We start from the raw sequence: 60,948 nt of genomic DNA, 5'->3' as shown, positions 1-60,948 counted from the left end.
TAAACGCTTGATTAAGGGAGTACAGTAGCTGCTTTCCTCCTTTTGTGCACGTACAGCCTTTTATAGTACATAAAGAGTATGGTGCCATTCTTTTTCAGGGCCACATCTCCAGCCTTAAAGTTCCACAGTGACGGCGGACCTTTTCTCCGCAGCTGCCCCCTCTGGCCGTGGTGGATTCCAGTTCGCAGCAGATTGCCTACGGTAGGTGCATGTCTATAGTCGCGTTTACATGAATACGAAGTAAACGTCTGCTTAAGGGTGTACAGAACCTGCTTTCCTCTTTTTGTGCACGTACAGCCTTTTATAGTACATAAAGAGTATGGTGCCATTCTTTTACAGGGCCACATCTCCAGCCTTAAGGTTCCACGGTGACGGCGGACCTTTTCTACGCAGCTGCCCCCCTCTGGCCGTAGTGGATTCCAGGTCGCAGCAGGTTGGCTACGGTAGGTGCATGTCTATAGTCGCGTTTACATGAATACGAAGTAAACGTCTTGTTACGGGTGTAGAGAACCTGCTTTCCTCTTTTTGTGCATGTACAGCGTTTTATAGTCCATAAAGAGCACGGTGCCGTTCTTTTGCAGGGCCACGTCCCCAGCCGTAAGGTTCCACGGTGGAGGTGGATTTTTACTCCGCAGCTTCCCCCTCCCGCTCTGGCCGTGGCGGATTTGAGGTCGGAGCAGGTCGTCTAAGGTAGGTGCATGTCTATTGTCGCGTTTACATGAGTACGAAGTAAACGCCTGTTTAAGAGAGAAAAGTAGCTGCTTTCCTCTTTTTATGCGCGACGGCGTTTTATAGTACATAAAGAGTACGGTGCCGTTCTTTTACAGGGCCACGTCCCCAGCCTTAAGGTTCCATGGTGACAGCGGATGTTTTTTTCCGCAGCTGCCCCCTCTGACCGTGGTGGATTTGAGGTCGGACCGGGCCGCCTATGGTAGGTGCATGTCTATTGTCGCGCTTACGTGAATACGAAGTAAAAGTCTGCTTAAGAGAGTACAGAAGCTGCTTTCCTTTTTTTGTGCACGTACAGTGATTTATAGTACATAAAGAGTACGGTGCCGTTCTTTTACAGGGCCACTTCACCAGCCTTAAGGTTCCACGGTGACGGCGGACCTTTTCTCCGCAGCTGCCCCCCTATGGCCGTGGATGATTCCTGGTCGCAGCAGATTGCCTACGGTAGGTGCATGTCTATAGTCGCGTTTACATGAATACGAAGTAAACGCTTGCTTAAGGGAGTACAGTAGCTGCTTTCCTCTTTTTCGGCGGGTACGGCGTTTTATAGACGATAAAATGCATGGTGCCGTTCTTTTACAGGGCCACGTCACCAGCCGTAAGGTTCCACAGTGGCGGTGGACTTTCCGCAGCTCCCCCATCTTGCCATGGTGATTCGACATCGGAGCAGATTGGCTACGGTAGGTGCATGTCTGTAGTCGTGCTTACGCGTATACGAAGTAAAGGGCTGCTTGAGTACAGCAGCTGCTTTAGCCTTTTTGTGCGCGTACGGCGTTTTATAGTCACTAAAGAGATAAGGTGCCGTTATTTTACAGGGCCACGTCACCAGCCTTAAGGTTCCACAGTGACGGCGGACCATTTGTCCGCAGCTGCCCCCCTCTGGCCATGGTGGATTCGAGGTCGCAGCAGATTGCCCACGGTATGTGATGTCTGTAGTCGCGCTTATGTGAATACGAAGTAAACGCTTGATTAAGGGAGTACAGTAGCTGCTTTCCTTCTTTTGTGCACGTACAGCCTTTTATAGTACATAAAGAGTATGGTGCCATTCTCTTTCAGGGCCACATCTCCAGCCTTAAAGTTCCACAGTGACGGCGGACCTTTTCTCCGCAGCTGCCCCCTCTGGCCGTGGTGGATTCCAGGTCGCAGCAGATTGCCTACGGTAGGTGCATGTCTATAGTCGCGTTTACATGAATACGAAGTAAACGTCTGATTAAGGGTGTACAGAACCTGCTTTCCTCTTTTTGTGCACGTACAGCCTTTTATAGTACATAAAGAGTATGGTGCCATTCTTTTACAGGGCCACATCTCCAGCCTTAAGGTTCCACGGTGACGGCGGACCTTTTCTACGCAGCTGCCCCCCTCAGGCCGTAGTGGATTCCAGGTCGCAGCAGGTTGCCTACGGTAGGTGCATGTCTATAGTCGCGTTTACATGAATACGAAGTAAACGTCTTGTTAAGGGTGTACAGAACCTGCTTTCCTCTTTTTGTGCATGTACAGCGTTTTATAGTCCATAAAGAGCACGGTGCCGTTCTTTTGCAGGGCCACGTCCCCAGCCGTAAGGTTCCACGGTGGAGGTGGATTTTTACTCCGCAGCTTCCCCCTCCCGCTCTGGCCGTGGCGGATTTGAGGTCGGAGCAGGTCGTCTAAGGTAGGTGCATGTCTATTGTCGCGTTTACATGAGTACGAAGTAAACGCCTGTTTAAGAGAGAAAAGTAGCTGCTTTCCTCTTTTTATGCGCGATGGCGTTTTATAGTACATAAAGAGTACGGTGCCGTTCTTTTACAGGGCCACGTCCCCAGCCTTAAGGTTCCATGGTGACAGCGGATGTTTTTTTCCGCAGCTGCCCCCTCTGACCGTGGTGGATTTGAGGTCGGAGCAGGTCGCCTATGGTAGGTGCATGTCTATTGTCGCGCTTACGTGAATACGAAGTAAACGTCTGCTTAAGAGAGTACAGAAGCTGCTTTCCTTTTTTGTGCACGTACAGTGATTTATAGTACATAAAGAGTACGGTGCCGTTCTTTTACAGGGCCACTTCACCAGCCTTAAGGTTCCACGGTGACGGCGGACCTTTTGTCTGCAGCTGCCCCCCTCTGGCCATGGTGGATTCGAGGTCGCAGCATATTGCCTACGGTATGTGCATGTCTGTAGTCGCGCTTATGTGAATACGAAGTAAACGCTTGATTAAGGGAGTACAGCAGCTGCTTTCCTCCTTTTGTGCTTGTACAGCCTTTTATAGTACATAAAGAGTATGGTGCCGTTCTTTTACAGGGCCACATCTCCAGCCTTAAGGTTCCACGGTGACGGCGGACCTTTTCTCCGCAGCTGCCCCCCTATGGCCGTGGAGGATTCCTGGTCGCAGCAGATTGCCTACGGTAGGTGCATGTCTATAGTCGCGTTTACATGAATACAAAGTAAACGCTTGCTTAAGGGAGTACAGTAGCTGCTTTCCTCTTTTTGTGCACGTACAGCCTTTTATAGTACATAAAGAGTATGGTGCCATTCTTTTACAGGGCCACATCTCCAGCCTTAAGGTTCCACGGTGACGGCGGACCTTTTCTCCGCAGCTCCCCCTCTGGCCGTGGTGGATTCCAGGTCGCAGCAGATTGCCTACGGTAGGTGCATGTCTATAGTCGCGTTTACATGAATACGAAGTAAACGTCTGCTTAAGGGTGTACAGAACCTGCTTTGCTCTTTTTGTGCACGTACAGCCTTTTATAGTACATAAAGAGCACGGTGCCGTTCTTTTACAGGGCCACGTCCCCAGCCATAAGGTTCCACGGTGCAGGTGGATTTTTACTCCGCAGCTTCCCCCTCCCACTCTGGCCGTGGCGGATTTGAGGTCGGAGCAGGTCGCCTAAGGTAGGTGCATGTCTATTGTCGCGTTTACATGAGTACGAAGTAAACGCCTGTTTAAGAGAGAAAAGTAGCTGCTTTCCTCTTTTTATGCGCGACGGCGTTTTATAGTACATAAAGAGTATGGTGCCGTTCTTTTACAGGGCCACGTCCCCAGCCTTAAGGTTCCACGGTGACGGCGGATGTTTTTTCCGCAGCTGCCCCCTCTGACCTTGGTGGATTTGAGGTCGGAGCAGGTCGCCTAAGGTAGGTGCATGTCTATTGTCGCGCTTACGTGAATACGAAGTAAACGTCTGCTTAAGAGAGTACAGAAGCTGCTTTCCTCTTTTTGTGCACGTACAGTGATTTATAGTACATAAAGAGTACGGTGCCGTTAATTTACAGGGCCATGTCACCAGCCTTAAGGTTCCACAGTGACGGCGGACCATTTGTCCGCAGCTGCCCCCCTCTGGCCATGGTGGATTCGAGGTCGCAGCAGATGTCCACGGTATGTGAATACGAAGTAAACGCTTGATTAAGGGAGTACAGTAGCTGCTTTCCTCCTTTTGTGCACGTACAGCCTTTTATAGTACATAAAGAGTATGTTGCCATTCTTTTCCAGGGCCACATCTCCAGCCTTAAGGTTCCACGGTGACGGCGGACCTTTTCTACGCAGCTGCCCCCCTCTGGCCGTAGTGGATTCCAGGTCGCAGCAGGTTGCCTACGGTAGGTGCGTGTCTATAGTCGCGTTTACATGAATACGAAGTAAACGTCTTGTTAAGGGTGTACAGAACCTGCTTTCCTCTTTTTGTGCATGTACAGCGTTTTATAGTCCATAAAGAGCACGGTGCCGTTCTTTTGCAGGGCCACGTCCCCAGCCGTAAGGTACCACGGTGGAGGTAGATTTTTACTCCGCAGCTTCCCTCTCCCACTCTGGCCGTGGCGGATTTGAGGTCGGAGCAGGTCGTCTAAGGTAGGTGCATGTCTATTGTCGCGTTTACATGAGTACGAAGTAAACGCCTGTGTAAGAGAGAAAAGTAGCTGCTTTCCTCTTTTTATGCGCGACGGCGTTTTATAGTACATAAAGAGTACGGTGCCGTTCTTTTACAGGGCCACGTCCCCAGCCTTAAGGTTCCATGGTGACAGCGGATGTTTTTTTCCGCAGCTGCCCCCTCTGACCGTGGTGGATTTGAGGTCGGAGCGGGCCGCCTATGGTAGGTGCATGTCTATTGTCGCGCTTACGTGAATACGAAGTAAACGTCTGCTTAAGAGAGTACAGAAGCTGCTTTGCTTTTTTTGTGCACGTACAGTGATTTATAGTACATAAAGAGTACGGTGCCGTTCTTTTACAGGGCTACTTCACCAGCCTTAAGGTTCCAATGTGACGGCGGACCTTTTCTCCGCAGCTGCCCCCCTATGGCCGTGGAGGATTCCTGGTCGCAGCAGATTGCCTACGGTAGGTGCATGTCTATAGTCGCGTTTACATGAATACGAAGTAAACGCTTGCTTAAGGGAGTACAGTAGCTGCTTTCCTCTTTTTCGGCGGGTACGGCGTTTTATAGACGATAAAATGCATGGTGCCGTTCTTTTACAGGGCCACGTCACCAGCCGTAAGGTTCCACAGTGGCGGTGGACTTTCCGCAGCTCCCCCATCTTGCCATGGTGATTCGACATCGGAGCAGATTGGCTACGGTAGGTGCATGTCTGTAGTCGTGCTTACGCGTATACGAAGTAAAGGGCTGCTTGAGTACAGCAGCTGCTTTAGCCTTTTTGTGCGCGTACGGCGTTTTATAGTCACTAAAGAGATAAGGTGCCGTTATTTTACAGGGCCACGTCACCAGCCTTAAGGTTCCACAGTGACGGCGGACCATTTGTCCGCAGCTGCCCCCCTCTGGCCATGGTGGATTCGAGGTCGCAGCAGATTGCCCACGGTATGTGATGTCTGTTGTCGCGCTTATGTGAATACGAAGTAAACGCTTGATTAAGGGAGTACAGTAGCTGCTTTCCTCCTTTTGTGCACGTACAGCCTTTTATAGTACATAAAGAGTATGGTGCCATTCTTTTTCAGGGCCACATCTCCAGCCTTAAAGTTCCACAGTGACGGCGGACCTTTTCTCCGCAGCTGCCCCCTCTGGCCGTGGTGGATTCCAGTTCGCAGCAGATTGCCTACGGTAGGTGCATGTCTATAGTCGCGTTTACATGAATACGAAGTAAACGTCTGCTTAAGGGTGTACAGAACCTGCTTTCCTCTTTTTGTGCACGTACAGCCTTTTATAGTACATAAAGAGTATGGTGCCATTCATTTACAGGGCCACATCTCCAGCCTTAAGGTTCCACGGTGACGGCGGACCTTTTCTACGCAGCTGCCCCCCTCTGGCCGTAGTGGATTCCAGGTCGCAGCAGGTTGGCTACGGTAGGTGCATGTCTATAGTCGCGTTTACATGAATACGAAGTAAACGTCTTGTTACGGGTGTAGAGAACCTGCTTTCCTCTTTTTGTGCATGTACAGCGTTTTATAGTCCATAAAGAGCACGGTGCCGTTCTTTTGCAGGGCCACGTCCCCAGCCGTAAGGTTCCACGGTGGAGGTGGATTTTTACTCCGCAGCTTCCCCCTCCCGCTCTGGCCGTGGCGGATTTGAGGTCGGAGCAGGTCGTCTAAGGTAGGTGCATGTCTATTGTCGCGTTTACATGAGTACGAAGTAAACGCCTGTTTAAGAGAGAAAAGTAGCTGCTTTCCTCTTTTTATGCGCGACGGCGTTTTATAGTACATAAAGAGTACGGTGCCGTTCTTTTACAGGGCCACGTCCCCAGCCTTAAGGTTCCATGGTGACAGCGGATGTTTTTTTCCGCAGCTGCCCCCTCTGACCGTGGTGGATTTGAGGTCGGACCGGGCCGCCTATGGTAGGTGCATGTCTATTGTCGCGCTTACGTGAATACGAAGTAAAAGTCTGCTTAAGAGAGTACAGAAGCTGCTTTCCTTTTTTTGTGCACGTACAGTGATTTATAGTACATAAAGAGTACGGTGCCGTTCTTTTACAGGGCCACTTCACCAGCCTTAAGGTTCCACGGTGACGGCGGACCTTTTCTCCGCAGCTGCCCCCCTATGGCCGTGGATGATTCCTGGTCGCAGCAGATTGCCTACGGTAGGTGCATGTCTATAGTCGCGTTTACATGAATACGAAGTAAACGCTTGCTTAAGGGAGTACAGTAGCTGCTTTCCTCTTTTTCGGCGGGTACGGCGTTTTATAGACGATAAAATGCATGGTGCCGTTCTTTTACAGGGCCACGTCACCAGCCGTAAGGTTCCACAGTGGCGGTGGACTTTCCGCAGCTCCCCCATCTTGCCATGGTGATTCGACATCGGAGCAGATTGGCTACGGTAGGTGCATGTCTGTAGTCGTGCTTACGCGTATACGAAGTAAAGGGCTGCTTGAGTACAGCAGCTGCTTTAGCCTTTTTGTGCGCGTACGGCGTTTTATAGTCACTAAAGAGATAAGGTGCCGTTATTTTACAGGGCCACGTCACCAGCCTTAAGGTTCCACAGTGACGGCGGACCATTTGTCCGCAGCTGCCCCCCTCTGGCCATGGTGGATTCGAGGTCGCAGCAGATTGCCCACGGTATGTGATGTCTGTAGTCGCGCTTATGTGAATACGAAGTAAACGCTTGATTAAGGGAGTACAGTAGCTGCTTTCCTCCTTTTGTGCACGTACAGCCTTTTATAGTACATAAAGAGTATGGTGCCATTCTCTTTCAGGGCCACATCTCCAGCCTTAAAGTTCCACAGTGACGGCGGACCTTTTCTCCGCAGCTGCCCCCTCTGGCCGTGGTGGATTCCAGGTCGCAGCAGATTGCCTACGGTAGGTGCATGTCTATAGTCGCGTTTACATGAATACGAAGTAAACGTCTGATTAAGGGTGTACAGAACCTGCTTTCCTCTTTTTGTGCACGTACAGCCTTTTATAGTACATAAAGAGTATGGTGCCATTCTTTTACAGGGCCACATCTCCAGCCTTAAGGTTCCACGGTGACGGCGGACCTTTTCTACGCAGCTGCCCCCCTCTGGCCGTAGTGGATTCCAGGTCGCAGCAGGTTGCCTACGGTAGGTGCATGTCTATAGTCGCGTTTACATGAATACGAAGTAAACGTCTTGTTAAGGGTGTACAGAACCTGCTTTCCTCTTTTTGTGCATGTACAGCGTTTTATAGTCCATAAAGAGCACGGTGCCGTTCTTTTGCAGGGCCACGTCCCCAGCCGTAAGGTTCCACGGTGGAGGTGGATTTTTACTCCGCAGCTTCCCCCTCCCGCTCTGGCCGTGGCGGATTTGAGGTCGGAGCAGGTCGTCTAAGGTAGGTGCATGTCTATTGTCGCGTTTACATGAGTACGAAGTAAACGCCTGTTTAAGAGAGAAAAGTAGCTGCTTTCCTCTTTTTATGCGCGACGGCGTTTTATAGTACATAAAGAGTACGGTGCCGTTCTTTTACAGGGCCACGTCCCCAGCCTCAAGGTTCCATGGTGACAGCGGATGTTTTTTTCCGCAGCTGCCCCCTCTGACCGTGGTGGATTTGAGGTCGGAGCAGGTCGCCTATGGTAGGTGCATGTCTATTGTCGCGCTTACGTGAATACGAAGTAAACGTCTGCTTAAGAGAGTACAGAAGCTGCTTTCCTTTTTTGTGCACGTACAGTGATTTATAGTACATAAAGAGTACGGTGCCGTTCTTTTACAGGGCCACTTCACCAGCCTTAAGGTTCCACGGTGACGGCGGACCTTTTGTCTGCAGCTGCCCCCCTCTGGCCATGGTGGATTCGAGGTCGCAGCATATTGCCTACGGTATGTGCATGTCTGTAGTCGCGCTTATGTGAATACGAAGTAAACGCTTGATTAAGGGAGTACAGCAGCTGCTTTCCTCCTTTTGTGCTTGTACAGCCTTTTATAGTACATAAAGAGTATGGTGCCGTTCTTTTACAGGGCCACATCTCCAGCCTTAAGGTTCCACGGTGACGGCGGACCTTTTCTCCGCAGCTGCCCCCCTATGGCCGTGGAGGATTCCTGGTCGCAGCAGATTGCCTACGGTAGGTGCATGTCTATAGTCGCGTTTACATGAATACAAAGTAAACGCTTGCTTAAGGGAGTACAGTAGCTGCTTTCCTCTTTTTGTGCACGTACAGCCTTTTATAGTACATAAAGAGTATGGTGCCATTCTTTTACAGGGCCACATCTCCAGCCTTAAGGTTCCACGGTGACGGCGGACCTTTTCTCCGCAGCTCCCCCTCTGGCCGTGGTGGATTCCAGGTCGCAGCAGATTGCCTACGGTAGGTGCATGTCTATAGTCGTGCTTACGTGTATACGAAGTAAATGGCTGCTTGAGTACAGGAGCTGCTTTAGCCTTTTTGTGCGCGTACGGCGTTTTATAGTCACTAAAGAGCAAGGTGCCGTTAATTTACAGGGCCACGTCACCAGCCTTAAGGTTCCACAGTGACGGCGTACCATTTGTCCGCAGCTGCCCCCCTCTGGCCATGGTGGATTCGAGGTCGCAGCAGATGTCCACGGTATGTGATGTCTGTAGTCGCGCTTATGTGAATACGAAGTAAACGCTTGATTAAGGGAGTACAGTAGCTGCTTTCCTCCTTTTGTGCACGTACAGCCTTTTATAGTACATAAAGAGTATGTTGCCATTCTTTTCCAGGGCCACATCTCCAGCCTTAAGGTTCCACGGTGACGGCGGACCTTTTCTACGCAGCTGCCCCCCTCTGGCCGTAGTGGATTCCAGGTCGCAGCAGGTTGCCTACGGTAGGTGCATGTCTATAGTCGCGTTTACATGAATACGAAGTAAACGTCTTGTTAAGGGTGTACAGAACCTGCTTTCCTCTTTTTGTGCATGTACAGCGTTTTATAGTCCATAAAGAGCACGGTGCCGTTCTTTTGCAGGGCCACGTCCCCAGCCGTAAGGTACCACGGTGGAGGTGGATTTTTACTCCGCAGCTTCCCCCTCCCACTCTGGCCGTGGCGGATTTGAGGTCGGAGCAGGTCGTCTAAGGTAGGTGCATGTCTATTGTCGCGTTTACATGAGTACGAAGTAAACGCCTGTATAAGAGAGAAAAGTAGCTGCTTTCCTCTTTTTATGCGCGACGGCGTTTTATAGTACATAAAGAGTACGGTGCCGTTCTTTTACAGGGCCACGTCCCCAGCCTTAAGGTTCCATGGTGACAGCGGATTTTTTTTCCGCAGCTGCCCCCTCTGACCGTGGTGGATTTGAGGTCGGACCGGGCCGCCTATGGTAGGTGCATGTCTATTGTCGCGCTTACGTGAATACGAAGTAAACGTCTGCTTAAGAGAGTACAGAAGCTGCTTTCCTTTTTTTGTGCACGTACAGTGATTTATAGTACATAAAAAGTACGGTGCCGTTCTTTTACAGGGCCACTTCACCAGCCTTAAGGTGCCACGGTGACGGCGGACCTTTTCTCCGCAGCTGCCCCCCTATGGCCGTGGAGGATTCCTGGTCGCAGCAGATTGCCTACGGTAGGTGCATGTCTATAGTCGCGTTTACATGAATACGAAGTAAACGCTTGCTTAAGGGAGTACAGTAGCTGCTTTCCTCTTTTTCGGCGTGTACGGCGTTTTATAGACGATAAAATGCATGGTGCCGTTCTTTTACAGGGCCACGTCACCAGCCGTAAGGTTCCACAGTGGCGGTGGACTTTCCACAGCTCCCCCATCTTGCCATGGTGATTCGACATCGGAGCAGATTGGCTACGGTAGGTGCATGTCTGTAGTCGTGCTTACGCGTATACGAAGTAAAGGGCTGCTTGAGTACAGCAGCTGCTTTAGCCTTTTTGTGCGCGTACGGCGTTTTATAGTCACTAAAGAGATAAGGTGCCGTTATTTTACAGGGCCACGTCACCAGCCTTAAGGTTCCACAGTGACGGCGGACCATTTGTCCGCAGCTGCCCCCCTCTGGCCATGGTGGATTCGAGGTCGCAGCAGATTGCCCACGGTATGTGATGTCTGTAGTCGCGCTTATGTGAATACGAAGTAAACGCTTGAATAAGGGAGAACAGTAGCTGCTTTCCTCCTTTTGTGCACGTACAGCCTTTTATAGTACATAAAGAGTATGGTGCCATTCTTTTTCAGGGCCACATCTCCAGCCTTAAAGTTCCACAGTGACGGCGGACCTTTTCTCCGCAGCTGCCCCCTCTGGCCGTGGTGGATTCCAGGTCGCAGCAGATTGCCTACGGTAGGTGCATGTCTATAGTCGCGTTTACATGAATACGAAGTAAACGTCTTGTTACGGGTGTACAGAACCTGCTTTCCTCTTTTTGTGCATGTACAGCGTTTTATAGTCCATAAAGAGCACGGTGCCGTTCTTTTGCAGGGCCACGTCCCCAGCCGTAAGGTTCCACGGTGGAGGTGGATTTTTACTCCGCAGCTTCCCCCTCCCGCTCTGGCCGTGGCGGATTTGATGTCGGAGCAGGTCGTCTAAGGTAGGTGCATGTCTATTGTCGCGTTTACATGAGTACGAAGTAAACGCCTGTTTAAGAGAGAAAAGTAGCTGCTTTCCTCTTTTTATGCGCGACGGCGTTTTATAGTACATAAAGAGTACGGTGCCGTTCTTTTACAGGGCCACGTCACCAGCCTTAAGGTTCCATGGTGACAGCGGATGTTTTTTTCCGCAGCTGCCCCCTCTGACCGTGGTGGATTTGAGGTCGGAGCAGGTCGCCTATGGTAGGTGCATGTCTATTGTCGCGCTTACGTGAATACGAAGTAAACGTCTGCTTAAGAGAGTACAGAAGCTGCTTTCCTTTTTTTGTGCACGTACAGTGATTTATAGTACATAAAGAGTACGGTGCCGTTCTTTTACAGGGCCACTTCACCAGCCTTAAGGTTCCACGGTGACGGCGGACCTTTTCTCCGCAGCTGCCCCCCTATGGCCGTGGAGGATTCCTGGTCGCAGCAGATTGCCTACGGTAGGTGCATGTCTATAGTCGCGTTTACATGAATACAAAGTAAACGCTTGCTTAAGGGAGTACAGTAGCTGCTTTCCTCTTTTTCGGCGGGTACGGCGTTTTATAGACGATGAAATGCATGGTGCCGTTCTTTTACAGGGCCACGTCACCAGCCGTAAGGTTCCACAGTGGCGGTGGACTTTCCGCAGCTCCCCCGTCTTGCCATGGAGATTCGACATCGGAGCAGATTGGCTACGGTAGGTGCATGTCTGTAGTCATGCTTACGTGTATACGAAGTAAAGGGCTGCTTGAGTACAGTAGCTGCTTTAGACTTTTTGTGCGCGTACCGCGTTTTATAGTCACTAAAGAGCAAGGTGCCGTTATTTTACAGGGCCACGTCACCAGCCTTAAGGTTCCACAGTGACGGCGGACCATTTGTCCGCAGCTGCCCCCCTCTCGCCATGGTGGATTCGAGGTCGCAGCAGATTGCCCACGGTATGTGATGTCTGTAGTCGCGCTTATTAAGGGAGTACAGTAGCTGCTTTCCTCCTTTTGTGCACGTACACCCTTTTAGAGTACATAAAGAGTATGGTGCCATTCATTTACAGGGCCACATCTCCAACCTTAAGGTTCCACGGTGACGGCGGACCTTTTCTCCGCAGCTGCCCCCTCTGGCCGTGGTGGATTCCAGGTCGCACCAGATTGCCTATGGTAGGTGCATGTCTATAGTCGCGTTTACATGAATACGAAGTAAACGTCTGCTTAAGGGTGTACAGAACCTGCTTTCCTCTTTTTGTGCATGTACAGCGTTTTATAGTCCATAAAGAGCACGGTGCCGTTCTTTTACAGGGCCACGTCCCCAACCGTAAGGTTCCACGGTGGAGGTGGATGTTTACTCCGCAGCTTCCCCCTCCCACTCTGGCCGTGGCGGATTTGAGGTCGGAGCAGGTCGCCTAAGGTAGGTGCATGTCTATTGTCGCGTTTACATGAGTACGAAGTAAATGCCTGTTTAAGAGAGAAAAGTAGCTGCTTTCCTCTTTTTATGCGCGACGGCGTTTTATAGTACATAAAGAGTACGGTGCCGTTCTTTTACAGGGCCACGTCCCCAGCCCTAAGGTTCCACGGTGACGGCGGATGTTTTTTTCCGCAGCTGCCCCCTCTGACCGTGGTGGATTTGAGGTCGGAGCAGGTCGCCTAAGGTAATTGCATGTCTATTGTCGCGCTTACGTGAATACGAAGTAAACGTCTGCTTAAGAGAGTACAGAAGCTGCTTTCCTCCTTTTGTGCACGTACAGCCTTTTATAGTACATAAAGAGTATGGTGCCGTTCTTTTACAGGGCCACATCTCCAGCCTTAAGGTTCCACGGTGACGGCGGACCTTTTCTCCGAAGCTGCCCCCCTATGGCCGTGGAGGATTCCTGGTCGCAGCAGATTGCCTACGGTAGGTGCATGTGTATAGTCGCGTTTACATGAATACGAAGTTAACGCTTGCTTAAGGGAGTACAGTAGCTGCTTTCCTCTTTTTCGGCGGGTACGGCGTTTTATAGACGATAAAAAGCATGGTGCCATTCTTTTACAGGGCCACGTCCCCAGCCGTAAGGTTCCACAGTGGCGGTGGACTTTCCGCAGCTCCCCCGTCTTGCCGTGGTGATTCGACATCGGAGCAGATTGGCTACGGTAGGTGCTTGTCTGTAGTCGTGCTTACGTGTATACGAAGTAAAGGGCTGCTTGAGTACAGCAGCTGCTTTAGCCTTTTTGTGCGCGTACGGCGTTTTATAGTCACTAAAGAGCAAGGTGCCGTTAATTTACAGGGCCACGTCACCAGCCTTAAGGTTCCACAGTGACGGCGGACCATTTGTCCGCAGCTGCCCCCCTCTGGCCATGGTGGATTCCAGGTCGCAGCAGAATGCCTACGGTAGGTGCATGTCTATAGTCGCGTTTACATGAATAGAAAGTAAACGTCTGCTTAAGGGTGTACAGAACCTGCTTTGCTCTTTTTGTGCACGTACAGCCTTTTATAGTACATAAAGAGCACGGTGCCGTTCTTTTACAGGGCCACGTCCCCAGCCCTAAGGTTCCACGGTGGAGGTGGATTTTTACTCCGCAGCTTCCCCCTCCCACTCTGGCCGTGGCGGATTTGAGGTCGGAGCAGGTCGCCTAAGGTAGGTGCATGTCTATTGTCGCGTTTACATGAGTACGAAGTAAACGCCTGTTTAAGAGAGAAAAGTAGCTGCTTTCCTCTTTTTATGCGCGACGGCGTTTTATAGTACATAAAGAGTACGGTGCCGTTCTTTTACAGGGCCACGTCCCCAGCCTTAAGGTTCCAAGGTGACAGCGGATGTTTTTTTCCGCAGCTGCCCCCTCTGACCGTGGTGGATTTGAGGTCGGAGCGGGCCGCCTATGGTAGGTGCATGTCTATTGTCGCGCTTACGTGAATACGAAGTAAACGTCTGCTTAAGAGAGTACAGAAGCTGCTTTCCTTTTTTTGTGCACGTACAGTGATTTATAGTACATAGAGTACGGTGCCGTTCTTTTACAGGGCCACTTCACCAGCCTTAAGGTTCCACGGTGACGGCGGACCTTTTCTCCGCAGCTGCCCCCCTATGGCCGTGGAGGATTCCTGGTCGCAGCAGATTGCCTACGGTAGGTGCATGTCTATAGTAGCGTTTACATGAATACGAAGTAAACGCTTGCTTAAGGGAGTACAGTAGCTGCTTTCCTCTTTTTCGGCGGGTACGGCATTTTATAGACGATAAAATGCATGGTGCCGTTCTTTTACAGGGCCACGTCACCAGCCGTAAGGTTCCACAGTGGCGGTGGACTTTCCGCAGCTCCACCATCTTGCCATGGTGATTCGACATCGGAGCAGATTGGCTACGGTAGGTGCATGTCTGTAGTCGTGCTTACGTGTATACGAAGTAAAGGGCTGCTTGAGTACAGCAGCTGCTTTAGCCTTTTTGTGCGCGTACGGCGTTTTATAGTCACTAAAGAGATAAGGTGCCGTTATTTTACAGGGCCACGTCACCAGCCTTAAGGTTCCACAGTGACGGCGGACCATTTGTCCGCAGCTGCCCCCGTCTGGCCATGGTGGATTCGAGGTCGCAGCAGATTGCCCACGGTATGTGATGTCTGTAGTCGCGCTTATGTGAATACGAAGTAAACGCTTGATTAAGGGAGTACAGTAGCTGCTTTCCTCCTTTTGTGCACGTACAGCCTTTTATAGTACATAAAGAGTATGGTGCCATTCTTTTACAGGGCCACATCTCCAGCCTTAAAGTTCCACAGTGACGGCGGACCTTTTCTACGCAGCTGCCCCCCTCTGGCCGTAGTGGATTCCAGGTCGCAGCAGGTTGCCTACGGTAGGTGCATGTCTATAGTCGCGTTTACATGAATACGAAGTAAACGTCTGCTTAAGGGTGTACAGAACCTGCTTTCCTCTTTTTGTGCACGTACAGCCTTTTATAGTACATAAAGAGTATGGTGCCATTCTTTTACAGGGCCACATCTCCAGCCTTAAGGTTCCACGGTGACGGCGGACCTTTTCTACGCAGCTGCCCCCCTCTGGCCGTAGTGGATTCCAGGTCGCAGCAGGTTGCCTACGGTAGGTGCATGTCTATAGTCGCGTTTACATGAATACGAAGTAAACGTCTTGTTAAGGGTGTACAGAACCTGCTTTCCTCTTTTTGTGCATGTACAGCGTATTATAGTCCATAAAGAGCACGGTGCCGTTATTTTGCAGGGCCACGTAACCAGCCGTAAGGTTCCACGGTGGAGGTGGATTTTTACTCCGCAGCTTCCCCCTCCCACTCTGGCCGTGGCGGATTTGAGGTCGCAGCAGGTCGTATAAGGTAGGTGCATGTCTATTGTCGCGTTTACATGAGTACGAAGTAAACGCCTGTTTAAGAGAGAAAAGTAGCTGCATTCCTCTTTTTATGCGCGACGGCGTTTTATAGAACATAAAGAGTACGGTGCCCTTCTTTTACAGGGCCACGTCCCCAGCCTTAAGGTTCCATGGTGACAGCGGATGTTTTTTTCCGCAGCTGCCCCCTCTGACCGTGGTGGATTTGAGGTCGGAGCAGGTCGCCTATGGTAGGTGCATGTCTATTGTCGCGCTTACGTGAATACGAAGTAAACGTCTGCTTAAGAGAGTACAGAAGCTGCTTTCCTTTTTTTGTGCACGTACAGTGATTTATAGTACATAAAGAGTACGGGGCCGTTCTTTTACAGGTCCACTTCACCAGCCTTAAGGTTCCACGGTGACGGCGGACCTTTTCTCCGCAGCTGCCCCCCTATGGCCGTGGAGGATTCCTGGTCGCAGCAGATTGCCTACGGTAGGTGCATGTCTATAGTCGCGTTTACATGAATACGAAGTAAACGCTTGCTTAAGGGAGTACAGTAGCTGCTTTCCTCTTTTTCGGTGGGTACGGCGTTTTATAGACGATAAAATGCATGGTGCCGTTCTTTTACAGGGCCACGTCACCAGCCGTAAGGTTCCACAGTGGCGGTGGACTTTCCGCAGCTCCCCCGTCTTGCCATGGTGATTCGACATCGGAGCAGATTGGCTACGGTAGGTGCATGTCTGTAGTCGTGCTTACGTGTATACGAAGTAAAGGGCTGCTTGAGTACAGCAGCTGCTTTAGACTTTTTGTGCGCGTACGGCGTTTTATAGTCATTAAAGAGCAAGGCGCCGTTATTTTACAGGGCCACGTCACCAGCCTTAAGGTTCCACAGTGACGGCGGACCATTTGTCCGCAGCTGCCCCCCTCTGGCTATGGTGGATTCGAGGTCGCAGCAGATTGCCCACGGTATGTGATGTCTGTAGTCGCGCATATGTGAATACGAAGTAAACGCTTGATTAAGGGAGTACAGTAGCTGCTTTCCTCCTTTTGTGCACATACACCATTTTAGAGTACATAAAGAGTATGGTGCCATTCTTTTACAGGGCCACATCTCCAGCCTTAAGGTTGCACGGTGACGGCGGACCTTTTCTCCGCAGCTGCCCCCTCTGGCCGTGGTGGATTCCAGGTCGCAGCAGATTGCCTATAGTAGGTGCATGTCTATAGTCGCGTTTACATGAATACGAAGTAAACGTCTGCCTAAGGGTGTACAGAACCTGCTTTCCTCTTTTTGTGCATGTACAGCGTTTTATAGTCCATAAAGAGCACGGTGCCGTTCTTTTACAGGGCCACGTCCCCAACCGTAAGGTTTCACGGTGGAGGTGGATGTTTACTCCGCAGCTTCCCCCTCCCACTCTGGCCGTGGCGGATTTGAGGTCGGAGCAGGTCGCCTAAGGTAGGTGCATGTCTATTGTCGCGTTTACATGAGTACGAAGTAAATGCCTGTTTAAGAGAGAAAAGTAGCTGCTTTCCTCTTTATGCGCGACGGCGTTTTATAGTACATAAAGAGTACGGTGCCGTTCTTTTACAGGGCCACGTCCTCAGCCTTAAGGTTCCACGGTGACGGCGGATGTTTTTTTCCGCAGCTGCCCCCTCTGACCATGGTGGATTTGAGGTCGGAGCAGGTCGCCTAAGGTAGGTGCATGTCTATTGTCGCGCTTACGTGAATACGAAGTAAACGTCTGCTTAAGAGAGTACAGAAGCTGCTTTCCTTTTTTTGTGCACGTACAGTGATTTATAGTACATAAAGAGTACGGTGCCGTTCTTTTACAGGGCAACTTCACCAGCCTTAAGGTTCCACGGTGACGGCGGACCTTTTCTCCGCAGCTGCCCCCTATGGCCGTGGAGGATTCCTGGTCGCAGCAGATTGCCTACGGTAGGTGCATGTCTATAGTCGCGTTTACATGAATACGAAGTAAACGTTCTTAAGGGTGTACAGAACCTGCTTTCCTCTTTTTGTGCATGTACAGCGTTTTATAGTCCATAAAGAGCACGGTGCCGTTCTTTTACAGGGCCACGTCCCCAGCCGTAAGGTACCACGGTGGAGGTGGATTTTTACTCCGCAGCTTCCCCCTCCCACTCTGGCCGTGGTGGATTTGAGGTCGGAGCAGGTCGTCTAAGGTAGGTGCATGTCTATTGTCGCGTTTACATGAGTACGAAGTAAACGCCTGTTTAAGAGAGAAAAGTAGCTGCTTTCCTCTATTTATGCGCGACGGCGTTTTATAGTACACAAAGAGTACGGTGCCGTTCTTTTACAGGGCCACATCTCCAGCCTTAAGGTTCCACGGTGACGGCGGACCTTTTCTCCGCAGCTGCCCCCCTATGGCCGTGGAGGATTCCTGGTCGCAGCAGATTGCCTACGGTAGGTGCATGTCTATAGTCGCGTTTACATGAATACAAAGTAAACGCTTGCTTAAGGGAGTACAGTAGCTGCTTTCCTCTTTTTGTGCACGTACAGCCTTTTATAGTACATAAAGAGTATGGTGCCATTCTTTTACAGGGCCACATCTCCAGCCTTAAGGTTCCACGGTGACGGCGGACCTTTTCTCCGCAGCTCCCTCTCTGGCCGTGGTGGATTCCAGGTCGCAGCAGATTGCCTACGGTAGGTGCATGTCTATAGTCGCGTTTACATGAATACGAAGTAAACGTCTGCTTAAGGGTGTACAGAACCTGCTTTGCTCTTTTTGTGCACGTACAGCCTTTTATAGTACATAAAGAGCACGGTGCCGTTCTTTTACAGGGCCACGTCCCCAGCCATAAGGTTCCACGGTGCAGGTGGATTTTTACTCCGCAGCTTCCCCCTCCCACTCTGGCCGTGGCGGATTTGAGGTCGGAGCAGGTCGCCTAAGGTAGGTGCATGTCTATTGTCGCGTTTACCTGAGTACGAAGTAAACGCCTGTTTAAGAGAGAAAAGTAGCTGCTTTCCTCTTTTTATGCGCGACGGCGTTTTATAGTACATAAAGAGTATGGTGCCGTTCTTTTACAGGGCCACGTCCCCAGCCTTAAGGTTCCACGGTGACGGCGGATGTTTTTTCCGCAGCTGCCCCCTCTGACCTTGGTGGATTTGAGGTCGGAGCAGGTCGCCTAAGGTAGGTGCATGTCTATTGTCGCGCTTACGTGAATACGAAGTAAACGTCTGCTTAAGAGAGTACAGAAGCTGCTTTCCTCTTTTTGTGCACGTACAGTGATTTATAGTACATAAAGAGTACGGTGCCGTTCTTTTACAGGGCCACTTCACCAGCCTTAAGGTTCCACGGTGACGGCGGACCTTTTGTCTGCAGCTGCCCCCCTCTGGCCATGGTGGATTCGAGGTCGCAGCATATTGCCTACGGTATGTGCATGTCTGTAGTCGCGCTTATGTGAATACGAAGTAAACGCTTGATTAAGGGAGTACAGCAGCTGTTTTCCTCCTTTTGTGCACGTACAGCATTTTATAGTACATAAAGAGTATGGTGCCGTTCTTTTACAGGGCCACATCTCCAGCCTTAAGGTTCCACGGTGACGGCGGACCTTTTCTCCGAAGCTGCCCCCCTATGGCCGTGGAGGATTCCTGGTCGCAGCAGATTGCCTACGGTAGGTGCATCTGTATAGTCGCGTTTACATGAATACGAAGTTAACGCTTGCTTAAGGGAGTACAGTAGCTGCTTTCCTCTTTTTCGGCGGGTACGGCGTTTTATAGACGATAAAAAGCATGGTGCCGTTCTTTTACAGGGCCACGTCCCCAGCCGTAAGGTTGCACAGTGGCGGTGGACTTTCTCTCCTCAGCTCCCCCGTCTTGCCGTGGTGATTCGACATTGGAGTAGATTGGCTACGGTAGGTGCATGTCTGTAGTCGTGCTTACGTGTATACGAAGTAAATGGCTGCTTGAGTACAGGAGCTGCTTTAGCCTTTTTGTGCGCGTACGGCGTTTTATAGTCACTAAAGAGCAAGGTGCCGTTAATTTACAGGGCCACGTCACCAGCCTTAAGGTTCCACAGTGACGGCGGACCATTTGTCCGCAGCTGCCCCCCTCTGGCCATGGTGGATTCGAGGTCGCAGCAGATGTCCACGGTATGTGATGTCTGTAGTCGCGCTTATGTGAATACGAAGTAAACGCTTGATTAAGGGAGTACAGTAGCTGCTTTCCTCCTTTTGTGCACGTACAGCCTTTTATAGTACATAAAGAGTATGTTGCCATTCTTTTCCAGGGCCACATCTCCAGCCTTAAGGTTCCACGGTGACGGCGGACCTTTTCTACGCAGCTGCCCCCCTCTGGCCGTAGTGGATTCCAGGTCGCAGCATGTTGCCTACGGTAGGTGCATGTCTATAGTCGCGTTTACATGAATACGAAGTAAACGTCTTGTTAAGGGTGTACAGAACCTTCTTTCCTCTTTTTGTGCATGTACAGCGTTTTATAGTCCATAAAGAGCACGGTGCCGTTCTTTTGCAGGGCCACGTCCCCAGCCGTAAGGTACCACGGTGGAGGTGGATTTTTACTCCGCAGCTTCCCCCTCCCACTCTGGCCGTGGTGGATTTGAGGTCGGAGCAGGTCGTCTAAGGTAGGTGCATGTCTATTGTCGCGTTTACATGAGTACGAAGTAAACGCCTGTTTAAGAGAGAAAAGTAGCTGCTTTCCTCTTTTTATGCGCGACGGCGTTTTATAGTACATAAAGAGTACGGTGCCGTTCTTTTACAGGGCCACGTCCCCAGCCTTAAGGTTCCATGGTGACAGCGGATGTTTTTTTCCGCAGCTGGCCCCTCTGACCGTGGTGGATTTGAGGTCGGAGCAGGTCGCCTATGGTAGGTGCATGTCTATTGTCGCGCTTACGTGAATACGAAGTAAACGTCTGCTTAAGAGAGTACAGAAGCTGCTTTCCTTTTTTTGTGCACGTACAGTGATTTATAGTACATAAAGAGTACGGTGCCGTTCTTTTACAGGGCCACTTCACCAGCCTTAAGGTTCCACGGTGACGGCGGACCTTTTCTCCGCAGCTGCCCCCCTATGGCCGTGGAGGATTCCTGGTCGCAGCAGATTGCCTACGGTAGGTGCATGTCTATAGTCGCGTTTACATGAATACGAAGTAAACGCTTGCTTAAGGGAGTACAGTAGCTGCTTTCCTCTTTTTCGGCGGGTACGGCGTTTTATAGACGATAAAATGCATGGTGCCGTTCTTTTACAGGGCCACGTCACCAGCCGTAAGGTTCCACAGTGGCGGTGGACTTTCCGCAGCTCCCCCGTCTTGCCATGGTGATTCGACATCGGAGCAGATTGGCTACGGTAGGTGCATGTCTGTAGTCGTGCTTACGTGTATACGAAGTAAAGGGCTGCTTGAGTACAGCAGCTGCTTTAGACTTTTTGTGCGCGTACGGCGTTTTATAGTCATTAAAGAGCAAGGTGCCGTTATTTTACAGGGCCACGTCACCAGCCTTAAGGTTCCACAGTGACGGCGGACCATTTGTCCGCAGCTGCCCCCCTCTGGCCATGGTGGATTCGAGGTCGCAGCAGATTGCCCACGGTATGTGATGTCTGTAGTCGCGCATATGTGAATACGAAGTAAACGCTTGATTAAGGGAGTACAGTAGCTGCTTTCCTCCTTTTGTGCACATACACCATTTTAGAGTACATAAAGAGTATGGTGCCATTCTTTTACAGGGCCACATCTCCAGCCTTAAGGTTCCACGGTGACGGCGGACCTTTTCTCCGCAGCTGCCCCCTCTGGCCGTGGTGGATTCCAGGTCGCAGCAGATTGCCTATGGTAGGTGCATGTCTATAGTCGCGTTTACATGAATACGAAGTAAACGTCTGCCTAAGGGTGTACAGAACCTGCTTTCCTCTTTTTGTGCATGTACAGCGTTTTATAGTCCATAAAGAGCACGGTGCCGTTCTTTTACAGGGCCACGTCCCCAACCGTAAGGTTTCACGGTGGAGGTGGATGTTTACTCCGCAGCTTCCCCCTCCCACTCTGGCCGTGGCGGATTTGAGGTCGGAGCAGGTCGCCTAAGGTAGGTGCATGTCTATTGTCGCGTTTACATGAGTACGAAGTAAATGCCTGTTGAAGAGAGAAAAGTAGCTGCTTTCCTCTTTTTATGCGCGACGGCGTTTTATAGTACATAAAGAGTACGGTGCCGTTCTTTTACAGGGCCACGTCCCCAGCCTTAAGGTTCCACGGTGACGGCGGATGTTTTTTTCCGCAGCTGCCCCCTCTGACCATGGTGGATTTGAGGTCGGAGCAGGTCGCCTAAGGTAGGTGCATGTCTATTGTCGCGCTTACGTGAATACGAAGTAAACGTCTGCTTAAGAGAGTACAGAAGCTGCTTTCCTTTTTTTTGTGCACGTACAGTGATTTATAGTACATAAAGAGTACGGTGCCGTTCTTTTACAGGGCAACTTCACCAGCCTTAAGGTTCCACGGTGACGGCGGACCTTTTCTCCGCAGCTGCCCCCTATGGCCGTGGAGGATTCCTGGTCGCAGCAGATTGCCTACGGTAGGTGCATGTCTATAGTCGCTTTTACATGAATACGAAGTAAACGTTCTTAAGGGTGTACAGAACCTGCTTTCCTCTTTTTGTGCATGTACAGCGTTTTATAGTCCATAAAGAGCACGGTGCCGTTCTTTTACAGGGCCACGTCTCCAGCCGTAAGGTTGCACGGTGGAGGTGGATTTTTACTCCGCAGCTTCCCCTCCCACTTTGGCCGTGGCGGATTTGAGGTCGGAGCAGGTCGCCTAAGGTAGGTGCACGTCTATTGTCGCGTTTACATGAGTACGAAGTAAACGCCTGTTTAAGAGAGAAAAGTAGCTGCTTTCCTCTTTTTATGCGCGACGGCGTTTTATAACACATAAAGAGTACGGTGCCGTTCTTTTACAGGGCCACGTCCCCAGCCTTAAGGTTCCACGGTGACGGCGGATGTTTTTTCCGCAGCTGCCCCCTCTGACCTTGGTGGATTTGAGGTCGGAGCAGGTCGCCTAAGGTAGGTGCATGTCTATTGTCGCGCTTACGTGAATACGAAGTAAACGTCTGCTTAAGAGAGTACAGAAGCTGCTTTCCTCTTTTTGTGCACGTACAGTGATTTATAGTACATAAAGAGTACAGTGCCGTTCTTTTACAGGGCCACTTCACCAGCCTTAAGGTTCCACGGTGACGGCGGACCTTTTGTCTGCAGCTGCCCCCCTCTGGCCATGGTGGATTCGAGGTCGCAGCATATTGCCTACGGTATGTGCATGTCTGTAGTCGCGCTTATGTGAATACGAAGTAAACGCTTGATTAAGGGAGTACAGCAGCTGTTTTCCTCCTTTTGTGCACGTACAGCCTTTTATAGTACATAAAGAGTATGGTGCCGTTCTTTTACAGGGCTACATCTCCAGCCTTAAGGTTCCACGGTGACGGCGGACCTTTTCTCCGAAGCTGCCCCCCTATGGCCGTGGAGGATTCCTGGTCGCAGCAGATTGCCTACGGTAGGTGCATCTGTATAGTCGCGTTTACATGAATACGAAGTTAACGCTTGCTTAAGGGAGTACAGTAGCTGCTTTCCTCTTTTTCGGCGGGTACGGCGTTTTATAGACGATAAAAAGCATGGTGCCGTTCTTTTACAGGGCCACGTCCCCAGCCGTAAGGTTGCACAGTGGCGGTGGACTTTCTCTCCTCAGCTCCCCCGTCTTGCCGTGGTGATTCGACATTGGAGTAGATTGGCTACGGTAGGTGCATGTCTGTAGTCGTGCTTACGTGTATACGAAGTAAATGGCTGCTTGAGTACAGGAGCTGCTTTAGCCTTTTTGTGCGCGTACGGCGTTTTATAGTCACTAAAGAGCAAGGTGCCGTTAATTTACAGGGCCACGTCACCAGCCTTAAGGTTCCACAGTGACGGCGGACCATTTGTCCGCAGCTGCCCCCCTCTGGCCATGGTGGATTCGAGGTCGCAGCAGATGTCCACGGTATGTGATGTCTGTAGTCGCGCTTATGTGAATACGAAGTAAACGCTTGATTAAGGGAGTACAGTAGCTGCTTTCCTCCTTTTGTGCACGTACAGCCTTTTATAGTACATAAAGAGTATGTTGCCATTCTTTTCCAGGGCCACATCTCCAGCCTTAAGGTTCCACGGTGACGGCGGACCTTTTCTACGCAGCTGCCCCCCTCTGGCCGTAGTGGATTCCAGGTCGCAGCATGTTGCCTACGGTAGGTGCATGTCTATAGTCGCGTTTACATGAATACGAAGTAAACGTCTTGTTAAGGGTGTACAGAACCTGCTTTCCTCTTTTTGTGCATGTACAGCGTTTTATAGTCCATAAAGAGCACGGTGCCGTTCTTTTGCAGGGCCACGTCCCCAGCCGTAAGGTACCACGGTGGAGGTGGATTTTTACTCCGCAGCTTCCCCCTCCCACTCTGGCCGTGGTGGATTTGAGGTCGGAGCAGGTCGTCTAAGGTAGGTGCATGTCTATTGTCGCGTTTACATGAGTACGAAGTAAACGCCTGTTTAAGAGAGAAAAGTAGCTGCTTTCCTCTTTTTATGCGCGACGGCGTTTTATAGTACACAAAGAGTACGGTGCCGTTCTTTTACAGGGCCACGTCCCCAGCCTTAAGGTTCCATGGTGACAGCGGATGTTTTTTTCCGCAGCTGCCCCCTCTGACCGTGGTGGATTTGAGGTCGGAGCAGGTCGCCTATGGTAGGTGCATGTCTATTGTCGCGCTTACGTGAATACGAAGTAAACGTCTGCTTAAGAGAGTACAGAAGCTGCTTTCCTTTTTTTGTGCACGTACAGTGATTTATAGTACATAAAGAGTACGGTGCCGTTCTTTTACAGGGCCACTTCACCAGCCCTAAGGTTCCACGGTGACGGCGGACCTTTTCTCTGCAGCTGCCCCCCTATGGCCGTGGAGGATTCCTGGTCGCAGCAGATTGCCTACGGTAGGTGCATGTCTATAGTCGCGTTTACATGAATACAAAGTAAACGCTTGCTTAAGGGAGTACAGTAGCTGCTTTCCTCTTTTTCGGCGGGTACGGCGTTTTATAGACGATAAAATGCATGGTGCCGTTCTTTTACAGGGCCACGTCACCAGCCGTAAGGTTCCACAGTGGCGGTGGACTTTCCGCAGCTCCCCCGTCTTGCCATGGAGATTCGACATCGGAGCAGATTGGCTACGGTAGGTGCATGTCTGTAGTCATGCTTACGTGTATACGAAGTAAAGGGCTGCTTGAGTACAGCAGCTGCTTTAGAATTTTGTGCGCGTACCGCGTTTTATAGTCACTAAAGAGCAAGGTGCCGTTATTTTACAGGGCCACGTCACCAGCCTTAAGGTTCCACAGTGACGGCGGACCATTTGTCCGCAGCTGCCCCCCTCTCGCCATGGTGGATTCGAGGTCGCAGCAGATTGCCCACGGTATGTGATGTCTGTAGTCGCGCATATGTGAATACGAAGTAAACGCTTGATTAAGGGAGTACAGTAGCTGCTTTCCTCCTTTTGTGCACGTACACCCTTTTAGAGTACATAAAGAGTATGGTGCCATTCATTTACAGGGCCACATCTCCAAACTTAAGGTTCCACGGTGACGGCGGACCTTTTCTCCGCAGCTGCCCCCTCTGGCCGTGGTGGATTCCAGGTCGCACCAGATTGCCTATGGTAGGTGCATGTCTATAGTCGCGTTTACATGAATACGAAGTAAACATCTGCTTAAGGGTGTACAGAACCTGCTTTCCTCTTTTTGTGCATGTACAGCGTTTTATAGTCCATAAAGAGCACGGTGCCGTTCTTTTACAGGGCCACGTCCCCAACCGTAAGGTTCCACGGTGGAGGTGGATGTTTACTCCGCAGCTTCCCCCTCCCACTCTGGCCGTGGCGGATTAGAGGTCGGAGCAGGTCGCCTAAGGTAGGTGCATGTCTATTGTCGCGTTTACATGAGTACGAAGTAAATGCCTGTTTAAGAGAGAAAAGTAGCTGCTTTCCTCTTTTTATGCGCGACGGCGTTTTATAGTACATAAAGAGTACGGTGCCGTTCTTTTACAGGGCCACGTCCCCAGCCTTAAGGTTCCACGGTGACGGCGGATGTTTTTTTCCGCAGCTGCCCCCTCTGACCGTGGTGGATTTGAGGTCGGAGCAGGTCGCCTAAGGTAGGTGCATGTCTATTGTCGCGCTTACGTGAATACGAAGTAAACGTCTGCGTAAGAGAGTACAGAAGCTGCTTTCCTCCTTTTGTGCACGTACAGCCTTTTATAGTACATAAAGAGTATGGTGCCGTTCTTTTACAGGGCCACATCTAAAGCCTTAAGGTTCCACGGTGACGGCGGACCTTTTCTCCGAAGCTGCCCCCCTATGGCCGTGGAGGATTCCTGGTCGCAGCAGATTGCCTACGGTAGGTGCATGTGTATAGTCGCGTTTACATGAATACGAAGTTAACGCTTGCTTAAGGGAGTACAGTAGCTGCTTTCCTCTTTTTCGGCGGGTACGGCGTTTTATAGACGATAAAAAGCATGGTGCCATTCTTTTACAGGGCCACGTCCCCAGCCGTAAGGTTCCACAGTGGCGGTGGACTTTCTCTCCGCAGCTCCCCCGTCTTGCCGTGGTGATTCGACATCGGAGCAGATTGGCTACGGTAGGTGCTTGTCTGTAGTCGTGCTTACGTGTATACGAAGTAAAGATTGCTTGAGTACAGCAGCTGCTTTAGCCTTTTTGTGCGCGTACGGCGTTTTATAGTCACTAAAGAGCAAGGTGCCGTTAATTTACAGGGCCACGTCACCAGCCTTAAGGTTCCACAGTGACGGCGGACCATTTGTCCGCAGCTGCCCCCCTCTGGCCATGGTGGATTCCAGGTCGCAGCAGATTGCCTACGGTAGGTGCATGTCTATAGTCGCGTTTACATGAATAGAAAGTAAACGTCTGCTTAAGGGTGTACAGAACCTGCTTTGCTCTTTTTGTGCACCTACAGCCTTTTATAGTACATAAAGAGCACGGTGCCGTTCTTTTACAGGGCCACGTCCCCAGCCATAAGGTTCCACGGTGGAGGTGGATTTTTACTCCGCAGCTTCCCCCTCCCACTCTGGCCGTGGCGGATTTGAGGTCGGAGCAGGTCGCCTAAGGTAGGTGCATGTCTATTGTCGCGTTTACATGAGTACGAAGTAAACGCCTGTTTAAGAGAGAAAAGTAGCTGCTTTCCTCTTTTTATGCGCGACGGCGTTTTATAGTACATAAAGAGTACGGTGCCGTTCTTTTACAGGGCCACGTCCCCAGCCTTAAGGTTCCAAGGTGACAGCGGATGTTTTTTTCCGCAGCTGCCCCCTCTGACCGTGGTGGATTTGAGGTCGGAGCGGGCCGCCTATGGTAGGTGCATGTCTATTGTCGCGCTTACGTGAATACGAAGTAAACGTCTGCTTAAGAGAGTACAGAAGCTGCTTTCCTTTTTTTTGTGCACGTACAGTGATTTATAGTACATAAAGAGTACGGTGCCGTTCTTTTACAGGGCCACTTCACCAGCCTTAAGGTTCCACGGTGACGGCGGACCTTTTCTCCGCAGCTGCCCCCCTATGGCCGTGGAGGATTCCTGGTCGCAGCAGATTGCCTACTGTAGGTGCATGTCTATAGTCGCGTTTACATGAATACGAAGTAAACGCTTGCTTAAGGGAGTACAGTAGCTGCTTTCCTCTTTTTCGGCGGGTACGGCATTTTATAGACGATAAAATGCATGGTGCCGTTCTTTTACAGGCCCACGTCACCAGCCGTAAGGTTCCACAGTGGCGGTGGACTTTCCGCAGCTCCCCCATCTTGCCATGGTGATTCGACATCGGAGCAGATTGGCTACGGTAGGTGCATGTCTGTAGTCGTGCTTACGTGTATACGAAGTAAAGGGCTGCTTGAGTACAGCAGCTGCTTTAGCCTTTTTGTGCGCGTACGGCGTTTTATAGTCACTAAAGAGATAAGGTGCCGTTATTTTACAGGGCCACGTCACCAGCCTTAAGGTTCCACAGTGACGGCGGACCATTTGTCCGCAGCTGCCCCCCTCTGGCCATGGTGGATTCGAGGTCGCAGCAGATTGCCCACGGTATGTGATGTCTGTAGTCGCGCTTATGTGAATACGAAGTAAACGCTTGATTAAGGGAGTACAGTAGCTGCTTTCCTCCTTTTGTGCACGTACAGCCTTTTATAGTACATAAAGAGTATGGTGCCATTCTTTTACAGGGCCACATCTCCAGCCTTAAAGTTCCACAGTGACGGCGGACCTTTTCTCCGCAGCTGCCCCCTCTGGCCGTGGTGGATTCCAGGTCGCAGCAGATTGCCTACGGTAGGTGCATGTCTATAGTCGCGTTTACATGAATACGAAGTAAACGTCTGCTTAAGGGTGTACAGAACCTGCTTTCCTCTTTTTGTGCACGTACAGCCATTTATAGTACATAAAGAGTATGGTGCCATTCTTTTACAGGGCCACATCTCCAGCCTTAAGGTTCCACGGTGACGGCGGACCTTTTCTACGCAGCTGCCCCCCTCTGGCCGTAGTGGATTCCAGGTCGCAGCAGGTTGCCTACGGTAGGTGCATGTCTATAGTCGCGTTTACATGAATACGAAGTAAACGTCTTGTTAAGGGTGTACAGAACCTGCTTTCCTCTTTTTGTGCATGTACAGCGTTTTATAGTCCATAAAGAGCACGGTGCCGTTCTTTTGCAGGGCCACGTAACCAGCCGTAAGGTTCCACGGTGGAGGTGGATTTTTACTCCGCAGCTTCCCCCTCCCACTCTGGCCGTGGCGGATTTGAGGTCGCAGCAGGTCGTATAAGGTAGGTGCATGTCTATTGTCGCGTTTACATGAGTACGAAGTAAACGCCTGTTTAAGAGAGAAAAGTAGCTGCTTTCCTCTTTTTATGCGCGACGGCGTTTTATAGAACATAAAGAGTACGGTGCCGTTCTTTTACAGGGCCACGTCCCCAGCCTTAAGGTTTCATGGTGACAGCGGATGTTTTTTTCCGCAGCTGCCCCTTCTGACCGTGGTGGATTTGAGGTCGGAGCAGGTCGCCTATGGTAGGTGCATGTCTATTGTCGCGCTTACGTGAATACGAATTAAACGTCTGCTTAAGAGAGTACAGAAGCTGCTTTCCTTTTTTTGTGCACGTACAGTGATTTATAGTACATAAAGAGTACGGTGCCGTTCTTTTACAGGGCCACTTCACCAGCCTTAAGGTTCCACGGTGACGGCGGACCTTTTCTCCGCAGCTGCCCCCCTATGGCCGTGGAGGATACCTGGTCGCAGCAGATTGCCTACGGTAGGTGCATGTCTATAGTCGCGTTTACATGAATACGAAGTAAACGCTTGCTTAAGGGAGTACAGTAGCTGCTTTCTTCTTTTTCGGCGGGTACGGCGTTTTATAGACGATAAAATGCATGGTGCCGTTCTTTTACAGGGCCACGTCACCAGCCGTAAGGTTCCACAGTGGCGGTGGACTTTCCGCAGCTCCCCCGTCTTGCCATGGTGATTCGACATCGGAGGAGATTGGCTACGGTAGGTGCATGTCTGTAGTCGTGCTTACGTGTATACGAAGTAAAGGGCTGCTTGAGTACAGCAGCTGCTTTAGACTTTTTGTGCGCGTACGGCGTTTTATAGTCACTTAAGAGCAAGGTGCCGTTATTTTACTGGGCCACGTCACCAGCCTTAAGGTTCCACAGTGACGGCGGACCATTTGTCCGCAGCTGCCCCCCTCTGGCCATGGTGGATTCGAGGTCGCAGCAGATTGCCCACGGTATGTGATGTCTGTAGTCGCGCTTATGTGAATACGAAGTAAACGCTTGATTAAGGGAGTACAGTAGCTGCTTTCCTCCTTTTGTGCACGTACACCCTTTTAGAGTACATAAAGAGTATGGTGCCATTCTTTTACAGGGCCACATCTCCAGCCTTAAGGTTCCACGGTGACGGCGGACCTTTTCTCCGCAGCTGCCCCCTCTGGCCGTGGTGGATTCCAGGTCGCAGCAGATTGCCTATGGTAGGTGCATGTCTATAGTCGCGTTTACATGAATACGAAGTAAACGTCTGCTTAAGGGTGTACAGAACCTGCTTTCCTCTTTTTGTGCATGTACAGCGTTTTATAGTCCATAAAGAGCACGGTGCCGTTCTTTTACAGGGCCACGTCCCCAGCCGTAAGGTTCCACGGTGGAGGTGGATGTTTACTCCGCAGCTTCCCCCTCCCACTCTGGCCGTGGCGGATTTGAGGTCGGAGCAGGTCGCCTAAGGTAGGTGCATGTCTATTGTCGCGTTTACATGAGTACGAAGTAAATGCCTGTTTAAGAGAGAAAAGTAGCTGCTTTCCTCTTTTTATGCGTGACGGCGTTTTATAGTACATAAAGAGTACGGTGCCGTTCTTTTACAGGGCCACGTCCCCAGCCTTAAGGTTCCACGGTGACGGCGGATGTTTTTTTCCGCAGCTGCCCCCTCTGACCGCGGTGGATTTGAGGTCGGAGCAGGTCGCCTAAGGTAGGTGCATGTCTATTGTCGCGCTTACGTGAATACGAAGTAAACGTCTGCTTAAGAGAGCACAGAAGCTGCTTTCCTTTTTTTGTGCACGTACAGTGATTTATAGTACATAAAGAGTACGGTGCCGTTCTTTTACAGGGCCACTTCACCAGCCTTAAGGTTCCACGGTGACGGCGGACCTTATCTCCGCAGCTGCCCCCCTATGGCCGTGGAGGATTCCTGGTCGCAGCAGATTGTCTACGGTAGGTGCATGTCTATAGTCGCGTTTACATGAATACGAAGTAAACGCTTGCTTAAGGGAGTGCAGGAGCTGCTTTCCTCTTTTTCGGCGGGTACGGCGTTTTATAGACGATAAAAAGCATGGTGCCGTTCTTTTACAGGGCCACGTCCCCAGCCGTAAGGTGCCACAGTGGCGGTGGACTTTCCGCAGCTCCCCCGTCTTGCCGTTGTGATTCGACATAGGAGCAGATTGGCTACGGTAGGTGCATGTCTGTAGTCGTGCTTACGTGTATACGAAGTAAAGGGCTGCTTGAGTACAGCAGCTGCTTTAGACTTTTTGTGCGCGTACGGCTTTTTATAGTCACTAAAGAGCAAGGTGCCGTTATTTTACAGGGCCACATCTCCAGCCTTAAGGTTCCACGGTGACGGCGGACCTTTTCTCCGAAGCTGCCCCCCTATGGCCGTGGAGGATTCCTGGTCGCAGCAGATTGCCTACGGTAGGTGCATGTGTATAGTCGCGTTTACATGAATACGAAGTTAACGCTTGCTTAAGGGAGTACAGTAGCTGCTTTCCTCTTTTTCGGCGGGTACGGCGTTTTATAGACGATAAAAAGCATGGTGCCGTTCTTTTACAGAGCCACGTCCCCAGCCGTAAGGTTCCACAGTGGCGGTGGACTTTCTCTCCGCAGCTCCCCCGTCTTGCCGTGGTGATTCGACATCGGAGCAGATTGGCTACGGTAGGTGCATGTCTGTAGTCGCGCTTACGTGTATACGGAGTAAAGGGCTGCTTGAGTACAGCAGCTGCTTTAGCCTTTTTGTGCGCGTACGGCGTTTTATAGTCACTAAAGAGCAAGGTGCCGTTAATTTACAGGGCCACGTCACCAGCCTTAAGGTTCCACAGTGACGGCGGACCATTTGTCCGCAGCTGCCCCCCTCTGGCCATGTTGGATTCGAGGTCGCAGCAGATTGCCCACGGTATGTGATGTCTGTAGTTGCGCTTATGTGAATACGAAGTAAACGCTTGAATAAGAGAGTACAGTAGCTGCTTTCCTCCTTTTGTGCACATACAGCCTTTTATAGTACATAAAGAGTATGGTGCCATTCTTTTACAGGGCCACATCTCCAGCCTTAAGGTTCCACAGTGACGGCGGACCTTTTCTCCGCAGCTCCCCCTCTGGCCGTGGTGGATTCCAGGTCGCAGCAGATTGCTTACGGTAGGTGCATGTCTATAGTCGCGTTTACATGAATACGAAGTAAACGTCTGCTTAAGGGTGTACAGAACCTGCTTTCCTCTTTTTGTGCACGTACAGCCTTTTATAGTACATAGAGTATGGTGCCATTCTTTTACAGGGCCACATCTCCAGCCTTAAGGTTCCACGGTGACGGCGGACCTTTTCTACGCAGCTGCCCCCCTCTGGCCGTATTGGATTCCAGGTCGCAGCAGGTTGCCTACGGTAGGTGCATGTCTATAGTCGCGTTTACATGAATACGAAGTAATCGTCTTGTTAAGGGTGTACAGAACCTGCTTTCCTCTTTTTGTGCATGTACAGCGTTTTATAGTCCATAAAGAGCACGGTGCCGTTCTTTTGCAGGGCCACTTCACCAGCCTTAAGGTTCCACGGTGACGGCGGACCTTTTCTCCGCAGCTGCCCCCCTATGGCCGTGGAGGATTCCTGGTCGCAGCAGATTGCCTACGGTAGGTACATGTCTATCGTCGCGTGTACATGAATACGAAATAAACGCTTGCTTAAGGGAGTACAGTAGCTGCTTTCCTCTTTTTTGGCGGGTACGGCGTTTTATAGACGATAAAAAGCATGGCGCCGTTCTTTTACAGGGCCACGTCCCTAGCCGTAAGGTTCCACAGTGGCGGTGGACTTTCCGCAGCTCCCCCGTCTTGCCGTGGTGATTCGACATCGGAGCAGATTGGCTACGGTAGGCGCATGTCTGTAGTCGTGCTTACGTGTATACGAAGTAAAGGGCTGCTTGAGTACAGCAGCTGCTTTAGACTTTTTGTGCGCGTACGGCGTTTTATAGTCACTAAAGAGCAAGGTGCCGTTATTTTACAGGGCCACGTCACCAGCCTTAAGGTTCCACAGTGAAGGCGGACCATTTGTCCGCAGCTGCCCCCTCTGGCCATGGTGGATTCGAGGTCGCAGCAGATTGCCCACGGTATGTGATGTCTGTAGTCGCGCTTATGTGAATACGAATTAAACGCTTGATTAAGGGAGTACAGTAGCTGCTTTCCTCCTTTTGTGCACGTACACCCTTTTAGAGTACATAAAGAGTATGGTGCCATTCTTTTACAGGGCCACATCTCCAGCCTTAAGGTTCCACGGTGACGGCGGACCTTTTCACCTCAGTTGCTCCCTCTGGCCGTGGTGGATTCCAGGTCGCAGCAGATTGCCTATGGTAGGTGCATGTCTATAGTCGCGTTTACATGAATACGAAGTAAACGTCTGCTTAAGGGTGTACAGAACCTGCTTTCCTCTTTTTGTGCATGTACAGCGTTTTATAGTCCATAAAGAGCACGGTGACGTTCTTTTACAGGGCCACGTCCCCAGCCGTAAGGTTCCACGGTGGAGGTGGATTTTTAATCCGCAGCTTCCCCCTCCCACTCTGGCCGTGGCGGATTTGAGGTCGGAGCAGGTCGTCTAAGGTAGGTGCATGTCTATTGTCGCGTTTACATGAGTACGAAGTAAACGCCTGTTTAAGAGAGAAAAGTAGCTGCTTTCCTCTTTTTATGCGCGACGGCGTTTTATAGTACATAAAGAGTACGGTGCCGTTCTTTTACAGGGCCACGTCCCCAGCCTTAAGGTTCCATGGTGACAGCGGATGTTTTTTTCCGCAGCTGCCCCCTCTGACCGTGGTGGATTTGAGGTCGGAGCGGGCCGCCTATGGTAGGTGCATGTCTATTGTCGCGCTTACGTGAATACGAAGTAAACGTCTGCTTAAGAGAGTACAGAAGCTGCTTTCCTTTTTTGTGCACGTACAGTGATTTATAGTACATAAAGAGTACGGTGCCGTTCTTTTACAGGGCCACTTCACCAGCCTTAAGGTTCCACGGTGACGGCGGACCTTTTCTCCGCAGCTGCCCCCCTATGGCCGTGGAGGATTCCTGGTCGCAGCAGATTGCCTACGGTAGGTACATGTCTATAGTCGCGTTTACATGAATACGAAGTAAACGCTTGCTTAAGGGAGTACAGTAGCTGCTTTCCTCTTTTTCGGCGGGTACGGCGTTTTATAGACGATAAAATGCATGGTGCCGTTCTTTTACAGGGCCACGTCACCAGCCGTAAGGTTCCACAGTGGCGGTGGACTTTCCGCAGCTCCCCCATCTTGCCATGGTGATTCGACATCGGAGCAGATTGGCTACGGTAGGTGCATGTCTGTAGTCGTGCTTACGCGTATACGAAGTAAAGGGCTGCTTGAGTACAGCAGCTGCTTTAGCCTTTTTGTGCGCGTACGGCGTTTTATAGTCACTAAAGAGATAAGGTGCCGTTATTTTACAGGGCCACGTCACCAGCCTTAAGGTTCCACAGTGACGGCGGACCATTTGTCCGCAGCTGCCCCCCTCTGGCCATGGTGGATTCGAGGTCGCAGCAGATTGCCCACGGTATGTGATGTCTGTAGTCGCGCTTATGTGAATACGAAGTAAACGCTTGATTAAGGGAGTACAGTAGCTGCTTTCCTCCTTTTGTGCACGTACAGCCTTTTATAGTACATAAAGGGTATGGTGCCATTCTTTTTCAGGGCCACATCTCCAGCCTTAAAGTTCCACAGTGACGGCGGACCTTTTCTCCGCAGCTGCCCCCTCTGGCCGTGGTGGATTCCAGGTCGCAGCAGATTGCCTACGGTAGGTGCATGTCTATAGTCGCGTTTACATGAATACGAAGTAAACGTCTGCTTAAGGGTGTACAGAACCTGCTTTCCTCTTTTTGTGCACGTACAGCCTTTTATAGTACATAAAGAGTATGGTGCCATTCTTTTACAGGGCCACATCTCCAGCCTTAAGGTTCCACGGTGACGGCGGACCTTTTCTACGCAGCTGCCCCCCTCTGGCCGTAGTGGATTCCAGGTCGCAGCAGGTTGCCTACGGTAGGTGCATGTCTATAGTCGCGTTTACATGAATACGAAGTAAACGTCTTGTTACGGGTGTACAGAACCTGCTTTCCTCTTTTTGTGCATGTACAGCGTTTTATAGTCCATAAAGAGCACGGTGCCGTTCTTTTGCAGGGCCACGTCCCCAGCCGTAAGGTTCCACGGTGGAGGTGGATTTTTACTCCGCAGCTTCCCCCTCCCGCTCTGGCCGTGGCGGATTTGAGGTCGGAGCAGGTCGTCTAAGGTAGGTGCATGTCTATTGTCACGTTTACATGAGTACGAAGTAAACGCCTGTTTAAGAGAGAAAAGTAGCTGCTTTCCTCTTTTTATGCGCGACGGCGTTTTATAGTGTATAAAGAGTACGGTGCCGTTCTTTTACAGGGCCACGTCCCCAGCCTTAAGGTTCCATGGTGACAGCGGATGTTTTTTTACGCAGCTGCCTCCTCTGACCGTGGAGGATTCCTGGTCGCAGCAGATTGCCTACGGTAGGTGCCTGTCTAAAGTCGCGTTTACATGAATACAAAGTAAACGCTTGCTTAAGGGAGTACAGTAGCTGCTTTCCTCTTTTTCGGCGGGTATGGCGTTTTATAGACGATAAAATGCATGGTGCCGTTCTTTTACAGGGCCACGTCACCAGCCGTAAGGTTCCACAGTGGCGGTGGACTTTCCGCAGCTCCCCCGTCTTGCCATGGAGATTCGACATCGGAGCAGATTGGCTACGGTAGGTGCATGTCTGTAGTCATGCTTACGTGTATACGAAGTAAAGGGCTGCTTGAGTACAGCAGCTGCTTTAGACTTTTTGTGCGCGTACCGCGTTTTATAGTCACTAAAGAGCAAGGTGCCGTTATTTTACAGGGCCACGTCACCAGCCTTAAGGTTCCACAGTGACGGCGGACCATTTGTCCGCAGCTGCCCCCCTCTCGCCATGGTGGATTCGAGGTCGCAGCAGATTGCCCACGGTATGTGATGTCTGTAGTCGCGCTTATGTGAATACGAAGTAAACGCTTGATTAAGGGAGTACAGTAGCTGCTTTCCTCCTTTTGTGCACGTACACCCTTTTAGAGTACATAAAGAGTATGGTGCCATTCTTTTACAGGGCCACATCTCCAACCTTAAGGTTCCACGGTGACGGCGGACCTTTTCTCCGCAGCTGCCCCCTCTGGCCGTGGTGGATTCCAGGTCGCACCAGATTGCCTATGGTAGGTGCATGTCTATAGTCGCGTTTACATGAATACGAAGTAAACGTATGCTTAAGGGTGTACAGAACCTGCTTTCCTCTTTTTGTGCATGTACAGCGTTTTATAGTCCATAAAGAGCACGGTGCCGTTCTTTTACAGGGCCACGTCCCCAACCGTAAGGTTCCACGGTGACGGCGGACCTTTTCTACGCAGCTGCCCCCCTCTGGCCGTAGTGGATTCCAGGTCGCAGCAGGTTGCCTACGGTAGGTGCATGTCTATAGTCGCGTTTACATGAATACGAAGTAAACGTCTTGTTACGGGTGTACAGAACCTGCTTTCCTCTTTTTGTGCATGTACAGCGTTTTATAGTCCATAAAGAGCACGGTGCCGTTCTTTTGCAGGGCCACGTCCCCAGCCGTAAGGTTCCATGGTGGAGGTGGATTTTTACTCCGCAGCTTCCCCCTCCCGCTCTGGCCGTGGCGGATTTGAGGTCGGAGCAGGTCGTCTAAGGTAGGTGCATGTCTATTGTCACGTTTACATGAGTACGAAGTAAACGCCTGTTTAAGAGAGAAAAGTAGCTGCTTTCCTCTTTTTATGCGCGACGGCGTTTTATAGTGCATAAAGAGTACGGTGCCGTTCTTTTACAGGGCCACGTCCCCAGCCTTAAGGTTCCATGGTGACAGCGGATGTTTTTTTACGCAGCTGCCCCCTCTGACCGTGGTGGATTTGAGGTCGGAGCAGGTCGCCTATGGTAGGTGCATGTCTATTGTCGCGCTTACGTGAATACGAAATAAACGTCTGCTTAAGAGAGTACAGAAGCTGCTTTCCTTTTTTTGTGCACGTACAGTGATTTATAGTACATAAAGAGTACGGTGCCGTTCTTTTACAGGGCCACTTCACCAGCCTTAAGGTTCCACGGTGACGGCGGACCTTTTCTCCGCAGCTGCCCCCCTATGGCCGTTGAGGATTCCTGGTCGCAGCAGATTGCCTACGGTAGGTGCATGTCTAAAGTCGCGTTTACATGAATACAAAGTAAACGCTTGCTTAAGGGAGTACAGTAGCTGCTTTCCTCTTTTTCGGCGGGTACGGCGTTTTATAGACGATAAAAAGCATGGTGCCGTTCTTTCACAGGGCCACGTCCCCAGCCGTAAGGTTCCACAGTGGCGGTGGACTTTCTCTCCGCAGCTCCCCCGTCTTGCCGTGGTGATTCGACTTCGGAGCAGATTGGCTACGGTAGGTGCATGTCTGTAGTCGTGCTTACGTGTATACGAAGTAAAGGGCTGCTTGAGTACAGCAGCTGCTTTAGCCTTTTTGTGCGCGTACGGCGTTTTATAGTCACTAAAGAGCAAGGTGCCGTTAATTTACAGGGCCACGTCACCAGCCTTAAGGTTCCACAGTGACGGCGGACCATTTGTCCGCAGCTGCCCCCCTCTGGCCATGGTGGATTCCAGGTCGCAGCAGATTGCCTACGGTAGGTGCATGTCTATAGTCGCGTTTACATGAATACGAAGTAAACGTCTGCTTAAGGGTGTACAGAACCTGCTTTGCTCTTTTTGTGCACGTACAGCCTTTTATAGTACATAAAGAGCGCGGTGCCGTTCTTTTACAGGGCCACGTCCCCAGCCATAAGGTTCCACGGTGGAGGTGGATGTTTACTCCGCAGCTTCCCCCTCCCACTCTGGCCGTGGCGGATTTGAGGTCGGAGCAGGTCGCCTAAGGTAGGTGCATGTCTATTGTCGCGTTTACATGAGTACGAAGTAAATGCCTATTTAAGAGAGAAAAGTAGCTGCTTTCCTCTTTTTATGCGCGACGGCGTTTTATAGTACATAAAGAGTACGGTGCCGTTCTTTTACAGGGCCACGTCCCCAGCCTTAAGGTTCCACGGTGACGGCGGATGTTTTTTTCCGGAGCTGCCCCCTCTGACCGTGGTGGATTTGAGGTCGGAGCAGGTCGCCTAAGGTAGGTGCATGTCTATTGTCGCGCTTACGTGAATACGAAGTAAACGTCTGCTTAAGAGAGTACAGAAGCTGCTTTCCTCTTTTTGTGCATGTACAGCGTTTTATAGTCCATAAAGAGCACGGTGCCGTTCTTTTACAGGGCCACGTCCCCAGCCGTAAGGTTGCACGGTGGAGGTGGATTTTTACTCCGCAGCTTCCCCTCCCACTCTGGCCGTGGCGGATTTGAGGTCGGAGCAGGTCGCCTAAGGTAGGTGCATGTCTATTGTCGCGTTTACATGAGTACGAAGTAAACGCCTGCTTAAGAGAGAAAAGTAGCTGCTTTCCTCTTTTTATGCGCGACGGCGTTTTATAGTACATAAAGAGTACGGTGCCATTCTTTTACAGGGCCACGTCCTCAGTCTTAAGGTTCCACGGTGACGGCGGATGTTTTTTCCGCAGCTGCCCCCTCTGACCTTGGTGGATTTGAGGTCGGAGCAGGTCGCCTAAGGTAGGTGCATGTCTATTGTCGCGCTTACGTGAGTACGAAGTAAACGCCTGTTTAAGAGAGAAAAGTAGCTGCTTTCCTCTTTTTATGCGCGACGGCGTTTTATAGTACATAAAGAGTACGGTGCCGTTCTTTTACAGCCTTAAGGTTCCACGGTGACGGCGGATGTTTTTTCCGCAGCTGCCCCCTCTGACCTTGGTGGATTTGAGGTCGGAGCAGGTCGCCTAAGGTAGGTGCATGTCTATTGTCGCGCTTACGTGAATACGAAGTAAACGTCTGCTTAAGAGAGTACAGAAGCTGCTTTCCTCTTTTTGTGCACGTACAGTGCTTTATAGCACATAAAGAGTACGGTGCCGTTCTTTTACAGGGCCACTTCACCAGCCTTAAGGTTCCACGGTGACTTCGGACCTTTTTTCTGCAGCTGCCTCTCTCTGGCCATGGTGGATTCAAGGTCGCAGCATATTGCCTACGGTATGTGCATGTCTGTAGTCGCGCTTATGTGAATACGAAGTAAACGCTTGATTAAGAGAGTACAGAAGCTGCTTTCCTTTTTTTGTGCACGTACAGTGATTTATAGTACATAAAGAGTACGGTGCCGTTCTTTTACAGGGCCACTTCACCAGCCTTAAGGTTCCACGGTGACGGCGGACCTTTTCTCCGCAGCTGCCCCCCTATGGCCGTGGAGGATTCCTGGTCGCAGCAGATTGCCTACGGTAGGTGCATGTCTATAGTCGCGTTTACATGAATACAAAGTAAACGCTTGCTTAAGGGAGTACAGTAGCTGCTTTCCTCTTTTTCGGCGGGTATGGCGTTTTATAGACGATAAAATGCATGGTGCCGTTCTTTTACAGGGCCACGTCACCAGCCGTAAGGTTCCACAGTGGCGGTGGACTTTCCGCAGCTCCCCCGTCTTGCCATGGAGATTCGACATCGGAGCAGATTGGCTACGGTAGGTGCATGTCTGTAGTCATGCTTACGTGTATACGAAGTAAAGGGCTGCTTGAGTACAGCAGCTGCTTTAGACTTTTTGTGCGCGTGCCGCGTTTTATAGTCACTAAAGAGCAAGGTGCCGTTATTTTACAGGGCCACGTCACCAGCCTTAAGGTTCCACAGTGACGGCGGACCATTTGTCCGCAGCTGCCCCCCTCTCGCCATGGTGGATTCGAGGTCGCAGCAGATTGCCCACGGTATGTGATGTCTGTAGTCGCGCTTATGTGAATACGAAGTAAACGCTTGATTAAGGGAGTACAGTAGCTGCTTTCCTCCTTTTGTGCACGTACACCCTTTTAGAGTACATAAAGAGTATGGTGCCATTCTTTTACAGGGCCACATCTCCAAGCTTAAGGTTCCACGGTGACCGCGGACCTTTTCTCCGCAGCTGCCTCCTCTGGCCGTGGTGGATTCCAGGTCGCACCAGATTGCCTATGGTAGGTGCATGTCTATAGTCGCGTTTACATGAATACGAAGTAAACGTCTGCTTAAGGGTGTACAGAACCTGCTTTCCTCTTTTTGTGCATGTACAGCGTTTTATAGTCCATAAAGAGCACGGTGCCGTTCTTTTACAGGGCCACGTCCCCAACCGTAAGGTTCCACGGTGGAGGTGGATGTTTACTCCGCAGCTTCCCCCTCCCACTCTGGCCGTGGCGGATTAGAGGTCGGAGCAGGTCGCCTAAGGTAGGTGCATGTCTATTGTCGCGTTTACATGAGTACGAAGTAAATGCCTGTTTAAGAGAGAAAAGTAGCTGCTTTCCTCTTTTTATGCGCGACGGCGTTTTATAGTACATAAAGAGTACGGTGCCGTTCTTTTACAGGGCCACGTCCCCAGCCTTAAGGTTCCACGGTGACGGCGGATGTTTTTTTCCGCAGCTGCCCCCTCTGACCGTGGTGGATTTGAGGTCGGAGCAGGTCGCCTAAGGTAGGTGCATGTCTATTGTCGCGCTTACGTGAATACGAAGTAAACGTCTGCTTAAGAGAGTACAGAAGCTGCTTTCCTCCTTTTGTGCACGTACAGCCTTTTATAGTACATAAAGAGTATGGTGCCGTTCTTTTACAGGGCCACATCTCCAGCCTTAAGGTTCCACGGTGACGGCGGACCTTTTCTCCGAAGCTGCCCCCCTATGGCCGTGGAGGATTCCTGGTCGCAGCAGATTGCCTACGGTAGGTGCATGTGTATAGTCGCGTTTACATGAATACGAAGTTAACGCTTGCTTAAGGGAGTACAGTAGCTGCTTTCCTCTTTTTCGGCGGGTACGGCGTTTTATAGACGATAAAAAGCATGGTGCCGTTCTTTTACAGGGCCACGTCCCCAGCCGTAAGGTTCCACAGTGGCGGTGGACTTTCTCTCCGCAGCTCCCCCGTCTTGCCGTGGTGATTCGACTTCGGAGCAGATTGGCTACGGTAGGTGCATGTCTGTAGTCGTGCTTACGTGTATACGAAGTAAAGGGCTGCTTGAGTACAGCAGCTGCTTTAGCCTTTTTGTGCGCGTACGGCGTTTTATAGTCACTAAAGAGCAAGGTGCCGTTAATTTACAGGGCCACGTCACCAGCCTTAAGGTTCCACAGTGACGGCGGACCATTTGTCCGCAGCTGCCCCCCTCTGGCCATGGTGGATTCCAGGTCGCAGCAGATTGCCTACGGTAGGTGCATGTCTATAGTCGCGTTTACATGAATACGAAGTAAACGTCTGCTTAAGGGTGTACAGAACCTGCTTTGCTCTTTTTGTGCACGTACAGCCTTTTATAGTACATAAAGAGCGCGGTGCCGTTCTTTTACAGGGCCACGTCCCCAGCCATAAGGTTCCACGGTGGAGGTGGATGTTTACTCCGCAGCTTCCCCCTCCCACTCTGGCCGTGGCGGATTTGAGGTCGGAGCAGGTCGCCTAAGGTAGGTGCATGTCTATTGTCGCGTTTACATGAGTACGAAGTAAATGCCTATTTAAGAGAGAAAAGTAGCTGCTTTCCTCTTTTTATGCGCGACGGCGTTTTATAGTACATAAAGAGTACGGTGCCGTTCTTTTACAGGGCCACGTCCCCAGCCTTAAGGTTCCACGGTGACGGCGGATGTTTTTTTCCGCAGCTGCCCCCTCTGACCGTGGTGGATTTGAGGTCGGAGCAGGTCGCCTAAGGTAGGTGCATGTCTATTGTCGCGCTTACGTGAATACGAAGTAAACGTCTGCTTAAGAGAGTACAGAAGCTGCTTTCCTTTTTTTGTGCACGTACAGTGATTTATAGTACATAAAGAGTACGGTGCCGTTCTTTTACAGGGCCACTTCACCAGCCTTAAAGTTCCACGGTGACGGCGGACCTTTTCTCCGCAGCTGCCCCCATATGGCCGTGGAGGATTCCTGGTCGCAGCAGATTGCCTACGGTAGGTGCATGTCTATAGTCGCGTTTACATGAATACGAAGTAAACGTTCTTAAGGGTGTACAGAACCTGCTTTCCTCTTTTTGTGCATGTACAGCGTTTTATAGTCCATAAAGAGCACGGTGCCGTTCTTTTACAGGGCCACGTCCCCAGCCGTAAGGTTGCACGGTGGAGGTGGATTTTTACACCGCAGCTTCCCCTCCCACTCTGGCCGTGGCGGATTTGAGGTCGGAGCAGGTCGCCTAAGGTAGGTGCATGTCTATTGTCGCGTTTACATGAGTACGAAGTAAACGCCTGTTTAAGAGAGAAAAGTAGCTGCTTTCCTCTTTTTATGCGCGACGGCGTTTTATAGTACATAAAGAGTACGGTGCCGTTCTTTTACAGGGCCACGTCCCCAGCCTTAAGGTTCCACGGTGACGGCGGATGTTTTTTCCGCAGCTGCCCCCTCTGACCTTGGTGGATTTGAGGTCGGAGCAGGTCGCCTAAGGTAGGTGCATGTCTATTGTCGCGCTTACGTGAATACGAAGTAAACGTCTGCTTAAGAGAGTACAGAAGCTGCTTTCCTCTTTTTGTGCACGTACAGTGCTTTATAGCACATAAAGAGTACGGTGCCGTTCTTTTACAGGGCCACTTCACCAGCCTTAAGGTTCCACGGTGATGACGGACCTTTTTTCTGCAGCTGCCTCCCTCTGGCCATGGTGGATTCAAGGTCGCAGCATATTGCCTACGGTATGTGCATGTCTGTAGTCGCGCTTATGTGAATACGAAGTAAACGCTTGAATAAGGGAGTACAGCAGCTGCTTTCCTCCTTTTGTACACGTACAGCCTTTTATAGTACATAAAGAGTATGGTGCCGTTCTTTTACAGGGCCACATCTTCAGCCTTAAGGTTCCACGGTGACGGCGGACCTTTTCTCCGAAGCTGCCAACCTATGGCCGTGGAGGATTCCTGGTCGCAGCAGATTGCCTACGGTAGGTGCATGTGTATAGTCGCGTTTACATGAATACGAAGTTAACGCTTGCTTAAGGGAGTACAGTAGCTGCTTTCCTCTTTTTCGGCGGGTACGGCGTTTTATAGACGATAAAAAGCATGGTGCCTTTCTTTTACAGGGCCACGTTTCCAGCCGTAAGGTTCCACAGTGGCGGTGGACTTTCTCTCCGCAGCTCCCCGTCTTGCCGTGGTGATTCGACATCGGAGCAGATTGGCTACGGTAGGTGCATGTCTGTAGTCGTGCTTACGTGTAAACGAAGTAAATGGCTGCTTGAGTACAGCAGCTGCTTTAGCCTTTTTGTGCGCGTACGGCGTTTTATAGTCACTAAAGAGCAAGGTGCCGTTAATTTACAGGGCCACGTCACCAGCCTTAAGGTTCCACAGTGACGGCGGACCATTTGTCCGCAGCTGCCCCCCTCTGGCCATGGTGGATTCGAGGTCGCAGCAGATGTCCACGGTATGTGATGTCTGTAGTCGCGCTTATGTGAATACGAAGTAAACGCTTGATTAAGGGAGTACAGTAGCTGCTTTCCTCCTTTTGTGCACGTACACCCTTTTAGAGTACATAAAGAGTATGGTGCCATTCTTTTACAGGGCCACATCTCCAGCCTTAAGGTTCCACGGTGACGGCGGACCTCTTCTCCGCAGCTGCCCCCTCTGGCCGTGGTGGATTTCAGGTCGCAGCAGATTGCCTATGGTAGGTGCATGTCTATAGTCGCGTTTACATGAATACGAAGTAAACGTCTGCTTAAGGGTGTACAGAACCTGCTTTCCTCTGTTTGTGCATGTACAGCGTTTTATAGTCCATAAAGAGCACGGTGCCGTTCTTTTACAGGGCCACGTCCCCAGCCGTAAGGTTCCACGGTGGAGGTGGATTTTTAATCCGCAGCTTCCCCCTCCCACTCTGGCCGTGGCGGATTTGAGGTCGGAGCAGGTCGCCTAAGGTAGGTGCATGTCTATTGTGGCGTTTACATGAGTTCGAAGTAAACGCCTGTTTAAGAGAGAACAGTAGCTGCTTTCCTCTTTTTATGCGCGATGGCGTTTTATAGTACATAAAGAGTACGGTGCCGTTCTATTACAGGGCCACGTCCCCAGCCTTAAGGTTCCACGGTGACGGCGGATGTTTTTTTCGGCAGCTGCCCCCTCTGACCGTGGTGGATTTGAGGTCGGAGCAGGTCGCCTAAGGTAGGTGCATGTCTATTGTCGCGCAAACGTGAATACGAAGTAAACGTCTGCTTAAGAGAGTACAGAAGCTGCTTTCCTCTTTTTGTGCAGGTACAGTGATTTATAGTACATAAAGAGTACGGTGCCGTTCTTTACAGGGCCACTTCACCAGCGTTAAGGTTCCACGGTGACGGCGGACCTTTTGTCTGCAGCTGCCCCCCTCTGGCCATGGTGGATTCGAGGTCGCAGCATATTGCCTACGGTATGTGCATGTCTGTAGTCGCGCTTATGTGAATACGAAGTAAACGCTTGATTAAGGGAGTACAGCAGCTGCTTTCCTCTTTTTCGGCGGGTACGGCGTTTTATAGACGATAAAAAGCATGGTGCCGTTCTTTTACAGGGCCACGTCCGCAGCCGTAAGGTTCCACAGTGGTGGTGGACTTTCTCTCCGCAACTCCCCCGTCTTGCCGTGGTGATTCGACATCGGAGCAGATTGGCTACGGTAGGTGCATGTCTGTAGTCGTGCTTACGTGTATACGAAGTAAAGGGCTGCTTGAGTACAGCAGCTGCTTTAGCCTTTTTGTGCGCGTACAGCGTTGTATAGTCACTAAAGAGCAAGGTGCCGTTATTTTACAGGGCCACGTCACCAGCCTTAAGGTTCCACAGTGACGGCGGACCATTTGTCCGCAGCTGCCCCCCTCTGGCCATGGTGGATTCGAGGTCGCAGCAGATTGCCCACGGTATGTGATGTCTGTAGTTGCGCTTAAGTGAATACGAAGTAAACGCTTGATTAAGGGAGTACAGTAGCTGCTTTCCTCCTTTTGTGCACGTACAGCCTTTTATAGTACATAAAGAGTATGGTGCCATTCATTTACAGGGCCACATCTCCAGCCTTAAGGTTCCACAGTGACGGCGGACCTTTTCTCCGCAGCTCCCCCTCTGGCCGTGGTGGATTCCAGGTCGCAGCAGATTGCCTACGGTAGGTGCATGTCTATAGTCGCGTTTACATGAATACGAAGTAAACGTCTGCTTAAGGGTGTACAGAACCTGCTTTCCTCTTTTTCTGCACGTACAGCCTTTTATAGTACATAAAGAGTATGGTGCCATTCTTTTACAGGGCCACATCTCCAGCCTTAAGGTTCCACGGTGACGGCGGACCTTTTCTAGGCAGCTGCCCCCTCTGGCCGTATTGGATTCCAGGTCGCAGCAGGTTGCCTACGGTAGGTGCATGTCTATAGTCGCGTTTACATGAATACGAAGTAAACGTCTTGTTAAGGGTGTACAGAACCTGCTTTCCCCTTTTGGTGCATGTACAGCGTTTTATAGTCCATAAAGAGCACGGTGCCGTTCTTTTGCAGGGCCACGTCCCCAGCCGTAAGGTTCCACGGTGGAGGTGGATTGTTACTCCGCAGCTTCCCCCTCCCACTCTGGCCGTGGGTGATTTGAGGTCGGAGCAGGTCGTCTAAGGTAGGTGCATGTCTATTGTCGCGTTTACATGAGTACGAAGTAAACGCCTGTTTAAGAGAGAAAAGTAGCTGCTTTCCTCTTTTTATGCGCGACGGCGTTTTATTGTACATAAAGAGTACGGTGCCGTTCTTTTACAGGGCCACGTCCCCAGCCTTAAGGTTCCATTGTGACAGCGGATGTTTTTTTCCGCAGCTGCCCCCTCTGACCGTGGTGGATTTGAGGTCGGAGCAGGTCGCCTATGGTAGGTGCATGTCTATTGTCGCGCTTACGTGAATACGAAGTAAACGTCTGCTTAAGAGAGTACAGAAGCTGCTTTCCTTTTTATGTGCACGTACAGTGAATTATAGTACATAAAGAGTACGGTGCCGTTCTTTTACAGGGCCACTTCACCAGCCTTAAGGTTCCACGGGGACGGCGGACCTTTTCTCCGCAGCTGCCCCCCTATGGCCGTGGAGGATTCCTGGTCGCAGCAGATTGCCTATGGTAGGTGCATGTCTATAGTCGCGTTTACATGAATACGAAGTAAACGCTTGCTTAAGGGAGTACAGTAGCTGCTTTCCTCTTTTTCGGCGGGTACGGCGTTTTATAGACGATAAAATGCATGGTGCCGTTCTTTTACAGGGCCACGTCACCAGCCGTAAGGTTCCACAGTGGCGGTGGACTTTCCGCAGCTCCCCCGTCTTGCCATGGTGATTCGACGTCGGAGCAGATTGGCTACGGTAGGTGCATGTCTGTAGTCGTGCTTACGTGTATACGAAGTGAAGGGCTGCTTGAGTACAGCAGCTGCTTTAGACTTTTTGTGCGCGTACGGCGTTTTATAGTCACTTAAGAGCAAGGTGCCGTTATTTTACAGGGCCACGTCACCAGCCTTAAGGTTCCACAGTGACGGCGGACCATTTGTCCGCAGCTGCCCCCCTCTGGCCATGGTGGATTCAAGGTCGCAGCAGATTGCCCACGGTATGTGATGTCTGTAGTCGCGCTTATGTGAATACGAAGTAAACGCTTGATTAAGGGAGTACAGTAGCTGCTTTCCTCCTTTTGTGCACGTACACCCTTTTAGAGTACATAAAGAGTATGGTGCCATTCATTTACAGGGCCACATCTCCAGCCTTAAGGTTCCATGGTGACGGCGGACCTTTTCTCCGCAGCTGCCCCCTCTGGCCGTGGTGGATGCCAGGTCGCAGCAGATTGCCTATGGTAGGTGCATGTCTATAGTCGCGTTTACATGAATACGAAGTAAACGTCTGCTTAAGGGTGTACAGAACCTGCTTTCCTCTTTTTGTGCACGTACAGCCTCTTATAGTACATAGAGTATGGTGCCATTCTTTTACAGGGCCACATCTCCAGCCTTAAGGTTCCACGGTGACGGCGGACCTTTTCTACGCAGCTGCCCCCCTCTGGCCGTATTGGATTCCAGGTCGCAGCAGGTTGCCTACGGTAGGTGCATGTCTATAGTCGCGTTTACATGAATACGAAGTAATCGTCTTGTTAAGGGTGTACAGAACCTGCTTTCCTCTTTTTGTGCATGTACAGCGTTTTATAGTCCATAAAGAGCACGGTGCCGTTCTTTTGCAGGGCCACTTTACCAGCCTTAAGGTTCCACGGTGACGGCGGACCTTTTCTCCGCAGCTGCCCCCCTATGGCCGTGGAGGATTCCTGGTCGCAGCAGATTGCCTACGGTAGGTACATGTCTATCGTCGCGTTTACATGAATACGAAATAAACGCTTGCTTAAGGGAGTACAGTAGCTGCTTTCCTCTTTTTTGGCGGGTACGGCGTTTTATAGACGATAAAAAGCATGGCGCCGTTCTTTTACAGGGCCACGTCCCTAGCCGTAAGGTTCCACAGTGGCGGTGGACTTTCCGCAGCTCCCCCGTCTTGCCGTGGTGATTCAACATCGGAGCAGATTGGCTACGGTAGGCGCATGTCTGTAGTCGTGCTTACGTGTATACGAAGTAAAGGGCTGCTTGAGTACAGCAGCTGCTTTAGACTTTTTGTGCGCGTACGGCGTTTTATAGTCACTAAAGAGCAAGGTGCCGTTATTTTACAGGGCCACGTCACCAGCCTTAAGGTTCCACAGTGAAGGCGGACCATTTGTCCGCAGCTGCCCCCTCTGGCCATGGTGGATTCGAGGTCGCAGCAGATTGCCCACGGTATGTGATGTCTGTAGTCGCGCTTATGTGAATACGAATTAAACGCTTGATTAAGGGAGTACAGTAGCTGCTTTCCTCCTTTTGTGCACGTACACCCTTTTAGAGTACATAAAGAGTATGGTGCCATTCTTTTACAGGGCCACATCTCCAGCCTTAAGGTTCCACGGTGACGGCGGACCTTTTCACCTCAGTTGCTCCCTCTGGCCGTGGTGGATTCCAGGTCGCAGCAGATTGCCTATGGTAGGTGCATGTCTATAGTCGCGTTTACATGAATACGAAGTAAACGTCTGCTTAAGGGTGTACAGAACCTGCTTTCCTCTTTTTGTGCATGTACAGCGTTTTATAGTCCATAAAGAGCACGGTGACGTTCTTTTACAGGGCCACGTCCCCAGCCGTAAGGTTCCACGGTGGAGGTGGATTTTTAATCCGCAGCTTCCCCCTCCCACTCTGGCCGTGGCGGATTTGAGGTCGGAGCAGGTCGCCTAAGGTAGGTGCATGTCTATTGTCGCGTTTACATGAGTACGAAGTAAACGCCTGTTTAAGAGAGAAAAGTAGCTGCTTTCCTCTTTTTATGCGCGACTGCGTTTTATAGTACATAAAGAGTACGGTGCCGTTCTTTTACAGGGCCACGTCCCCAGCCTTAAGGTTCCACTGTGACGGCGGATGTTTTTTCCGCAGCTGCCCCCTCTGACCTTGGTGGATTTGAGGTCGGAGCAGGTCTCCTAAGCTAGGTGCATGTCTATTGTCGCGCTTACGTGAATACGAAGTAAACGTCTGCTTAAGAGAGTACAGAAGCTGCTTTCGTCTTTTTGTGCACGTACAGTGATTTATAGTACATAAAGAGTACAGGGCCTTTCTTTTACAGGGCCGCTTCACCAGCCTTAAGGTTCCACGGTGACGGCGGACCTTTTGTCTGCAGCTGCCCCCCTCTCCATGGTGGATTCGAGGTCGCAGCATATTTCCTACGGTATGTGCATGTCTGTAGTCGCGCTTATGTGAATACGAAGTAAACGCTTGATTAAGGGAGTACAGCAGCTGCTTTCCTCCTTTTGTGCACGTACAGCCTTTTATAGTACATAAAGAGTATGGTGCCGTTCTTCTACAGGGCCACATCTCCAGCCTTAAGGTTCCACGGTGACGGCGGACCTTTTCTCCGAAGCTGCCCCCTATGGCCGTGGAGGATTCCTGGTCGCAGCACATTACCTACGGTAGGTGCATGTGTATAGTCGCGTTTACATGAATACGAAGTTAACGCTTGCTTAAGGGAGTACAGTAGCTGCTTTCCTCTTTTTCGGCGGGTACGGCGTTTTATAGACGATAAAAAGCATGGTGCCGTTCTTTTACAGGGCCACGTTCCCAGCCGTAAGGTTCCACAGTGGCGGTGGACTTTCTCTCCGCAGCTCCCCCGTCTTGCCGTGGTGATTCGACATCGGAGCAGATTGGCTACGGTAGGTGCATGTCTGTAGTCGTGCTTACGTGTATACGAAGTAAAGGGCTGCTTGAGTACAGCAGCTGCTTTAGCCTTTTTGTGCGCGTACGGCGTTTTATAGTCACTAAAGAGCAAGGTGCCGTTATTTTACAGGGCCACGTCACCAGCCTTAAGGTTCCACAGTGACGGCGGACCATTTGTCCGCAGCTGCCCCCCTCTGGCCATGGTGGATTCGAGGTCGCAGCAGATTGCCCACGGTATGTGATGTCTGTAGTTGCGCTTATGTGAATACGAAGTAAACGCTTGATTAAGGAAGTACAGTAGCTGCTTTCCTCCTTTTGTGCACGTACAGCCTTTTATAGTACATAAAGAGTATGGTGCCATTCTTTTACAGGGCCACATCTCCAGCCTTAAGGTTCCACAGTGACGGCGGACCTTTTCTCCGCTGCTCCCCCTCTGGCCGTGGTGGATTCCAGGTCGCAGCAGATTGCCTACGGTAGGTGCATGTCTAAAGTCGCGTTTACATGAATACGAAGTAAACGTCTGCTTAAGGGTGTACAGAACCTGCTTTCCTCTTTTTGTGCACGTACAGCCTTTTATAGTACATAAAGAGTATGGTGCCATTCTTCTACAGGGCCACATCTCCAGCCTTATAGTTCCACGGTGACGGCGGACCTTTTCTACGCAGCTGCCCCCCTCTGGCCGTATTGGATTCCAGGTCGCAGCAGGGTGCCTACGGTAGGTGCATGTCTATAGTCGCGTTTACATGAATACGAAGTAAACGTCTTGTTAAGGGTATACAGAACCTGCTTTCCTCTTTTTGTGCATGTACAGCGTTTTATAGTCCATAAAGAGCACGGTGCCGTTCTTTTGCAGGGCCACGTCCCCAGCCGTAAGGTTCCACGGTGGAGGTGGATTTTTACTCCGCAGCTTCCATCTCCCACTCTGGCCGTGGCGGATTTGAGGTTGGAGCAGGTCGTCTAAGGTAGGTGCATGTCTATTGTCGCGTTTACATGAGTACGAAGTAAACGCCTCTTTAAGAGAGAAAAGTAGCTGCTTTCCTCTTTTTATGCGCGACGGCGTTTTATAGTACATAAAGAGTACGGTGCCGTTCTTTTACAGGGCCACGTCCCCAGCCTTAAGGTTCCACGGTGACGGCGGATGTTTTTTTCCGCAGCTGCCCCCTCTGACCGTGGTGGATTTGAGGTCGGAGTAGGTCGCCTATGGTAGGTGCATGTCTATTATCGCGCTTACGGGAATACGAAGTAAACGTCTGCTTAAGAGAGTACAGAAGCTGCTTTCCTTTTTTGTGCACGTACAGTGATTTATAGTACATAAAGAGTACGGTGCCGTTCTTTTACAGGGCCACTTCACCAGCCTTAAGGTTCCACGGTGACGGCGGACCTTTTCTCCGCAGCTGCCCCCCTATGGCCGTGGAGGATTCCTGGTCGCAGCAGATTGCCTACGGTAGGTGCATGTCTATAGTCGCGTTTACATGAATACGAAGTAAACGCTTGCTTAAGGGAGTACAGTAGCTGCTTTCCTCTTTTTCGGCGGGTACGGCGTTTTATAGACGATAAAATGCATGGTGCCGTTCTTTTACAGGGCCACGTCCCCAGCCGTAAGGTTCCACAGTGGCGGTGGACTTTCCGCAGCTCCCCCGCCTTGCCGTGGTGATTCGACATCGGAGCAGATTGGCTACGGTAGGTGCATGTCTGTAGTCGTGCTTACGTGTATACGAAGTAAAGAACTGCTTGAGTACAGCAGCTGCTTTAGACTTTTTGTGCGCGTACGGCGTTTTATAGTCACTAAAGAGCAAGGTGCCGTTATTTTACAGGGCCACCTCACCAGCCTTAAGGTTGCACAGTGACGGCGGACCATTTGTCCGCAGCTGCCCCCCTCTGGCCATGGTGGATTCGAGGTCGCAGCAGATTGCCCACGGTATGTGATGTCTGTAGTCGCGCTATTGTGAATACGAAGTAAACGCTTGATTAAGGGAGTACAGTAGCTGCTTTCCTCCTTTTGTGCACGTACACCCTTTTAGAGTACATAAAGAGTATGGTGCCATTCTTTTACAGGGCCACATCTCCAGCCTTAAGGTTCCACGGTGACGTCGGACCTTTTCTCCGCAGCTGCCCCCTCTGGCCGCGGTGGATTCCAGGTCGAAGCAGATTGCCTATGGTAGGTGCATGTCTATAGTCGCGTTTACATGAATACGAAGTAAACGTCTGCTTAAGGGTGTACAGAACCTGCTTTCCTCTTTTTGTGCATGTACAGCGTTTTATAGTCCATAAAGAGCACGGTGCCGTTCTTTTACAGGGCCACGTCCCCAGCCGTAAGGTTCCACGGTGGAGGTGGATTTTTAATCCGCAGCTTCCCCCTCCCACTCTGGCCGTGGCGGATTTGAGGTCGGAGCAGGTCGCCTAAGGTAGGTGCATGTCTATTGTCGCGTTTACATGAGTACGAAGTAAACGCCTGCTTAAGAGAGAAAAGTAGCTGCTTTCCTCTTTTTATGCGCGACGGCGTTTTATAGTACATAAAGAGTACGGTGCCGTTCTTTTACAGGGCCACGTCCCCAGTCTTAAGGTTCCACGGTGACGGCGGATGTTTTTTCTGCAGCTGCCCCCTCTGACCTTGGTGGATTTGAGGTCGGAGCAGGTCGCCTAAGGTAGGTGCATGTCTATTGTCGAGCTTACGTGAATACGAAGTAAACGTCTGCTTAAGAGAGTACAGAAGCTGCTTTCCTCTTTTTGTGCACGTACAGTGATTTATAGTACATAAAGAGTACGGTGCCGTTCTTTTACAGGGCCACTTCACCAGCCTTAAGGTTCCACGGTGACGGCGGACCTTTTGTCTGCAGCTGCCCCCCTCTGGCCATGGTGGATTCGAGGTCGCAGCATATTGCCTACGGTATGTGCATATCTGTAGTCGCGCTTATGTGAATACGAAGTAAACGCTTGATTAAGGAAGTACAGCAGCTGCTTTCCTCCTTTTGTGCACGTACAGCCTTTTATAGTACATAAAGAGTATGGTGCCGTTCTTTTACAGGGCCACATCTCCAGCCTTAAGGTTCCACGGTGACGGCGGACCTTTTCTCCGAAGCTGCCCCCCTATGGCCGTGGAGGATTCCTGGTCGCAGCAGATTACCTACGGTAGGTGCATGTGTATAGTCGCGTTTACATGAATACGAAGTTAACGCTTGCTTAAGGGAGTAGAGTAGCTGCTTTCCTCTTTTTCGGCGGGTACGGCGTTTTATAGACGATAAAAAGCATGGTGCCGTTCTTTTACAGGGCCACGTCCCCAGCCTTAAGGTTCCACGGTGACGGCGGACCTTTTCTCCGCAGCTGCCCCCCTATGTCCGTGGAGGATTCCTGGTCGCAGCAGATTGCCTACGGTAGGTGCATGTCTATAGTCGCGTTTACATGAATACGAAGTAAACGCTTGCTTAAGGGAGTACAGTAGCTGCTTTCCTCTTTTTCGGCGGGTACGGCGTTTTATAGACGATAAAATGCATGGTGCCGTTCTTTTGCAGGGCCACGTCCCCAGCCGTAAGGTTCCACAGTGGCGGTGGACTTTCCGCAGCTCCCCCGTCTTGCCGTGGTGATTCGACATCGGAGCAGATTGGCTACGGTAGGTGCATGTCTGTAGTCGTGCTTACGTGTATACGAAGTAAAGGGCTGCTTGAGTACAGCAGCTGCTTTAGACTTTTTGTGCGCGTACGGCGTTTTATGGTCACTAAAGAGCAAGGTGCCGTTATTTTACAGGGCCACGTCACCAGCCTTAAGGTTCCACAGTGACGGCGGACCATTTGTCTGCAGCTGCCCCCCTCTGGCCATGGTGGATTCGAGGTCGCAGCAGATTGCCCACGGTATGTGATGTCTGTAGTCGCGCTTATGTGAATACGAAGTAAACGCTTGATTAAGGGAGTACAGTAGCTGCTTTCCTCCTTTTGTGCACGTACACCCTTTTAGAGTACATAAAGAGTATGGTGCCATTCTTTTATAGGGCCACATCTCCAGCCTTAAGGTTCCACGGTGACGGCGGACCTTTTCTCCGCAGCTGCCCCCTCTGGCCGTGGTGGATGCCAGGTCGCAGCAGATTGCCTATGGTAGGTGCATGTCTATAGTCGCGTTTACATGAATACGAAGTAAACGTCTGCTTAAGGGTGTACAGAACCTGCTTTCCTCTTTTTGTGCATGTACAGCGTTTTATAGTCCATAAAGAGCACGGTGCCGTTCTTTTACAGGGCCACGTCCCCAGCCGTAAGGTTCCACGGTGGAGGTGGATTTTTAATCCGCAGCTTCCCCCTCCCACTCTGGCCGTGGCGGATTTGAGGTCGGAGCAGGTCGCCTAAGGTAGGTGCAAGTCTATTGTCGCGTTTACATGAGTACGAAGTAAACGCCTGCTTAAGAGAGAAAAGTAGCTGCTTTCCACTTTTTATGCGCGACGGCGTTTTATAGTACATAAAGAGTACGGTGCCGTTCTTTTACAGGGCCACGTCCCCAGTCTTAAGGTTCCACGGTGACGGCGGATGTTTTTTCCGCAGCTGCCCCCTTTGACCTTGGTGGATTTGAGGTCGGAGCAGGTCGCCTAAGGTAGGTGCATGTCTATTGTCGAGCTTACGTGAATACGAAGTAAACGTCTGCTTAAGAGAGTACAGAAGCTGCTTTCCTCTTTTTGTGCACGTACAGTGATTTATAGTACATAAAGAGTACGGTGCCGTTCTTTTACAGGGCCACTTCACCAGCCTTAAGGTTCCACGGTGACGGCGGACCTTTTGTCTGCAGCTGCCCCCCTCTGGCCATGGTGGATTCGAGGTCGCAGCATATTGCCTACGGTATGTGCATATCTGTAGTCGCGCTTATGTGAATACGAAGTAAACGCTTGATTAAGGGAGTACAGCAGCTGCTTTCCTCCTTTTGTGCACGTACAGCCTTTTATAGTACATAATGAGTATGGTGCCGTTCTTTTACAGGGCCACATCTCCAGCCTTAAGGTTCCACGGTGACGGCGGACCTTTTCTCCGAAGCTGCCCCCCTATGGCCGTGGAGGATTCCTGGTCGCAGCAGATTACCTACGGTAGGTGCATGTGTATAGTCGCGTTTACATGAATACGAAGTTAACGCTTGCTTAAGGGAGTACAGTAGCTGCTTTCCTCTTTTTCGGCGGGTACGGCGTTTTATAGACGATAAAAAGCATGGTGCCGTTCTTTTACAGGGCCACGTCCCCAGCCTTAAGGTTCCACGGTGACGGCGGACCTTTTCTCCGCAGCTGCCCCCCTATGTCCGTGGAGGATTCCTGGTCGCAGCAGATTGCCTACGGTAGGTGCATGTCTATAGTCGCGTTTACATGAATACGAAGTAAACGCTTGCTTAAGGGAGTACAGTAGCTGCTTTCCTCTTTTTCGGCGGGTACGGCGTTTTATAGACGATAAAATGCATGGTGCCGTTCTTTTACAGGGCCACGTCCCCAGCCGTAAGGTTCCACAGTGGCGGTGGACTTTCCGCAGCTCCCCCGTCTTGCCGTGGTGATTCGACATCGGAGCAGATTGGCTACGGTAGGTGCATGTCTGTAGTCGTGCTTACGTGTATACGAAGTAAAGGGCTGCTTGAGTACAGCAGCTGCTTTAGACTTTTTGGGCGCGTACGGCGTTTTATAGTCACTAAAGAGCAAGGTGCCGTTATTTTACAGGGCTACGTCACCAGCCTTAAGGTTCCACAGTGACGGCGGACCATTTGTCCGCAGCTGCCCCCCTCTGGCCATGGTGGATTCGAGGTCGCAGCAGATTGCCCACGGTATGTGATGTCTGTAGTCGCGCTTATGTGAATACGAAGTAAACGCTTGATTAAGGGAGTACAGTAGCTTCTTTCCTCCTTTTGTGCACGTACACCCTTTTAGAGTACATAAAGAGTATGGTGCCATTCTTTTACAGGGCCACATCTCCAGCCTTAAGGTTCCACGGTGACTGCGGACCTTTTCTCCGCAGCTGCCCCCTCTGGCCGTGGTGGATTCCAGGTCGCAGCAGATTGCCTATGGTAGGTGCATGTCTATAGTCGCGTTTACATGAATACGAAGTAAACGTCTGCTTAAGGGTGTACAGAACCTGCTTACCTCTTTTTGTGCATGTACAGCGTTTTATAGTCCATAAAGAGCACGGTGCCGTTCTTTTACAGGGCCACGTCCCCAGCCGTAAGGTTCCACGGTGGAGGTGGATTTTTAATCCGCAGCTTCCCCCTCCCACTCTGGCCGTGGCGGATTTGAGGTCGGAGCAGGTCGCCTAAGGTAGGTGCATGTCTATTGTCGCGTTTACATGAGTACGAAGTAAACGCCTGCTTAAGAGAGAAAAGTAGCTGCTTTCCTCTTTTTATGCGCGACGGCGTTTTATAGTACATAAAGAGTACGGTGCCATTCTTTTACAGGGCCACGTCCTCAGTCTTAAGGTTCCACGGTGACGGCGGATGTTTTTTCCGCAGCTGCCCCCTCTGACCTTGGTGGATTTGAGGTCGGAGCAGGTCGCCTAAGGTAGGTGCATGTCTATTGTCGCGCTTACGTGAATACGAAGTAAACGTCTGCTTAAGAGAGTACAGAAGCTGCTTTCCTCTTTTTGTGCACGTACAGTGATTTATAGTACATAAAGAGTACGGTGCCGTTCTTTTACAGGGCCACTTCACCAGCCTTAAGGTTCCACGGTGACGGCGGACCTTTTGTCTGCAGCTGCCCCCCTCTGGCCATGGTGGATTCGAGGTCGCAGCATATTGCCTACGGTATGTGCATGTCTGTAGTCGCGCTTAAGTGAATACGAAGTAAACGCTTGATTAAGGGAGTACAGCAGCTGCTTTCCTCCTTTTGTGCACGTACAGCCTTTAATAGTACATAAAGAGTATGGTGCCGTTCTTTTACAGGGCCACATCTCCAGCCTTAAGGTTCCACGGTGACGGCGGACCTTTTCTCCGAAGCTGCCCCCCTATGGCCGTGGAGGATTCCTGGTCGCAGCAGATTACCTACGGTAGGTGCATGTGTATAGTCCGTTTACATGAATACGAAGTTAACGCTTGCTTAAGGGAGTACAGTAGCTGCTTTCCTCTTTTTCGGCGGGTACGGCGTTTTATAGACGATAAAAAGCATGGTGCCGTTCTTTTACAGGGCCACGTCCCCAGCCTTAAGGTTCCACGGTGACGGCGGACCTTTTCTCCGCAGCTGCCCCCCTATGGCCGTGGAGGATTCCTGGTCGCAGCAGATTGCCTACGGTAGGTGCATGTCTATAGTCGCGTTTACATGAATACGAAGTAAACGCTTGCTTAAGGGAGTACAGTAGCTGCTTTCCTCTTTTTCGGCGGGTACGGCGTTTTATAGACGATAAAATGCATGGTGCCGTTCTTTTACAGGGCCACGTCCCCAGCCGTAAGGTTCCACAGTGGCGGTGGACTTTCCGCAGCTCCCCCGTCTTGCCGTGGTGATTCGACATCGGAGCAGATTGGCTACAGTAGGTGCATGTCTGTAGTCGTGCTTACGTGTATACGAAGTAAAGGGCTGCTTGAGTACAGCAGCTGCTTTAGACTTTTTGTGCGCGTACGGCGTTTTATAGTCACTAAAGAGCAAGGTGCCGTTATTTTACAGGGCCACGTCACCAGCCTTATGGTTCCACAGTGACGGCGGACCATTTGTCCGCAGCTGCCCCCCTCTGGCCATGGTGGATTCGAGGTCGCAGCAGATTGCCCACGGTATGTGATGTCTGTAGTCGCGCTTATGTGAATACGAAGTAAACGCTTGATTAAGGGAGTACAGTAGCTGCTTTCCTCCTTATGTGCACGTACACCCTTTTAGAGTACATAAAGAGTATGGTGCCATTCTTTTACAGGGCCACATCTCCAGCCTTAAGGTTCCACGGTGACGGCGGACCTTTTCTCCGCAGCTGCCCCCTCTGGCCGTGGTGGATGCCAGGTCGCAGCAGATTGCCTATGGTAGGTGCATGTCTATAGTCGCGTTTACATGAATACGAAGTAAACGTCTGCTTAAGGGTGTACAGAACCTGCTTTCCTCTTTTTGTGCACTTACAGCGTTTTATAGTCCATAAAGAGCACGGTGCCGTTCTTTTACAGGGCCACGTCCCCAGCCGTAAGGTTCCACGGTAAAGGTGGATTTTTAATCCGCAGCTTCCCCCTCCCACTCTGGCCGTGGCGGATTTGAGGTCGGAGCAGGTCGCCTAATGTAGGTGCATGTCTATTGTCGCGTTTACATGAGTACGAAGTAAACGCCTGCTTAAGAGAGAAAAGTAGCTGCTTTCCTCTTTTTATGCGCGACGGCGTTTTATAGTACATAAAGAGTACGGTGCCGTTCTTTTACAGGGCCACGTCCCCAGTCTTAAGGTTCCACGGTGACGGCGGATGTTTTTTCCGCAGCTGCCCCCTCTGACCTTGGTGGATTTGAGGTCGGAGCAGGTCGCCTAAGGTAGGTGCATGTCTATTGTCGCGCTTACGTGAATACGAAGTAAACGTCTGCTTAAGAGAGTACAGAAGCTGCTTTCCTCCTTTTGTGCACGTACAGCCTTTTATAGTACATAAAGAGTATGGTGCCGTTCTTTTACAGGGCCACATCTCCAGCCTTAAGGTTCCACGGTGACGGCGGACCTTTTCTCCGAAGCTGCCCCCCTATGGCCGTGGAGGATTCCTGGTCGCAGCAGATTACCTACGGTAGGTGCATGTGTTTAGTCGCGTTTACATGAATACGAAGTTAACGCTTGCTTAAGGGAGTACAGTAGCTGCTTTCCTCTTTTTCGGCGGGTACGGCGTTTTATAGACGATAAAAAGCATGGTGCCGTTCTTTTACAGGGCCACGTCCCCAGCCTTAAGGTTCCACGGTGACGGCGGACCTTTTCTCCGCAGCTGCCCCCCTATGGCCGTGGAGGATTCCTGGTCGCAGCAGATTGCCTACGGTAGGTGCATGTCTATAGTCGCGTTTACATGAATACGAAGTAAACGCTTGCTTAAGGGAGTACAGTAGCTGCTTTCCTCTTTTTCGGCGGGTACGGCGTTTTATAGACGATAAAATGCATGGTGCCGTTCTTTTACAGGGCCACGTCCCCAGCCGTAAGGTTCCACAGTGGCTGTCGTCTTTCCGCAGCTCCCCCGTCTTGCCGTGGTGATTCGACATCGGAGCAGATTGGCTACGGTAGGTGCATGTCTGTAGTCGTGCTTACGTGTATACGAAGTAAAGGGCTGCTTGAGTACAGCAGCTGCTTTAGACTTTTTGTGCGCGTACGGCGTTTTATAGTCACTAAAGAGCAAGGTGCCGTTATTTTACAGGGCCACGTCACCAGCCTTAAGGTTCCACAGTGACGGCGGACCATTTGTCTGCAGCTGCCCCCCTCTGGCCATGGTGGATTCGAGGTCGCAGCAGATTGCCCACGGTATGTGATGTCTGTAGTCGCGCTTATGTGAATACGAAGTAAACGCTTGATTAAGGTTGTACAGTAGCTGCTTTCCTCCTTTTGTGCACGTACACCCTTTTAGAGTACATAAAGAGTATGGTGCCATTCTTTTACAGGGCCACATCTCCAGCCTTAAGGTTCCACGGTGACGGCGGACCTTTTCTCCGCAGCTGCCCCCTCTGGCCGTGGTGGATGCCAGGTCGCAGCAGATTGCCTATGGTAGGTGCATGTCTATAGTCGCGTTTACATGAATACGAAGTAAACGTCTGCTTAAGGGTGTACAGAACCTGCTTTCCTCTTTTTGTGCATGTACAGCGTTTTATAGTCCATAAAGAGCACGGTGCCGTTCTTTTACAGGGCCACGTCCCCAGCCGTAAGGTTCCACGGTGGAGGTGGATTTTTAATCCGCAGCTTCCCCCTCCCACTCTGGCCATGGCGGATTTGAGGTCGGAGCAGGTCGCCTAAGGTAGGTGCAAGTCTATTGTCGCGTTTACATGAGTACGAAGTAAACGCCTGCTTAAGAGAGAAAAGTAGCTGCTTTCCTCTTTTTATGCGCGACGGCGTTTTATAGTACATAAAGAGTACGGTGCCGTTCTTTTACAGGGCCACGTCCCCAGTCTTAAGGTTCCACGGTGACGGCGGATGTTTTTTCCGCAGCTGCCCCCTCTGACCTTGGTGGATTTGAGGTCGGAGCAGGTCGCCTAAGGTAGGTGCATGTCTATTGTCGAGCTTACGTGAATACGAAGTAAACGTCTGCTTAAGAGAGTACAGAAGCTGCTTTCCTCTTTTTGTGCACGTACAGTGATTTATAGTACATAAAGAGTACGGTGCCGTTCTTTTACAGGGCCACTTCACCAGCCTTAAGGTTCCACGGTGACGGCGGACCTTTTGTCTGCAGCTGCCCCCCTCTGGCCATGGTGGATTCGAGGTCGCAGCATATTGCCTACGGTATGTGCATGTCTGTAGTCGCGCTTATGTGAATACGAAGTAAACGCTTGATTAAGGGAGTACAGCAGCTGCTTTCCTCCTTTTGTGCACGTACAGCCTTTAATAGTACATAAAGAGTATGGTGCCGTTCTTTTACAGGGCCACATCTCCAGCCTTAAGGTTCCACGGTGACGGCGGACCTTTTCTCCGAAGCTGCCCCCCTATGGCCGTGGAGGATTCCTGGTCGCAGCAGATTACCTACGGTAGGTGCATGTGTATAGTCCGTTTACATGAATACGAAGTTAACGCTTGCTTAAGGGAGTACAGTAGCTGCTTTCCTCTTTTTCGGCGGGTACGGCGTTTTATAGACGATAAAAAGCATGGTGCCGTTCTTTTACAGGGCCACGTCCCCAGCCTTAAGGTTCCACGGTGACGGCGGACCTTTTCTCCGCAGCTGCCCCCCTATGGCCGTGGAGGATTCCTGGTCGCAGCAGATTGCCTACGGTAGGTGCATGTCTATAGTCGCGTTTACATGAATACGAAGTAAACGCTTGCTTAAGGGAGTACAGTAGCTGCTTTCCTCTTTTTCGGCGGGTACGGCGTTTTATAGACGATAAAATGCATGGTGCCGTTCTTTTACAGGGCCACGTCCCCAGCCGTAAGGTTCCACAGTGGCGGTGGACTTTCCGCAGCTCCCCCGTCTTGCCGTGGTGATTCGACATCGGAGCAGATTGGCTACAGTAGGTGCATGTCTGTAGTCGTGCTTACGTGTATACGAAGTAAAGGGCTGCTTGAGTACAGCAGCTGCTTTAGACTTTTTGTGCGCGTACGGCGTTTTATAGTCACTAAAGAGCAAGGTGCCGTTATTTTACAGGGCCACGTCACCAGCCTTAAGGTTCCACAGTGACGGCGGACCATTTGTCCGCAGCTGCCCCCCTCTGGCCATGGTGGATTCGAGGTCGCAGCAGATTGCCCACGGTATGTGATGTCTGTAGTCGCGCTTATGTGAATACGAAGTAAACGCTTGATTAAGGGAGTACAGTAGCTGCTTTCCTCCTTATGTGCACGTACACCCTTTTAGAGTACATAAAGAGTATGGTGCCATTCTTTTACAGGGCCACATCTCCAGCCTTAAGGTTCCACGGTGACGGCGGACCTTTTCTCCGCAGCTGCCCCCTCTGGCCGTGGTGGATGCCAGGTCGCAGCAGATTGCCTATGGTAGGTGCATGTCTATAGTCGCGTTTACATGAATACGAAGTAAACGTCTGCTTAAGGGTGTACAGAACCTGCTTTCCTCTTTTTGTGCACTTACAGCGTTTTATAGTCCATAAAGAGCACGGTGCCGTTCTTTTACAGGGCCACGTCCCCAGCCGTAAGGTTCCACGGTAAAGGTGGATTTTTAATCCGCAGCTTCCCCCTCCCACTCTGGCCGTGGCGGATTTGAGGTCGGAGCAGGTCGCCTAATGTAGGTGCATGTCTATTGTCGCGTTTACATGAGTACGAAGTAAACGCCTGCTTAAGAGAGAAAAGTAGCTGCTTTCCTCTTTTTATGCGCGACGGCGTTTTATAGTACATAAAGAGTACGGTGCCGTTCTTTTACAAGGCCACGTCCCCAGTCTTAAGGTTCCACGGTGACGGCGGATGTTTTTTCCGCAGCTGCCCCCTCTGACCTTGGTGGATTTGAGGTCGGAGCAGGTCGCCTAAGGTAGGTGCATGTCTATTGTCGCGCTTACGTGAATACGAAGTAAACGTCTGCTTAAGAGAGTACAGAAGCTGCTTTCCTCCTTTTGTGCACGTACAGCCTTTTATAGTACATAAAGAGTATGGTGCCGTTCTTTTACAGGGCCACATCTCCAGCCTTAAGGTTCCACGGTGACGGCGGACCTTTTCTCCGAAGCTGCCCCCCTATGGCCGTGGAGGATTCCTGGTCGCAGCAGATTACCTACGGTAGGTGCATGTGTTTAGTCGCGTTTACATGAATACGAAGTTAACGCTTGCTTAAGGGAGTACAGTAGCTGCTTTCCTCTTTTTCGGCGGGTACGGCGTTTTATAGACGATAAAAAGCATGGTGCCGTTCTTTTACAGGGCCACGTCCCCAGCCTTAAGGTTCCACGGTGACGGCGGACCTTTTCTCCGCAGCTGCCCCCCTATGGCCGTGGAGGATTCCTGGTCGCAGCAGATTGCCTACGGTAGGTGCATGTCTATAGTCGCGTTTACATGAATACGAAGTAAACGCTTGCTTAAGGGAGTACAGTAGCTGCTTTCCTCTTTTT

At 50.9% G+C, this 60,948-nt stretch overlaps 2 long non-coding RNA genes across 2 annotated transcripts; both read left to right on the top strand.

Moving 5' to 3' along the window:
* Positions 1–11,893: 11,893 nt before the first annotated feature.
* Positions 11,894–12,462, top strand: LOC144097777 (uncharacterized). The gene is made up of 3 exons (XR_013307096.1): positions 11,894–11,998; positions 12,112–12,214; positions 12,353–12,462. It is a non-coding gene; the product is annotated as an uncharacterized LOC144097777 (long non-coding RNA).
* A 19,410-nt stretch (positions 12,463–31,872) lies between these two features.
* Positions 31,873–32,443, top strand: LOC144097769 (uncharacterized). Its single transcript, XR_013307095.1, has 3 exons — positions 31,873–31,971; positions 32,106–32,208; positions 32,346–32,443. It is a non-coding gene; the product is annotated as an uncharacterized LOC144097769 (long non-coding RNA).
* Positions 32,444–60,948: the final 28,505 nt, after the last annotated feature.

The sequence above is a fragment of the Amblyomma americanum genome, chromosome 1, assembly GCF_052857255.1.
Source record: "Amblyomma americanum isolate KBUSLIRL-KWMA chromosome 1, ASM5285725v1, whole genome shotgun sequence".
Taxonomy (NCBI): domain Eukaryota; kingdom Metazoa; phylum Arthropoda; class Arachnida; order Ixodida; family Ixodidae; genus Amblyomma; species Amblyomma americanum.
This window is presented reverse-complemented; position numbering and strand designations above follow the sequence as displayed.